The following is a 72,089-nucleotide window of genomic DNA, read 5'->3' as shown; positions in this document are numbered from 1 at the left end:
GGATGAAGGGACTAACGTTGCCTAGGGGAAGGCATGAATAGGTTCACCAGATGGAGAGATGGAGGAAGCCATTTCCAGGAACAAGGAAAATCATGGGCATAAAACATGGCTGTTCTAGACACAGTGGAGAGTTTGTTGTGGGTGAGTCTTTGCTGCGCCACTTAAGAAGTGTCATACATGCCATGTTAATCCAAGGTCTGTCCTTTACCTATAGGCTAACAGACAGATTTAAAAGACAGTAGAGCGGGGTTTCTCTATTGCTTATTCAAATGTCCTGTCGCCTCCATATTTCTAAATAATGTGTGTGTGGTGGCCTCTATTTGTTATCAATTTGAAACATTAATCACTGATTTTCTATTATTATAGATGAGAATTTGGGTCTCTTAAATGTTTTTGTCCTCCTCCTCCCAAAACAGTTATTTTATCATTTCGTTAATACCTCAACAGTCAGGCTTTATGAAACGGCTTCTGCGTAAAATTGTTCACAGCTGAGTTAGATTTGCGTGGCTCTTTTCCCCATTCCCCATTTCCAGCTCCTACAAAAACTCCTAGTAGTCAGAGGGATTCAGGGCAGTGCATACTAGCAGTGGGGTTGGCTGCAAATGCCCTGCAGCTCCTGGAACAATAGTCTCCTTGAAGTATAGGTTTCTGTCACTCTGCTCCCCAGGAAGCTGTGCATATCCAATCAGAGACTTCATATGGGGGTGGGAGACAGTGGAAAACATCTTCATTTACCCATTCCATCCCTCAGAAAGAAAATCATCAACTCCTCAGCTCCCATCTCTAAAAGTGCCACTTCCGGAAGGAGGCTGCTGCCTGTCCTCCCTCATCCCCTGCAAAGAGACTTTATCTGCTCAAGGACTTTTGAGGCCAGCAGCTTCGTCAGCTCTCAGTCTGCCTTCCCTCCTTCTCGCCTCCCCTGTGGCTCTCAAATCACTGAGGCTGGCACTGTTGGACAGGCTTTCCTAACCACCAGGGACACTATCTGCTTCTTGAGGAATAGCCTCCAAATGGAGCAGCACAGGGGACAAATCCTGGCCATCACTTCACCCCTGCCTGATTTAACTGGCATGTGGGAAAGTCGGGGGAGCTGAAAATGAGGAGAGGCTGGCAGAGCAGACAGGAGGGCAGGACATAAAAAACTTTGATTTCATAATTCTGTCTTGGCTCCCAGGACCCAGTCATCTGTTGCGGCTACTGCACTGTCAGTGAAGACAAAGACCACTGGGTTGAGAGGAGTAAAGTGATTGGTCTATTTATATAATCTGGACTTTTTTGGTCACACATTGAACCGAGAGCTGGGCTAGAAAGCTCACTCAGATAGTCCTCATGCATTTGTTCACGAAGATTTATCTAAAACCCTGACATGACCATTCTTATAAAACCCCAAGCGTCTATATGTCATATTCCCCCACCAATAAGAAACGAGAATAAAAACAATAAAGATAAATGTCCTAATAACAGTTGGTGTCTGGGAAACACCCCTGGCTTCCCAGGGAGATGAGGCAGATCTGCACATCAGGAGAGCTGAGATCTCAACCCAGCTCTCAGGTCACAGAGTTGAGAGCAATGGGGTCAGGCGCCACTGTGAATCTCACGTTGCAGGCAGCCTTTTCCATGCACTGCTGAAAAATTGGACCTTTTTCATTAATGATGATGAAAACCCACATTGGACCTTTACTTGATGCATTTCTTAGGTCACTAGCACTTGTGGCAGTGGGGGCAGGGGATCGTTAAAGTGGCAGAGTCGTGTCAGAAGTGGGGGAAGTCTCGTACTCCCTGAATCATTGGGCGAGAACCCCTCACAGCTTTGGGAAGAATTACAGCATTCTACAGCATGGGGCTCATGAAAGTGCCCTGGCCCACATCTTACTTGGGGAGAGAGGCTGTTGCAAAGACTTTGTAAGTTCCAAACTATCATAGCTTCCAAAGTCCTCTCCCATTAATCCTTCCCGCTTCCCAGCATAACATAGTAGCCTTCCATTCACTGTGGTCAGGGCTGGGGGTGGGGGAAGATGGAGGGACACTTATCAGAAGAGATTCTGACATTTTGGCCTAAGCGATCTGGTGTTGCAAATAAATCTAGAATAAGATCCTCTGTCACCCTCGACAAATCTCCGAAGTTCTAAGTCTAGATTTTATGTATCAATGTATCAACTGGGAATGTGCTTGACTGCATGGAACAAATAGTTGCTTAAACATTATAACTTTTATCACAAGACAAGAAGCTCAGAGGTAAGCAGTCCAAAGAGGACGGAGTCAGTTCTACTATAATAGGATACATCTGCTAAAAAGCACTGTGCTATGCAAAATTGTACCGTAGAAATCACAAGCTTACGGGGAAAATGGGGTTGGGGCACAACATTCAAAAACATCAGGGACACGTTAACAAAAGATAGAAACTTAATAAAAACAGTAGCATATTTTTATATACATCAAATGTTTAAGAAATACATAAATAGTATAATGAATATGGCACTTTATCTTGAAAAAGACTTGAAGTTTGCCCATGGAAATGGATGGTGGAAGGGTATACGGCTCAGTTCAGCTGGGTGCAGTATTCTGCATTTACCTGGTGTTTCTCACGGATGATACTACATACAAGCCAAAGTGCAATCCGTACTATGCTCAGATTGTTCCCTATGATATCAATCACACTAGGCCAAATTCAAAACACGCATTACAGCAGAACTAATTGTATAGCTGTTCAAAGAAGTCATCCACGAACCAGGCCCTTCTACGTTCTTTCTCTACGAACTTTTGTGTATGGCTTTCGTCCTCATGGTCTCAAGACCATGTTGTATTTCCAGATACTATTTCTATATTCCAGGCAGCAAAAAGGGAGGATAAAGGGTGAAGGGCAAAAGCATTTCCTCCTTGAGAATCTTTGCCTTGGGAAGGGGCATCGTCCCCAGGGATGCCCATCTACATCTCATTGGCCAGAAATGTATCACATAGCTACCTCTACCTGCAAGGGAGGCTGGGAAGCTGAGTATTTCAGCTGGACACATTACTATTTAGTTCTCTATCATTGCCACCTATGGGTTTATTAAGAGAGAGTTGTAACCGGCCCAAGTTTTAGAGACAACTTTGTGTAACAAATGTGTTCCTACTCAGTTATCTGAAAAGACACCTTACCACAGAGCCAATCTGCCTGGGAGATGGTGAGGACTTGTATCAGATTTGAAGTTTCCTAACTGCCTGAGTATTTCAATATTTTAATTTTGGCCCATCGTAAGAATATTAATATTACTCAGCTTAATAAATATCTAATACACAAATGTTATGAGAAGGCATTGTGCTAGGTACTGAAGATATAAAGATTGATGATGATGATGATGATGATGATATTGATAACTAATGCTTACTGAGAACTTATCCTGTGCAAAGCAGTATTCTAATTAGTTCATTCATTTTAGCTAATGGACTTCTCACAACAACCCTAGAGGTTGGCTTTATTATTCCTCCAAATTTACGAAGGATGAGACATTGAGGCACAGAGAGGTCAAGTAATATATTGAAGGTCACTCACCCTGGCAAGTGGCAATGTCATGATTTTAATGCGGGTCCATGTTCTTAATTACTATTGAACCTTTAAGGACCTTAATATTTAGTTTTAGAGACAAATGCATAAGTACAGAACCAGTAGGCAGAGGTTATTGGTGACAAGCATTTAAAACATAAAAAAACTTAAATGCCAATGTTTAAAAATTGAGGGATTGTCCCACAAAAATCTGGATGACTGGTGTATTTTTCGGGGTTCCCCAGAAAAACAGAACCAATAGGATAGATAGATGATAGATAGATAGCTAAATATTATGAGAGATGGACTCACGCAATTATGGGGGCTGAGAGGTCCCACAGTTGGCCATCTGCAAGCTGGAGTCTGGGATTGCTGGTGCTGTAGTTCCAGTCCAGACTCGAAGCCCTAGGAACCAGGAGTGCCAGTGTCTGAAGGCAGAAGAGATGGATGTCTCAGCTCAGGCAGAGAGAACCTTTTTGTTCTGCCTGGGGCCTCACTGGTTTGGACGATGCCCACCCTCACTGGTGAGGACCATGTCCTTCACTCAGTCTACTGATTCGATTGTTAGTGCCCTCACAGACACACCCAGAGGTAGTGTTTTACCAGCTCTCTGGGCATCCCTCAGCCCGCTCATGTTGGCACATAATGTCACCCATCACGATGGCTCCTCTTGAAAAACTTAGTCTTTGGCAATACAGGACTAGTTAGTCACAAATGGCAATGGTTGGTTCGAGCTCATGGTGGCTCCTTTTTTTAACAGGGCAGTTGTTCTCCAGTTCCCCACTCTCCACTGCTCCCTACTGTCTTACGCCTCATCCACTTTGTCTACTCATGCTGGTCCTGCGGCATCTGAGTTTGTAATCCCTGCACTATGAGGCACAATGAGTACCACGGAGAAGGTAAAATCAGTCTTTTGGAAGCACAGAGAAGAGAGTTGGGAAAAACGTCACAAAGCAGGCCATATCGAAGTTAGATCTTCAGGATGAGAACAAGCTTACTGAATGGCAAAGGAAAAGAGTCATTCCTGGCAGAGGAAACAGCACATGCAAAAGTAGACAGCCTTGGGAAGATGCAGAAGATCGCTTCCTTCTGTCATTTCCTCTGACATGTGTGGAATTTGCCATAGTTAGAATCTACTAATTTGTTTGATACCAAAGGAAAAATAATCTGTTCCCTGTAATCGCTGTATCCAGCCTGAGCTTTTGGTATACTTTTAATTTCCCTTTTGTTCTATTGATTAAAAAAATAAATAAAAAAGTGTGAGTGTGTGGAGTGTGTGTGTGTGTGTGTGTGTGTGTGTGTGTTTAAGATTCTGTTTTTGCTTTTTCATCTGATGCTTGCTCTGTATAGAAATTGATTTGTTTTCTTTCCAGCATGCTGGGGAATTTACCTTCCCTGCCCTCATCTCAGTTTATACCACGGCTTGAGACTCCCAAATTGAAAGCTCAGGGTAGGTTTTCTGAAGGAGGATGTGTGCAGACTGCCTGAATTTAGATGCTGTCTCTGCCACCCCCGCCTGCATGTTTCTGGGAGATGTCCTTGACCTCTCTGGACTTCAGTTTCCTCATGTGTAAAATGGGCATAACGGTCGTCTGTATCTTTTAGAGTTATCAGGAGGATTTAACGAGTTACTACATGAAGGGCACTTGTAGCGATGGCTCAGTACACGTGGGCCGTTATCATGGATGCTACTCAGTGCCAGCTCTGTGCTAGCTGTCGGGACAACAGGAAAGATGTGATCCCAGCTGCAGGAAGCTGAGCTTCAGGCAGGAAGTTGTCAGGAAGTCTGAGAGGGGAAGAACATTTAGCTTTGTAAATCCCTAGCTTTTTCATTGTAGGCAAAATGCCAGCCTCACCCACCCCTGAGTCCAAATCCTTAGTTCAGAAATGTTGCACTTCAGTGAACCTTGCCGGAAACTGCATGCTGGCTGGAGAGACACATCAGCGCCCAGGCGCCGGGCTGTTCCACACCGAAGGCCTTGGCTGTGGTTTGGCATTTTATCATCCACTTGAAAGGGAGCCCGGCAGGAGGAGGCAGGAGCGGGGAGGGAACACTGTCTGGAAAGATATACCCCGGGACCATATTTAATGTGGCCCAGTGATAAATCAGTGTTTACTGTGGGTGTAAATTTCTGCTTTATGGTGGCATAGTCAGAATAGATGTATTAAAAACAGAACAAAACAAAACTGCAGAAGAAACAAAAACCAGCAAGCCCCAACCACAGATTCTTCAGGACATCTTTGTTCTTGTGCTAACGGAGAAGGAAATGCCTGAAGGTCTTCTTCCTCTCCCCTTCTCCCGATGTTTTTGTCACTGTGATGGTGCTTTTGCTGTCAGCTTTTGGTGATAAACGTGCACCACACGGGTGCTGAATTTATTCAGCTAATCCACCTGGGAAAGATTACAAATGAGGAACAAGGGTAGGATCTGTGAAACGCATGTAAAAATGGGAAAAGTTGGCTTTAGAATGATGTTGGGGTAGCATCTCTTCCAGCTAGGCTTCGAAAGGGAAGTGACAGGAGACAAATTCAATTCTGATCACTACATATTTACCAAACGAGGCCAAAGGGCGGGAGGAAGGGGAAATGCAAAGGCTCTACCTGAAGAGCGATTATGGGCAATCAAATGTGCATCAAATTAATTGGCACGAACTAGGTAATATTTGGAATTAATCTGCCGTTCCTTTCATATTTATCTTTGACGTGTAAGACAGGAAGTGGAGGTCGGGTGGCTGAGTAGATAATGCCATGCAAAACTAATTCTTAAAACAAGGAAAGCCAAATGAAGGGTGCTCTTCCAGTCAAGAGACTTGACATTTAAGAGGCAATGGAGAGATAAGGAATCAGACAGCTGTTACTTACTGGGCTGTTGACAATAAATCTTGTCCAAGCTCCTCAAAAGTCGTTATAGCAGTGTGGGAAGGCTTCTGTCACTTTCTTCTTGGGAAGGGGCTCGGCAGGAAGCAGGGAAAGGAGAAAGGAACTCAGAGTAGATAAAAAGCTGCTGTGCCCACTCTATTCTCTACACTGATGTTTGTGGAAAGGCACCGATGGGGGGAGAAACGATGCTTGCAGCCCACGTTGCAGCCAGTTCAAACACAGTTCTCTTTTAGTGGGGTGTCTGTTATGTGCTGAACACTTTGCTTATGGTTGATCTTTAGTCATCTGTGAAAGCTAGGTAATGTTATGTCTATTTCTAAAATATTTAATTTTGGAATAGTTTTAGATGTAGAGAAATTTGCAAAGAGAGTGCAAAGATTTCCAGTGCCCCCCCTCACTCTCTTTCCCCATCGTTGAGCTCTTACATCATCATGATGCAGGACAGAGCAAATTCCTCTCAGTCGGGGGGATGCAAACCTTGCGCTGAGAGAGAAAAGGGTTCTTGGCTGAGCACAAGAAAGAATGCAAACGCCCACCAAAGTTAGTCAAAAGGAAAGTTTATTAGAGAAGGGGTAACACTCCATAGACAGAGCGTGGGCTCCTCTCAAAGGCAGAGAGTGAGACAGCCTAAGAGAGACTCAGAGAGACAGAGACAATAGAGAGAAATAGGGACAGTGAGAGGGACTCCGGGAATTCAGTTTATATATCATTCTTTAGTTTCTGTGAATTACAGTTTAAAGGCTTTGTTTACCTATTTGCCTTTGGTGACATGGGCATGCAGTGAAGAAGGATGAGAGGATGTAGCGTGAAAAGCTAAGAAGATGTAGCAGAAAGGCCTGCCGGCAATCCCTAGCCTTTGATCCATAGGTTCCCCATGATTTCAGCCATAGGGATGAATGACTTTATTTTGTGTAAGAAGCCACTTAAAGACTCTTCTGTTTTCCCTTTCACAGGCGTGGGGAAATGGGTTGCTAGAATCCCAGCAGAAATCTTCCTTTGTTATACAGGTTTCTTTGTGGTCTGGTTGGAGGGCTGATCAGCATATTGCAGTCTCTGAACATAGCTTGATTTAACATTTTAGTTCTCCTCCTTCTCCTACATTAATTGGGGTACATTTGCCAAAACTAAGCAACTGATACTGTTAGGTTACTATTAATCACATTTCACCTCTATTTGTATTTCGCCAGTTCTTCTATTAACACCCTTGTCTTAGCCTGTTTGGACTACTGTAATAAAAATACCAAAAACTGGGTGGCTTAAACGCAGGATTTGTCTCTTGTAGTTCTAGAGGCTGGAAGTCCAAGATCAAGGTGCTGGCAGATTTTGTGTCTGGTGAGAGCCCGCTTCCTAGTTCATAGGTGGCCATCTTCTCTCTGTGACTTCACATGGTAGAAGGAATGTCTGTGGGTCTCCCTTATAGGGGCACTAATTCTATTTACGAGACTCCGCCCTCACGACCTTACCACCTCCCAAAGTCCCTGTCTCCTGCTACTGGCACTGCGGGTGTTAGGTTTCGACGTGAATTTGCCTAGTCCTCTTTCTGTTCCAGGATCCCCATCAAGGTACCACATTACATGTAAACATGCTCCCCAGTCCCCTCTGGTCTGTGCCAGTCTCTCAGTCTTTCTTTGTTTCTCATATCCTTGACTGTCACAAGTACTCATTATCTTTATTCTAACAGATCAAGAAATTAAGCCTCAGAGAGGTTAAACGATTTGTCCAAGTTCAAACAGCTCACAGAGACAGTGCCGGATTGCTACTAAGACAGTTCCAAGTCTGTTTCTCAGACGTGAGCGTGCGTTAGAATCACCAGGTAGGCTGCTTAGGACTCAGACTGGAGGGACCCACCCCCAGAGTTTCAGATTCAGTAGCTCTGGAGTAAAGCCAGAATTTGCATTTCTAGCAAGTTTTCAGGTGATGAGCATGCTATTGCTGGTTCAGGGACCACATTTTGAGAACCATGTATTAAGCCAAGATCCATCTGAGCTGTTTACCCAGATCGAATTAATTAGATAGTTGTCAAATCTCCATTTCACTTTCTGAAGTGTAGAAATGAAATTAGACTGAAAGAACTTTCCCTCCCTCTCTCCATCCCTCCCTTCCATCCTCTTTATTCTATTTTGAGCATCACTGAACTAATTGCAGAGTATAGAGTGTCAAAGATACTTCTTACCCTGGGCAGTGGAAAGGACACAGTGTTCGCAGCCTGGCAGAGACGGATTTGTGCCTCGTTCTATCACATCCGAAGTGACCTGGTGACTTCATGCGAATCTCTTCATCTTAGTGTCCTCACCTGAAAAATGTTGAAAACCTTAGACATTGAACTGAGGCAGTTTTTGAAAAAGGGGAGACTGACAGATGAAACAACGTGAATGTCATACGTTCTCTTGGAATTAGTAACATTTTTTCTTTCTTCTTGAGAAGGTTTCCGTATTTGTGATTCAAACTTTATTCTTCCTTTCCTTTTTTTTTAAAAAAAATGCTGCCACAAAGCTGAAATGTGTTAAAAGCAAAATCTAGAGTTTGTTAACTATTGATTTAAGAATTAAGCCACTAAGGAGAATGGACAATAGGGCCTCGCTAACGAGGCTTATTCATTTATTGAACTCAAATAGTGAATGGCAAAGTAAGCCTTTATGCCACTGTAATCACTTCTAGTGACCTGGCATTCAATGAAGCCAGAGGTAAGAAATGACTATACCACTGTTATTTACTTAAAAACAAATTACTTAAGTGTTGTTTTCTGGAGCAGTTTATAAAGGAACAGCTCAAAATCTTACTCCTTTCTTTAGATGATCTTGACCTTGGGAGTATTTTAAATATTTCTTAAAAAGGATCTTAAGGGGGAGAAAAATAAAAATACACTACCTCCCAGGGTTATCTGAAAAAGTGCTGCAAATTTTCTGAAACCCTTGAAGAATTCCTAACCTTAGTACTCCCATATTAATGATTAATTTTATTTTCAAGCTCTCTCTATATTTCATATTTTGATTAGCGCAGTCTGACCTAATCAAATCACGATAAAATATGAAACTTTAGTTATTTGTTATTCTTCACATCTTTGCTCCTTAATCACTGAAAACACTTCCAAACAAGCACAGGTTTTCTAAAACAAAGTGCAAATCATCATGCACACAGGCCGTGGGGGCAGAGAACAGAATGCTGTGTGTGTTAGCATATTTAATCATCCCATTTTGGGGAAGATAATCCGCTTTAATTTTCTTAGACTGTGCTCGCTTGCTTTCATTATTTTCCTTACTTCAAAGATCAACTTGACAACTATTTTTCTTCATAACGAGGCTTATGGTATTATTCCAAATCCATCTGATTTCATGGCCTTCAGGGTTACTTTCATGTATTATGAATTTCTCAACTGGCAGTGTTTATTAGGTAGAAACTTACGACTTTTTGTAGAAGGATGATCTTGCAGAAACTGTTGCTAGGGTTTTCTGGAAGAGAAGGAAATATTAATGTTTTCACAGGGAGACCGAAGAATAGTTTGCTAAACCTACTCTATAATAGTGTGTTGGATCATGCTTTTGAGATGTGCATGCTTTTCCTCTTGTCTCCTGGTATTTCTCTCCGACCACCCCCTCCCCCGTTTTAAGCAGTGGGTCACTCTGGGCTCCTAGCCTCAGGCAAGGCTTGTGGCAGACCTATCTCTTTTTACTTCCTCTTACATCGAAATCCTAAACCCCATAACGGGAACAGGGTTTCATTCACCACAGAGGGCTTTTCCCCAGACTTAGAAAAGGGGGCCTTGGAAAGATCCCTGAGTTTCTGAGCTGGCAGAGCTGAAGAAAGAGTTAGTAGATTTTGAAACTGGAATTGCATGTGGCTGCAAGTAACAGAGGCCACTGTCTCCTAATATAGTGGCTTATGCAGTCCACAAAGTGGTCTAAACAGACACAAGGAAGTTCGGAGGCAGGCAGTCTAGAGCTGGTGTGCCAATGACACAAATCTATCTCTTTGATCCTCCCTCCTCACTTTATGATTTTGATTCTCAAGGCTGCCTGATATCCCAAGATAGCTACCAAAACTCCAGCCATCACATTTGCGTTCTTGGCAGTAGGAAGGTTGAAACGGTGCTTCTACCAGGCAAAGCAACTCCTTTTGAAAGAACCGTCCCCAAAGTCACATGTAGTATATCTACATATATCTCACTAGATAGAACTTAGTCATATGGCTCTACCCAGCTGAAAGGGAGACTGGAAAGTTTAACATTTATAATGGAGCTCTGTTACTAAGGATGAATGGGAGATGGGTATTTGGAAAGCAAGTAGCAGCACAGGGGGCTGAAGCCACGTGAGCTTCATGCTTGATGTAGATCAGTGATCATGGACCAGGTGCTAAGTGTCCTCTGTCCTCTTTGATAAACTAGCACAGTGTAAAATCAGTAGAGCCTTACCACATCCTTGGGAGAGGGAGTAGGGGGAAGCACATAAGATCTTCGGACCAAAGGAATGAGGCTTGAAATAGAAATTAAGCGGAGCTATATAAAATAAAGAAAGCTTTGATTTCTTAAACTGAGTTTGGACTGAGTAGTTATTATTGGAATAGGTCATCTAAGAGTTTAAGCTCTGATTGAAATATTATTTTAAAAAGTTAAGCAACAAAACCTGATTAATTGCCTTTGTTGTCAAAATATAACATTAGAAGGCTTGAGCAATATTTTTCTAAAACGGCCCACTAATTGCTAAGGACAGGGCTGTATCTTTTATCTCTGCAGAGTACCTGACAAACTTCATGATGAATGAATAAATGACGGTAATCTAAGAGATTTTAGTCCCCCTGCGTCTACTTTGATCTCTGTATTAGTTAGAACTCCTTTAGTTGCAAGTAACAGAAATCGGAGCCAAAATACTTAAAACAAAAGGTAATTTACTGGCTCTTTTTAATTTAACCCATAGGCTTCAGGTGTGGCTGGATCTAAGGGTTCAATTATTTCATTAGAACAAAGTTCTCTATTCTCCAAAAAAACTTTTCTCTATTGGCTTCATGCTCAGGTAGACTTTACCCCATGGTGGTAGAATGACTGTTAGAAGCTCCTTTTAGCTTTGAGTCCAGCGGATAAGAATATCTTTTCTCAGGCAGCAATAAGAACTGTCCCTTACGTAAGTCTCACACGCTCTAGTTGTTCTGGTTTGGGATTAGAACCCTTTTCAGAACCTTTCACTGGAAGGTGGCAGGCTTCAAGGCTTACGCCCATTGTGTCAATCAGGGTCCAGTCAGAAGAAGGAAAAACACGCCACTCATTTCAACAAGAATACAGTCGTGCACCATATTATGACATTTCTGTCAAAGACAGACCACATATATAATGGTGGTTCCATAAGATTATAATGGAGCTAAAAAATTCCTGTCCTCTAGTGACATCACAGCCGCGGGAAGGTCTGTGGTAGCTGCCAAAACGTAGTGGCCGCCGTAAAGGCGTAACGGCGTAACGTCGCCGTAACGTCTGCCGTAACATCGTAACGCTGTAGCCGCCCTAAGGTCCGACGTAGCCGCCCTAAGGTCCGACGTAGCTGCCCTAACGTCGTAACACAAAGATCGCATAAATCCGCGAGGCTGTGGTTGAGATGGCAGACCTGGCTGTGGGTGAGGATAGCACTGAGGAGCTCCTCCAGGCGGTTCCTGAGGAACTGACTAATGTGTTGTTGGAACTAGAACAGGAACGCATAGCTAAAGGAAAGAAAAGGAAACTGCAGGAGAAGAAAAAGAACCCTCGAGGAAATTCACAGTGCCGGAGTTAGCGGAAGCTTTTGCAGACTCAACAAGCTCCTTAAACAGTTAGAAAACATGGACGCCAACACCAAAAGGTTTTCATGAATAGAGAGGAATGCTCACGGGGCGCTACCTGCTTACGAGCAAAACTATGATGGAAAAAAATAAACAAATAAAGCAAACCGCCATGGACATATTTCTGAAAAGAATGACACCTCTGCAAGGAGCGCCTCAGGCGGGTCCTTCAGCAGGTGTTCCAGAAGAAGGCGTTGCCACCACAGGAGACGACAGCTCCAGGAATGTTATTGCCCCTGAAGACCTTCCAGTGGGACAAGAGGTGGAGGCAGGAGACACTGATGTCGACAATCCTGACCCTGTGTAAGCCCACGCTAATGTGTGTGTTTGTGTCTTAGTTTTTAACAAGGAAGTTTAAAAATTTTTTAAATAGAGAAAAGCTTATAAAATCAGCATAGAAAGAAAGAAAATATTTTTGTGCAGCTGTACAATGTGTGTTTTAAGCTAAATGTTATTACAAAGGAGGCAAAAGTTAAAATTTAAAATGTTTATAAAGTAAAAAAGTTACAGTAAGCTAAGATTAATTTATTATTGAAGAAAGAATTAAAAAAATAAATTTAGCCTAAATGTACGTTATTTATAAAGTCTACAGTAGTGCACAGTGATGTCCTCGGCCTTCACACTCACTCACCACCCACTCACTGACTCACGCAGAGCAACTTACCAGACTTGCCAGCTCCTTTCATAGTAAGTGTCCTGTACAGGTATATCTTTTATATCGTATTTTTACTCTCCCTTTTCTATGTTTAGATACACAAATACTTACCATTGTGTTATAACGGTTCGAAGGATTCAGTACAATGACAGGCTATATAGGTTTGTTGCCTTGGAACAATAGGCTGTATCATATAGACTGGGCTATTCCATCTATGTCTGTGTTAAGTGCATTCTGTAGCATTTACACAACGATGAAATTGCTTACTGACTCAAGTGATACATGACTGTAATTTAATGCAGGCTGGCCAAATCCAGTTTACTGCCTGTTTTTGTAAATACAGTTTTATGGGACACAGCTACGCTCCTACATTTAGGGATTCCTATGGCTGCATTTTCATTCATGCTGAAAGATGGCAGAGTGCCATAGTTGCAACAGAGACTGTATGATCCACAAGCCTATAGCATTCACTGTCTGGTTCTTTACAGAGAAAGTTTACTGACCCCTTATTTTTTATAAAGGAGAAATAGCAAAATGTTGAAAGCTTTAAAAGGGAAAAAGAGAACAGTAAGATAACACAGAGGGAGGATCTGCCAGAAGCATCTGCCTTTAGGGCTGAAGGAACAAAAAGAAAAAATTGGAATTATTAAAACTTAGAAGGTTGAAGAAGCCCTGCAGAAACTTCAGACATCCAAGGAAAAAATAACTTGGCGCTGGTTTTGATGTCAGTTGAGGGGATGCAGAGAGGCTGTGAGTGTTGGAAAAAACCTGAAAACTGTAACCAACTGATGTTTCTAGAATAAACTACCACTGCAGAGGGAAAAAAAAGCATTGCTGGGGTGATGCTGACAGGGATAGGAAGCAACCATAAGAAGGAGCACGTTCCTCTTCCTCCCCGAGCCTGCCAATTCCCTTAGAGGCAGAGTCCGTCAGGGTGCAGCAGTGGAGGAGAAATATGCTTGCAGAGTCAGCCCCAGCATCACAAAGCAGAGTACGGAAGCACAGGCTTGCAATTGAACTACAATAGCTGAAAGACAGGCACAACCCACTTTTTGGCTACTCAGGATTCATCCACATGCTTCTACACACATTTGAACTTCTGCCAGCAACACAAACAACTCTATGCTTTCACCTAACAACATACAGCTACCCTTCATTCAAGCAAAGGCATTCTCACCCTCTCCCCCAAATGAGGAAAGTCAAAGTCACAGTGATCATTATATCCATTTCTGGGCTTTGCTAATTACTCTCCAAAATCAGTCATAGTCCCATCAGTTGATAATATAGGTTCTTCCTCCTCCTTATCTCATTTGTCCTCAGCCAAGACCTCAGCTTATAAAGTTCTTTCTTTACCTGTTGGTGAAATTCAAACTTTCGTTCCTGAATGATTGTGATTTTCAACCTTATTTTGTTGTTGACGTTTTCCATTAACCCAGTACATGGACACACTGAGAGAAACAACAGAAACCCCAGACAGAATAAGCCTTCTTGGGGTTATGGTGCACTGGTGACCCAATTTCTTCTCTAGGATTGAGATCAATCTCCCTAGCCAGTAGAGCTACTCCCTTCTTTGCTTAGTTCAGTGGCACAAAGAGCCAAAATGTGCACAAATTAATCTCATCTTCCAATTCAATGGAGCTATTATTGTGTTCCCTGGTGGAAGTTTTCCTCTTGGGGTGAAAATCTCCAAACAGCAGAGTTCAGAGTTGTTGGGTTGGAAAGCAAAAATCCTGTGAGTGAATGTGACAGAAAAGCTATTCCCACATCCACCCCTGAATTCCTGGCCCCATCACTGTGGAAGAAAACAGCACCATGAGTTGGTTGCTGAATCAAAGCATATATTACCCCCCTGTCAACAGGCTTCGAGGTCTGTTCTTTCCAAGAACCTACCCATCCAGCCAAATCATTGACTGCCCATGTATTGGTGTAGCTCAGGGATTCTAATTCTCCCTTGGCCTAGGCAAAGTGGACAACCAAATGTGCTGCTCAAAGTTCTGACCCCTGGCCTGGCGGCTTCCCTTTCACCACTGTCCTTCAGGGCCACCACTGAGTTGGGCTGGAAGGCTGCAGCTGTCCGTTACTGGTTGGTACCAGCAAGATCTAGCCTCTGACACTTCTCTTGCCACTTCACACTATGCTCCGTCCTCCAGGCCACCGAGTCTTTGGCTTATCCCAGAATGCCTTTTCTTGTCTTTCTGCCTATGAATCGGCTCCACACGGTATTGCACCTTTTTAACTCTGTTCCTGGGCCCTTGGCAGACATCTCTGCTATCTTACTTGTTTCAGCGCTTTTATTATTTATGCTACCCAGGCATCGGCTGTAGTCTCCTGGCCTCCTTAGGATTCAGAGCATATCCGCTTCAACCAGCATTCTATTTTTCCCTTGGAGTCCAAACCCCTCCTCAGAATACCTTCACATTCTCAGGTAGCTTGCATTCTCCACTACTGGTTTTCAAATTCAAATTTTAAACATATTGTCTCTGATTTTTACCATATTAACCTAGCTGTGAAATTCAGCTCTGTCTTCAATACATAACATGCTATTTTAGATGGGATTTAAAAAAAAATCTACTCAGCTCATTCTTTGTATATAGCAGAGGTCTGCAAACTTTTTTTTAATAAAAGGTCAGAGGGTAAATGTTTTCGGCTTTGGGGGCCATATGGTCTCTGTTGCAACTTCTCTGCCATTGTAGTGAGAAAACAGCCACAGACCATAGGTAAACAAATGGGTATGGCTGTGTTCCAATAAAACTTTATTGGCAAAAATTAGTGGCAGGCTACATTTGGCTAGCTGGTGGAGTGTAGTTTGTTGATCTCTGGTATGTAAGAAGGGTTTTGGTCCATTAATGGTGTAGTTTTAGTCAATCATCTTATATTTTCTTGTTTGAAAATTTTTTCAGTAGATTCTGAAAACTTGCATTTTTAGATATACACATCACATCACCCGATGTTTTAGTATGTTTGGGCTGTTATGACAAAATGCCATAGACTGGGTGGCTCAAACAACAAATATTTATTTCTCACAGTTATGGAGGCTGGGAATTACAAAGTCGACGTGCGGCAGACTCAGTGCCAGTTGTGGGCCCACTTCCTGGTCTGTAGATGGTCACCTTCTCTCTGTGTTCTCATGTGGTGGAAAGGCCAAGGGGGTCTCTTTTATTTATTTATTTATTCATTCATATATATTTTTTAAAAAAACATCATGGGTAGGTTTTATTTGTCACCACAAAAAGTCTGAATTTTAAACAGATTCTTGGACTGGAGGCCCATATCCATCAGCGTGTTCAAATTTAGTACCTGTCTCATCCCCAGTACCTTTTCTGGAACTGCTGCCTTCACCATGAAGCATCATAAGTTTCCCCCGTTTCAAAGTTCGGCTTCTTCAGCCTTTTGACTTTTCTAACAAAGACATCGGGAGGCAGATCAATAGATCGGCAGGCCTTTTCTATGTCTTTTCCAAGGCTACCAGGAATCAGTGCAGTGACCACTTCTTTCAAGTCATTTATCTGCACCTCTAGGGTCATGATTTCCACCATCTTCTTCTATATTTGGTGAAAATGATAATCCAACACAGAAGAAAATACAGACCATTCTGGTTTTCACTTGTGAATATCCATGCAAGAATCTAAATAAAATACCAACAAACAGAATCCAACAGCACTTATGTTCCATGACCAAGTGGGGTTTCTCCCAAGAATGTAAGGATTCTCCAAAGGACAATCCTATTAATATAATTCACCATATTAATGGAGTAAAAGAGAAAAAAAACAGGAATATTATCTGTATAGATAATAAAGGCATTGATAAGATTCAGTATCCATTCTTATTTTAAAAAAGAAAAACTTTTTAAAGTAAATACTTCCTTAACATAATACAATATCTCCCTTTCACTCCCCCAAATGGCATGATGCTTAATTGAGAAGCACTAGAAACTCTACCACTGAAGTCCAGAAGGAGTCAACAGATACTTACTATAATGCATGTTCACTGACTCTGACCATTCCCCAGCTCCACCCCACTATATCCACTCCACTCCCAGCTCCTCACTGTCTGCGTCCCAGGATGCCAAACCCTCTTTGGACTCCATCACCAGCCTCCTTTGCCCTGTGGCTTCAGGTTGAGTTCTTCCAAAGGGTACCTCAGCAGGAAAAAATTTATGTTTATAGTCTGAGAAAGTCATTTAAAGTACTTATCCCAGTGTCTGTCTGGCATATCATTAACATTTATAAATAAAGCTGATTTTTTTGTGCATTTCATTCAAGTTTTCTTTTTTGTGTGTTTAAACAGTAGTTTTGTAGTTCCTTCATATGAAAGACTCTTTTAATGACTCTTTTGGGAGTGGAAACTTTTTGCATTGCTGTTTTGTGGGAGAGCTATTGATTTCTGTATACTTATTTTGTATCCAGCCATCTTACTGAGCTCTTTTATTAATTCTTATGTTTCATTGGTTAATTTCCTTGATTTTTCTTGGTTATTCGGTCACATTGTCTACACAGGGTTTATTTCTTTTACAACTCATTATTTGTGAATTACCTTCAACTTGAATTTGTTGGGAGGATACAATTTATCCTTGGAATCCAAGCCAGAATTGCATATTACAAATAGATTGTTTGGTATAGAAGCGACCCACAGTTTAAATTACCTCAGCAATTGAATAGGATGGTAATTGTGATGATTGCATAAGACACCATTTGGAAATTAAAAGTTGGATATTTAACCTGCCATGTGGAATAGAAAACAGGCTATTCTGTATATGATTGAGTTTAATGTGCTGTTTATATGACCTTCACCTTTCCCATGTGCAATTATGCATTTATTTCATCTCGAACCAAGGAAAGGTCAGAGAAGTTTAAATACACACCTCTTTCCCTCATACCTTACTGTTGATTTGGAATATAAATTGGGTCTGGATTTCTAGAATTGCTGATTATACTTGTCTCTCAAAAAAGATTATGTATATTTAAATGTAAATCAGCATATGGAGGGTATATAGTTCTTAGTGTAGTTCCTGACATATAATAGGTGCTATAGACTGAATGTTTGTGTTTCCCACCTCCCCCCCCGCCCCCAAAAAATTCATATGTTGAAACCTGTGCCCCAATGTGATAGTATTAGGAGGTGGGGGCTTTGAAGAGTGACCAAGTCAGGGAAATGAGCCTTTATGAATAGGATGCTTTCATAAATGAGTCCCTAATGAGCGCTTGCACCCTTTTCCAGCATGTGAGGGCACAGAGAGAAGGGGGCTGTCTAGGAACCAGGAAGTGGGTGCTCACCAGACATAGTACCTGCCGGTGCCTTGATCTTGGACTTCCCAGCCTCCAGAACTGAGAGAAATAAATGTTTGTTGTTTAAGCCACTCAGTTTATGGGATTTTTGTTACAGCAGCCTGAACTGACTAAGACAATAGGTATACAATGAATATAGTTTTTCCTTCCCTCCCTTTTAAAGGCATATGTCCAAGGGGTGTAGTCTATTATTTTTAACTCTCCAATTTTAAATCCCCTCCATGCCCTACTAGGTCTGCAAAGTCCACCTCCTGAATCTCCTCATTTCCTCTTCTTCTACCTCTATTCCCTTGCTTCCTTCACTCTAACCCCAGAGATCTTGATCTTCCCTAATCCTTTGCACTGGCTGCTCCTTCTGTCTGTAACACCGTTCCCCCACAGTCACAGGGCTCGGGCTCGCGTGCTCGCTCTCTCTCTCTCTCTCTTTCTGGTTTAATCCAATTCTTTGATCAAATGTCTGCTTATCAGAAATGAGGACTTCCATGACCATCTTAAGTTATCGTTTTCTTCCTCATCACTCCCTATTCTCTTCTGCTGTTTGATTTTCTACATACCGCTTATCACTAGTTGACTCTTTACATTTATTTTATTTATTTTATTATTTTAATTGTTCCTATATTCATTGCTTCCCCCAAATCCCTAACACACTATTAAAATGAACTGTTAGAATCTCCACTGTACAAGGATGGGGATTATACCTGCCTTGTTCTCTGCTCCATCCCCCATGCCTAGATAGTGCCTGATACATAGTGGGTGCTTAATACATATCTGTTGAGTAAATGAATGAATGAATATTTTAAGCTTTATCACATTATCTATGATGATGAGCAATAAAATAATCATTGACATAGCAGAATCAGACAGATACTGATGTTTCCTAGGTGTGTGGGGTGCCCCATGGGGGCTGAAGTCTTGCAGCTTAGGCATTGTTGTGGAATAAATTGTGACAGTGTGAATTTCCAAGCTTAGGCCTTCAGAGATACAGAGTGTATATATCTACTCATCTTTCTGGGAGTTTCTAACCTTTTCTATGAGAAGAATATGCTCCAGGGAGCCACTGCTCCTAGAAGGACAAGAGACACATGGAAAGATGATCTGAATCTAGATGCCCTACTAGTTCTGTCTAGATCAGCCCAACTCAGTCAATCTAAAATGTATGAGTTAGAAATAAATGTTTCTTGTCATATGCTATTGAAGTTGAGGGATTGTTTGTTAACGCAGCAAGAGATGACTGAAACATACAACATTTCCCAAACTTTCTTACATGATGGAGTCCTTTCGTCTTTATGGAGCTATTTCTAAGACAAGTTTGAGACTTTTCAATTAGGAATAATGATCTGCTTATCTTTCAAACAATCATACATAAATGTCACTTTATTCCATAAGATGTTTGGTGAAAGTTGGACAGAAAAATTCCTACTTAAGGTTTATATTATGACAAATGGTTTTAAAAAATTACATGAAGAATAGTGTCTTAAAATTTGTATTTCTATTTAAATTACTATGAACTTAAATAGGAAGGAGATAGAAAAGAGAATCAGTCATGTACTTTGTTTGCCAATTAGCAAAATTATACACTCTCTGGAAAGTGGTTATTGGCATGAGTTCAGTGGCTCAGTAATGTCAGAGTTGATATCTTTGTCATTCTCTTGCTCATTTCTTTGTGATCACAGGATGACTCTAGCTCCAGCCACCTCATCTTCAAGGCAGCTTCTTTTTTTTCCTTTCCAAGGCCAGTATACTTTTTAATTATAAAAACAAAATCTTTCCCAAAAGATCTACTCCGTACCTTTCCACTTATAGCTGAATTGTGTCACATGACCACCTGTAGCTGCAAGGGAGTCTGGGAACTCACGTGGTTAGCTTTTCCATGTTCTATAGTGGGACAGGCTTTAGAGTCGGAGAAAGTGAGTTGTAAAAATCTATTGAGGCAGTCAGTCAACTGACTGTTGACATGAAAATTGGAAGTTCTCTCAATATTTCAAGCCCCTTAGAGAACATTCTGGGGAGGAAGCTTGCATCCTTATTGCATTGCTCAGATGCACCTCCCTTTGGGAGGAGGAGTGGCTTATCTGGTTACTGAGAATGATGGATGACAAGGTGCCTCCTTGTGTATGGTCTCTGCCACAGGTGAAGCATGCTTTCCCTCTCTCCTTCCTCTTGCTCCCCTCGCCCTGCTATTTCCCAGATGCTGTACTTAAGCAAAGGCAAGAAAAGGCAGAAATCTGGGATGCAAGCAAAGGGATCAGGTTCAGCTACCACCGATGAAGCTGATGTTTGGATACTCCCTATTTCATAGTTTTTAATTGGGTCAAAATTTTTGGTAGAGAAGAGCACCCCTAAACCCAAACACCTTCATTTTTGTGCTTTCACAGTCTATGTGACAATTTTGCGTCCATTTAACAGTAACTTAGTGAGTCTGGCATCATGGGAGTTTTTTAACCCCACTTTACAGATGAGGAACTGAGACTGGAGAGGGAAAATGAGATACACACAGCTACTATTGATATAGAAGAACTAAAGCCTGCTCTTTCCACCTCAGTATGTGACACTGTCATTCCCATGGCATTTATTCTACATTCCCTATGTGCAGTCTCATCAATTCTGCTCATCCTATTTGTTTTTGCATCCTATTGTCATCCATTCTGCATTCTCTCCTTCAGCCCAGGAGAGTAGTGTCTCAACTATCGGTCAGTGCTAATATACCAGCAATTTCCCAGAGCTTAGTTGCTGAGGAGGCTCTTTTGATTTATTATTCTAAGTGGATTGCTTAGGCAACATTGATTAATGATCAATTTCTACATCACAAAGTAATCACAGGGCCTGATGAAACTGTTCAGGAAGCAGAGGCGGCCTCTTGAGCAGGAATGAGATGCTCAGCCTTCTGCAAGATTGCCTGTGGCTGCCATTCTACAGATTTTTAGTTGATGCTACACTGATTTGACATTTGAGTTTCAGGCTTCTTAAAGGAATATAGGCCATCAGGTTATAGTTTTTTGCTTTGTTGTCCTTAAGTGCATTTGGAGTAGGGTCTTGTCAAGTGTAGTAGAATCAGTTTTGGGGCTTAGTTCTATTTTTTCCAGTGGTAAGCAGTGACTATCACAAGTATGCTCTTAAATGTTTGTTGAACAAATGAATGAATGAATCAATGGACCTTTGGGTAGTATGTACCTTGGCCTTGGCTGGTCACAACTTCTTGCTCTATGTTTCCTGGATATTTCCTGGATATTCTTGGACATAGTGTAAAAATTCCAAGAGTCTCCCTGATTCTACAACTGGGTGCCATCCATTCACTTTGAAAAATTCCTGCAAGGAGGAAATAGAGCACCGTTGTTAGTCATCTCTGATGTCTGATGACCTAAGTTTGAATCCTGTCTCTCCTTTCCTAGCTCAGTACCTTTAGGTAAGTTTTTATCCATTGAGCCTCAGTTTCTTGATCTGTAAAATAGGAATTATACTGTCAATGCCTAGTTTATGAGTGGAGCAAGATTAAATGAATTAATGTATATTGAGTACTTAATGCATAGCATGACACCTAGTCTGCCTTCTTATTTCTCTTATTTCTGTTAACTCAAGGTTTAATGAAGACAACATGAAGATTAGCTGAGCATCACTACATCCGCCTGATGGAATGAAAACTTGATAGAGTTTGCTATAGAATTAGTTCAAGTCAAATATTTACAATAATCATGAATGGAAGTACAGAAGTACAGTTATTATGCTGAGGCTAAGAGAATAGAGTTTACTCTTACTGGCTTGGAGCTAGCTCTCCTTGTGTCCAACATATTCTTCTGATCCTATTTGTATTTCTCTCTCTGTGCTTAGACATCCTTGTCTGTACTGGAATAGTGCTTTGGCCTTTTTTTTCCCCTGGACCTTCATGCTCAGTATCTGCCTTGGTAATTTGTCAAAGTTCAGATTTCTAACAACAAGGTCATTATCAGTTCTATTCTAAGAGATTTGGCTTCCCTCTAATTCATTCACTCTGCAAAATGCCTGGTGTATTTACCCAAGAAAGTTTTCAGTTTTTCTTTTCGCTCATCTCTATAGCTCTTCATCTTGTACCAATCTTGGGACTTGCACTTTTGCAAATTTTTGCTGGTATATAGTTATAGAGGGTAAAATGCACAGATTTTTAAGTATATAATGAGTTTGGCAAATATTTACAGCTGCGTCATCCAAACCTATATCAAGATATTGAGCATTTTCTTCACCCTAGAAAGATCCATTTCCCACCAATCCCCCTCTCCTTCAAAGGTAACTGTTTTGTTTTCCATATTTATAGGTTAGTTTTGGATGTTCTTGAACTTCTTTTTCTGCCTCATATCTATTGAATTTATCCTTGTCATTGCACAGATTTGAAGTTCATTCCTTTTTATGGTTCTGTACTGTTCTAGTGTATGACTATTCAGTGGTTTATTTATCCATTTTGTATCAACGAACGTTAGGGTTGTTTCCAGTTTTAAACTATTATGAATAAAGCAGCAATTAGCATTCTTTTATGGGACATTTTGTGGACGTATGTTTTCCTTCACTTTTGTGAAAATGGGAGTGGAATTGCTGAATCATAAAGTAAGTGAATGTTTATAGAAATTGCCAGTTTGTGCTCCAGAGAGGCTGTCCCCTGTAGCACTTCTACAATCTCCATTGCTTGGCATCCTCACCAGCATATAGTATATTCAGTCCTTTTTATCTTAGCCATTCTAGCGGGCAATGACTAATGATGTTGACCACCTTTTTTATGTGCCTTGCGTTTATAGCTAGTTCACATTTCTCCTATAGATGGGAGAGTAATTTCCCAATTGGGGTCTAAACTGAATGCTATTTTCCCCTTGACTCTAGATAATGAATATCACCCCCTTCCTTGTATAACACCTCTAAACACCCTGTGATGGTTAATTTTATATGTTAACTGGACTGGGCCATGGGCCACCTAGACATTTGGTCAAACGTTATTCTGTGAGCATGTTTTTAGATGAAAATTAACATTTAAATTAGTAGACTACGTAAAGCAAATTGGGCTTCCTAATGTGGGTGGGTCTCACCCAATCAGTTGAGGGCATAAATAGAACAAAAAGCCTGACCCTTCTGTGAGTAAGAGGCCACTCCTCCTGCTTGCCTGCCTGCCTTTGAGCTAGACATCAGTTGTTTTCTGCTTTTAGACTTAAACTGAAACATCGGCTCTTCCTGCATCTTGAGCCTGCCAGCTTTTGGATTAGACCCCACACCTTCAGCTCTCCTGGGTCTCCAGCTTGCCAAATGCAGATCTTGGGACTAGTCAGCCTCCATAATTGCATGAGCCAATTCCTGATAAGATATCTCTTTATATCTACATATCCTATTGGTTCTCTTTCTCTAATACCCCTTCACCTTCCACAAATTTCTCTCAAAGTGCCCCATTTCAGCTCTGTTTCTGCACACGCGTTTATACATAGCCTTGTGCTGGCTTCGTTAAAATGGACATAAACATGTGTTCAGCTCTTTCGTTTAACGTCTCTGGGATTGCAATTAAAATCCTTGCAGGAAAACTGATCTGAAGTTATTTTCAGGCATTCGACGTGGCCACGTTCAGAAATGGGACCTCTCGTGAAAGGGAACTGCTGGGTGGCGGATCCCTGGCTGGTGGCCATCGTTCTTTAACGATGTTTTCCAACTGAAAGATAGGATCTCTGGCAACATAAAAATGAAATGGCTCTTGCCCTTCTAATAGCAGACTGACTAATAGAATAACCAGAAGGATGATAAACCTCCTTGGATAGAGGATGATTAAGGGTGCTGATGGATGCAGAGGCACCGCAATAGAGATCTGTCTCCTCACTACGGGGTGGATGCAAACCATTTTTTTTTTTTTTTGTGATGTGAACTCAAGCATAACATTCCAGAAAGCAGAACTCGTATTAATCAAATGTGGGCATGCAATGCTTCCGAGACTCGAAGGGCATGTTTCTGTCTTTCTTCCTCTCTTTTTTAAACAACCGATTTATTATTCACTTATTTACTTATCTACTAAAGTATTTATCTATTATATATAATGTTTATTTATTATTTATTTACCTACTAGATAGAATATTTAGTTATTTATTTATTTTAAATGTATGAACAGAACGAGTTACTTTCTCAGGTGGGAATAAAATAAAGCTCTCCCCATACCTTTTAATTTTTCTAATTAGCTACCTCTCATACTCATGTTAACAACAAGGACACTTTGGTTTCCAAATAGAGAGGGTCCCGCTTGGCCTGTGGGGTGGGTTCCCACCACCCTGTCAGTCTGCCCTCAGCTCAGTGACTGTTCCCAATGCTGGACGAAAACCAATCTTTTGCCACATACCTCCAGGCCCTGGTGTTGAGGCCCAGTCATTGGTTTAGAGGCCCACTTGAGGAGCAGCCCCTCTATAGCCTTGGTGTCTGTTTCTGAAAACTTGGTGCATTCTGGAGATTCTAGTAAGATTTATTATCATCATCAACTAAGGAGAGGTCACTCGTCACCCTTCTGAAAATACTCATGGTCCCCTTGATGAATCTTCTCATGCTCTTCTCAGCTATGAGGTCAAGGGTATTGGATGACGCATGACTTACCAAACTGTGAGGATCTCATCACTTCTCCCTCTGGGGTAGTGCGTACCTGTGAACCTGAAACTTTCCTACCTGAGACTTCAGAGAAGATACCCAGAGCCTTTTCTCTGAGTTTCCTGTGCCTGCAAGGTCAAAGTAACCACCTCCAATTCTCTTACTGCAACATCTTAAGAAGCAACTCACCAGGCACTTGGCTATGAGCGTAGTGTTTGTCCATTGTAGGAGATTGAAGAAATACAGATAAATAGAGAAAATAAAATCACTCATTCACCCATTATTCCACCATCCAGAGCTACCCAGCGTCGACCTATATATCATTTCAATCTCTTTTCCACGTACCTACCTACCTATACACATACACACAATACTAAATTACTTAGTATTGTTTTGTAACCTGTTTTTTTCTCTTGATAGCACATTATTCATGAATTTATCCAAAGGTATATATTGAATGGTTACTGTGTGCCAGGCACTGTTCTAGACACTGAGACTACAGCAGCAAAATCTTTCCCTCGAACATCTTGTCCTCTAAGCAGGGTGGGGGCAAATAATAAAAGTGTGTTATTTGTTAAGTAATAAACATTAAAGAGAAAATATGGAGAAAGGCAGAGGGCTGAAAGAGGCCTGCATGTGTGGGTGTGCGTTGGGGGAGGATGACATTTTAGATGGGGTGCCTCATGAACAGGTGATTTCTGAGGAAAGTTCTGGAGAAGATGAGAGAGAAGAGTATTCCCAGGCAGAGGGAACAGCCAGCGCAAAAGCTGGAGTCTACACAGTGTGCCTGGCTTTTCCCAGGGGACACACCAGGGCAAGTGCAAAGAGCAAACGGAAGAGATGGGGACAGAGACAGGGGATGAGAGCAGCTCATGAAGTGGCCTCCTTCCTTGTTCACTGTTTGTCTATGACAGGATTTGTAAGGGCTGCTTCCTGATGGTATGTCATTTATGTACCCCGCCACCCATTACTGGACTTTTATGTCATTTTCAGTTTTTCGACATGGTTTATTAATTGGTGAAGTTTTCACTTAGTGAGTGTCATGCTCCAAGGAAGGAAAGCAGATGGCAGGAAATGGGAGCTTGGTGTCAGCTCATTTCTGCAGGTGGGGTGAAGTTTTGGGTCATTGACCTTAACTCCCATTTGTTTGGGCCTTGTGAAGCCATGATGCTGTTGACCTCCAGGTCAGGAATGTCAGCCTTTCTGGCCTTGAGCAAAATTAATGGGGTGATGTAATGCCTGATAAATTTACAAGACAGAGAAAGGAAGCAAGGAGGGAGAGTTAGGAAAGACAAGAACAAATATATACAAGAGGAGACCTACAAAGGGAGAGCTGGAAATCTTTATAAAATTAATATTTCTGTTTTTCTAATTAAAAAGTAAAGCGTGCACATTAAAAGAAAATTTGGAAAGTTTACAAAAGAGTAAATATTTAAGTTAAAACCACCTAACCCCATATCTAGAGAGAGTAATACAACATTTTACTGCCTTTCATCTAGATATTCATGTGATCATATGTATGTGCAGTTTTGGAGTTTGCTTCTTGTCATTTAAAACCATGATTTTAAATCATCTTTTAATATTCTACCAGTTTTGTATTTAATGAATCAGTTAATGAACCAGTATGTAATTAATGCTATCATTTCCTTAATGTTTGATACTTTGGTTGTTTTAATATTGTACTATTATAAATAATGCAACCATGAAATCCTTCATCAGGCATCTTTGACTGCATCTCTGAATAATTTATTAGGATGAATTCCTAGGAATGAGAAGACTGGCACAAGCAGATGACTTTTTCTTTTTAAATGCCTGAAGCCTTGTAGGGAAGCGGTTGATAAATTTGTGAGATGATATTTGATTTGTTTAACCAATCGTGACCAGGTGACTGGCTGTTCAGATCATGATTCCATAATTTTGGCTGTAATACGGAGGAAGCACAGAGCAACTTACATTACATGTCAAACTTGGTTTTGTTTTATGTTTGTTTGTTTGTTTTTTTTTAGAAAAATCCAACTTAAAACTAAAAGACATAAAAATAGAATCAATGTAAAAGAATGTAAAGGAGACTTAAAAGCATATGTGGACCTTAATTTAATTGGACCGAAAACAACTATTAAAATGTATGACATTTATTAGACAATTAGACATTTAAGTGGTGACCTAATTTTGATAATATTAAGATGTCATTGTTGACTTTTTAGATGTGATGTTAAAAATGAGTCCTTATCTTTGAGGAGTATATTTCAAAACATCGAAGTTGAAATGTTATGATGACTAGGATTTTTTCCCAGGTAATTTGGGGGCAGCATTGGCGAGGGTTTTATGGTAGTTGGGACAGAGGCATGGGTACTTAGGGGCTCATTTACGTCAGGGGTCAGCAAATTATGGCCCGAGGGCCCAATCCAGCCCATTGCTTGTTTTTTTCTAAATTGTTTTATTGGAACACAATCCTGCCCATTTCTTTACATATTTTCTCTGACTTATTTTGCATTACAGAGGAAGATTTGGGTTGTTGCAACTGAGACCAGCAGTCCACAAAGCTTAAAATATATATTATCTGATCCTCTACAGAAAGAGTTTGCCAAGCCTTGATTTATACTATTTTGCCCACTTCCGTTCATGTTTAAAAATCATTCATAATAAAATATATAAAATGCAATTAATGTAAAAGATGTATACGGTTCCTACAATGACCACCAAAGAACGATGTTCATCTACTGACACTATCTCAGCCGCATCACACCTGAAATGCATGGCACACACAATAAGTTGCTGAAACATCTGTGAGGTCATTCTTCTATGAAAAGTTATGATCCTGTGTATGTAATACATGCATGATATAAGATTTATAGGGCAAGCTCTGCAAAGTCAGTCTCCTTCTCTGCTCTCTCTTCCACTCAGTCACCCTCCCTGGCACTTCTTATTTATTCTTCCAGAGATACTCTCTGCATGTACAAACGTAAATACAGCATTGGCGAGGGTTTTATGTAACATGTCCCTCCATATGTACTATATGTATGTGTTTGCTTTTCCTCAGTTAATAATATTACTTTGATCTTTCCATGTTACTTATATACTCATTTCTAAATTATATATATGTACATAATTATATATGTGTGTATATGTATATTCCCATAGTACATGTTTATTATGATATATATCTACATTATATATGTAGCAAATATATATAGTATATATATACTTTTTAATCTCAATTTTTTGGAAAGGATTACAAGGACACAGAGGTACCAGCTGTGAAATTGAACCCAGGAGAGCGTGGGTGTTGGTCAGTAGGAGAAGATGGGATGGGACTTTATTATAGTCCCATCAGTTGGTCAGTAGGAGAAGATGAGATGGGACTTTATTATAAATAAGTGAGACTTATTTATTAAGATGGTATTTTATTATATGTCCAGATCCCCATTCTGAAGAGTGGGTGCAGAAAGAATTCAGCAAGTTGAAGTTTGTTTGAATGTTTGAAGGTCCATTCTTCTCTTTGTCCTTTCTTAAAACATCAAAGAAAGGAAGAAATATCAATTAGCAAATCCTGTTTTCTTTACCTTCTAAGTATCCTCAGAATCTGAGCACTTCTCACCCTTCCCTACCTTGGTCTGAGAACGGTCCTCTCTCCCCTGGCAGCCATGGCCATCTCCTATGCCGGGCTCCCCTCCTCTGCCCTGTCCCCTACAGTCTGTTCTCATCACGGCAGCCAGCCAGCATCATCCTTTTAAGTGAAAGCCAGATAGGGTCCCCTCTCTGTTCAGAACCACCCAATGGCCCATTTTATTAGGAATGCAAACCAAAAGCCTCACGAAGACTCACAAGGTCCTGCCACAACCCCTCTCTAGGACCCTCCTCCTCTCTCTCCTCGGCAGCACTGTCCTCTGAGTCTCCTTTTCCTGGAAAGCTCCTGGGCCACCATCCCGGTGGCCGATCTCCCATTTCCTGCAAGTCTTGCCTTAAATGTCACCTTCTCAGACGTGCCTTCCCCAACCCTTCTATTTTAAAATAACCTCTCTCCACCATTCCCTACCCTTCCTTTCAATCTTTATTCTTTTTTTCTGTAGTTTTCGTCACTTGTGTATTAGTTATCCATGGCTGCCGTAACAAATAACCACAACAGATATGTATTGTCTCATAGTTCTGGAAGTGAGAAGTCTGAAATTAAGGTGTCGACAGGGTTGGTTCCTTCTGGAGGCTCTAAGGGAAAATCTATTCCATGCCTCTCTCCTAGCTTCTGGCAGTTGCCTGCAGCCCTTGGCGTTCCTTGGCTCATAGATGCATCACTTCAATCTTTACCTCTATCTTCGTAATATCTTCTCTGCGTTCTCCCCTTTGCTTCTCTTATAAGGATGCTTGTTGGAGATAGGGCCCACCCTAATCCAGGATGATTTCATCCTGCATCTGCAAGGAACTTTTTTCCAAATAAGATCACATTCACAGGTTCTAGGTAGACATATCTTATGGGGAACCACCATTCAACCCATTACACCTTCTAGTGCTCATAAATTTACTGATTCATTTTGTATTTGCCTTTCTGCCCCTGGAAAGATATGAATGCAGAGAAGGAAGAATTTTTTGTCTGCTTTCCCCTACCACTGCTCTATTCCCAGTGACCAGGCAATACTCAGCATATGGCAAGGGTGCATTAAGTATTGGTTGAAAGTGAACATGTGAATGAATGAATGATTTTTTTTTTTTTGCTACCAGTCTGAGAATTATAGGATATGTTTTCTCTCTCTGTCAAAGACGCTTCGGTTAATACATCACGTACCAATAGAGTAACTTGGCATATGAGGACTTGGTGCAAAATGTGCCCTATGCAAATTAGTGACATAGCCTAAAACCATCCACAGAGTCCATTTATAACTAGAACCTTTTGAATGGGGAAAATTGACACTTAAAAAGAAATGGCAAATATCGCAATCACCCATCGTTTCTTCGTGAAGATCTGCATTGCTGAAAAAAAAAGCCTGATTTCCTTTAGACTCTTGTTATCAGTGACTATGTGAGCTCTAAGCACAGTTTTGAACTTTAATAATAAAACGACTTGTATATACTTTGGCCTAATAAAATAGTGTCTGGTTAGAAACTGGGTGGTGGCTCAAAATTGGCATGTTTAGGTGGAGGATTGTGCTCCCAGGAGAGATAGGCTGGGGCCTTGGGATCTTGGGGACAGGACTTCTCCCACACGGGACCATCTGCCCCTCTTCTTGGTCCAGGATGAAAGACACTCCCAGAGCTGCTCTGTGTCTGGAAGGAACAGAGAGAGATAATAGTATTTACATTTTGACTCAGCCTTTGCCTCAGGGTTTTTGATTAAAACAGGCCCCTGGAACCTGCATAACTGCCAGCCTATTTGACTCGCAGACCTTTTCCCAGAGTGTCTCCTGTGGGAAAATTATTCCGCTTGCCTCAGGCGTATTAGCATGTCGCACTCGTCCTAGCTGCAGACGTGTCCTATGCTGCTGCTCCAGAAAAATGTTCCAGTTTTCTGAGCCTCTCCCTGCCTGGGAGGGTCACGGCCCAGGAGGGAGCCTCAGTGAAATCTTCCGTTCTTTACAATTTGTTATTTTCAGAGACGTCCCCAGCTTTTAAATCCCAAACAAGAGAAGAAGGGGGCATTGAACATTCTTCTCTGTTGATCTTTTTTTTCCCTCAAATATCTTTATTCCCCATGATTATCAAAGTAATACGGGTTTGTTCAAAATTTGGGAAATAAAAAAGAGGAGAGTGTTAAAAAGAGAGTCCAAATCACCAACAATTCTACCACCAGAAATAACTTCTATTATTGTTTGGTTTTATTTTATTTCAGTATTATGTAAATGGATGTCGCCATACGTGATTGTCTATATGAACATAGTCATTTATATGATTGCAAGCATCTATCACAAAATATTATACTTTGAATATGGTGTCTTCACATTCTATTGTAAAAATATTTTAAACATGCAGAAAAATGGAAAGAATTGTAGAGTGAACACACATGTATCTACCATGTAGATTCTGGCATGAGCAGTTTACTTATCACTTATCCTTCCCTTCCTCTCCCCATTCTTCTCTTCCATCTGTTCTCCACTTCTTTCATCCCCTAGGCCTGGCTTGGGCAACGTGTTTACTGAGCTAGATGACATATTAAGGGCCAACCAGACTGGTGAAGACACAGATTCTCATTGACAGAGGCAGATTGTTTTCCTAACCCTGATAATGTGATCTGCAAAGCTAAGGTCACCATTATAAATGGGGATAATAATAACATTTACCAGGTGGGGCATTGCAGGATTAGAAGAGCTCATGCCTCATTAGAAAAATGCTTGACAAACCATCCATGCACTTAATAAATGTTTACTCTTGGTGACACTGGTGATGTGATGTCATCTGTTTGGGACACATGCAGGTGAGGCATGTATAAGAAAGTTAGAATCAGAGCCTTCCCATAGCCTATAGCCCATATTTTACTGAGGGCAATCTGAGGGCAGAAAGGACAAAACACATATAATTTAAACTGAACAGCGTCTCCTGGACTCTATCCTGGATCTGTTTGTGTTGAGAGGGTCCCCAGGGGCAGAGATAAGCTCCTTTAGGCATGGGGTAAACCTTCTAATCCAGGGCCATAAGCAAAGGGCAAATGTTGGCAATTGGTTTCTCAAACTACTTAGCCAGTTGCCCGCGGACACAAAAGATGCTTCCTATAAAGCGCCAAATAGTGCCCACTTAGCCTGTCTGGGGCAGTCTCTCTTGCACCTGTTCAGTGTGGCAAACTGTGTGGCCTCGACTGAGCTGTACAGTGTCTCTTTGCCTCAGTTTCTTCATCTGTTAAATGGGAAAATGACAACACTCACACCCCCTGAGGGGCAGTGAGAAGCTTAAAGAGATAACACATAAAATAGTAAGAGCAGGGCTTCTCAGCCTGGACAGCATTGACGTTTTGGGCTGAGGGAAGTGAGGGCCATCCTGTCCACTGTAGGATAATTAGCAACATCCTGTTCTCTGCCTATGAGACACCAGTAGAGCCCCTCCCCACAATTTTGACAACTAAAACTGTCTCCAGACCTGGCCAATGGTGCCCAGGAGCCACAGTTGAGGACCATTAGATCAGAGCAATACCTGACATTAAGAAATACCAATTATTATTTGCAGCCATTGAGGATCTCAAATACTGAGGCTGGTGGTGCAGGTTATTACATATCCAGGTACCGCTGAAGATGGGCACAATTTGTCTAATAGTATTAGTGATCCTGGCCAACAGAGTGCTCACTATGTGCCAGGCGCGGTTCCCAGCCTCTGCTGCTTACACTGGTCGATAATGTGAAGAGGGAGGCATGAGCCTAAGGCAGATTTGGGGCCATGTGGCAAAGGGGTAAAAGTTCTGGGCTCTGCGAGATTTTCCAGAAACTGGCTCTTGTGACCTGGAAGTACATAATGCTTCCCATCATAAGACAGGCCTAGTGAAGCAAGGAAAATTCCCCAAGATTCTGCCTGCCAGACTCGTCTCCATATTCACTGTGCCTCCTCTATTACCTAGGGAAGGCCACATTTATTGGGGCGGGGACAGGGGCGGAGGGGTGCGGAGTGCGTTGTCCAGGCACTGGTAAAGTTTGACCAGGAAAACTCCATTTGTAAAAAGAAAATTCTTTTGTTTTCTTGGCCAAATTATTGACTGCTCTCCCCAAGCACAGCTTTACTGAGTGCACAGTGAGGAGGAGTTTCTAAGATATTCGACCTTTCCTGCAACGGAAAGCAAAAAAGATGAGCAGCCTGGACTCTGGGGTCAAGAAGCTGTGGTGGGATTTGTTGAAATATATGGCCCAACTTTAGAGAGAAAATATGGGGTGAAGTGTTTGCTCCTCTTCTCATCCTTTTGGACAGCAGAAAGATGTGCCCAGGTGGTGGCTTTGGGATCCTCCAGGATGCTCTGAGCTTGGAAAGCAGTGTCCTTTTTATTTTTTACCATAAGATGGCACTCCAATGCCTGCCTTAGAACCTGGGTTGGCTGGAGAGAGGGCTTATTGGATAAAAGCACAAGCAGAAAGCCACTGCTTTTATTCATATTTGCTTTAAATTTCTATGCTAACAAGATGTGGAGATTTTATTCCAAATGTGTAAATATTATTGAGTTTGCCAAGGACGCTTGCCTGAATCCAGGATGGAGGACTGACATTCAGGGCCAAGAGGAGAAGGGAGAGAGAGGCAGGATGGAGGAGGAACGGAAAAGCTTGCCCACCCTGGCTTGCCTGAACTATGAATTCCACTTATTTATGCATTTTGTGTTAGCACACTGCCATGATGATTTCTTTGGGATTATGGCTCATACAGACCCTGTTCTCTGGCCCTTGTTAGGTGGGAGGCTATCCTGCTGTTTGTCCTCAGGCCACGATGAGCGATTCCAGAAGCAGAGAGGTGATGGCCCAGGTTGTGGTCTGCCTTCTCTCATGTCTCCAATTCCTTCGTTGAATCCCTTTTCTTCTGATTATCTGATACTTTGTTTCATTGAGGCTCTAGTTGCTCAAGTTTTCACCGTTTTAATGACTGAGAGCCACCTCCAGTCTCCGTCCCAGTCAACACCCTCCCACCCCCAAGTCCAGCTGGGGATTCTTGAGTCTTATCTGAGTTATAGAGGAGAGAACACACCAGAAGGACTAGTTTTTCCCTTGAGCCACTCTCCTTTTTACCTGTCACTGCTCCAGAGAGCCTAGCTCCTCAGGTGCCAGGGACACCTAGAGGATTTCCATTTTCATTGAGTTTCCTCCTTTCCCCGCTCAGTGCTTTCTTAGGAGCCCAGAAGCCTGGCTTGTAGTAAGAGCTCTATGAATATTTGATTGCATGGACCGAGGATGGGTGGATGAGTGGATGGATGAATAATTGAATCCCTCTATTATCAGCTGAAAGAGTGTTGTATGATTTCATACCAGATGAGTAGGTGGAATGTTGACCTTTTCTTATGAAAATTAAAGATCACCTTTAATAGTTTCTGTCTTTAAGAAGCTTAGAGTCTAATAAGAGATTTAAGATCTATTGATAATTATTAAATGAGTGTAAAAAACTACCATCTATAAAGCACCTGCTATATACCAGGTTTATATTTATATAACGTATATATTTATAATATGGATCAGACTTCTTTTAAGACTATATAAGTAGATATAATTTTTATAAGTTTTATAAAATGTTATAAATTTTATAAAATTTTTATAAGCACATGCTCTTAAAGGAGTCTGAGATTTAATGTACTGCTATTACTATGGTCTTCCCAGCATTTGTTGTTCCAACATAATTCTGATTTTTTCAGTTATTCCCTATCCCTTACACAGCCGTTCCCTCCCTCCCCAGCTCCACAGGGTGGGTCCTGCTTAGTCTAAGTCATTTATGATCAATTCAACCTTCTTGACAGTGTTTGGTTCCAGAGCCAGGCTTAAGACAAGTAGTGCTCAGTACCCCTCTGGACACTGTTATTGATCCAAGGGTGAGTATGTGACCCAAGTTGGTGCAATCATCTGAGGGAGAATGCCTCCCGCAGCGAAGCCTATAGCCGATAGCTTTCTTATAACTAGAAGGGAACTAACTCACCTTAGAACGATATTAATGCTTTGGCTGGGTCCTTCATGACGTCAGCCAGCCTGACAGCCCATTCAACCTCTGGACTCCTGCTAACTGAGATATATTAAAAATATCTTTATTGTTTATACGAGATAAAGTTGGTATTTTGGCTCGTTTTGGTAACATTATTGCCTTTTATAACAGAGAAAAAAGAAACTGAAGTGCAGAGAGATTCAACAACAACAGCAACAATGGAATCAGCAACAACAATATGAAGTGACAAAGCCAGTTCCGTAACCCCTGACAGTCTGACTCTGTAGCCCACACTCCAAGCCCTGGACCCAAGCCCATGGTGTTGTCGCTCAGTGAGTATAATGTGGAAAGTATTCGGGAGTTGGCCAGGGGTTCGGGGAGGAGGGATAGAAAGAACTTACCAGGGAAGGGAAATTTTGGAGACTATTGGCTGAGGCTCATTATTTCCACAGAACATGGAATAATAGACATGCCGCATGGGAAAACTGGTTAGGTTCAAACCCTAGTGAGACAGGCAGTTATACTATAAGTTTTGATAAATTACATAGGACCTGACATCGAATATAAATTAAAATCGCTGCTATTGTATATTTTTGGAGGGAACACCCTTCCCCCTTTAAAAAAAATCTTCCTCATCTCTATTTATTGTTCCATGATTAGAGCATGAGAAGAGATCATTTTCCTATTTAAAACCAAAGGAAAAAGCCCAAATTCCCAATGTCTCATTAGTCCAGAATGAAGGACGACAGGCTGACAACTGATGATGACTTGATTTTACCCTTGCTCCTGACCCTGGAGTGTGACTTCTTGGACCTTTGCCCAAAGTTGGATTTGCCTGTCACTTTAGATGTTGCAAAGAAGCTTTGCAAAAGCACTCTCAGAGAACTCGCTGACCGAGAAATGAGTGATGCAGTTGGGGCTGAAATTTGCTGAGAGATGTAGAGTGAAACTTGTCAGAAATATCAAGAAAGTAACTTTCCTGAAAAAATTAACAGCTTTATTCAAGTAGCAGACTCCATTGCATGCTGCTGGACCTTATATTTTCACTTTGAAAAGTTTTAAAATACAGAAAGCTTGAATATGCATTTCTCTAAAGCAGATATGCAAATGGCACAGGAAAAGATGCTCAATACTGTCATTAGGGAAATGCCAATCAAAACAACAATGAAATACAACTTCACACTTATTAGGATGGCTATAATGTTTTTGGAAAGGAAAATAAGTGTTGATAGGGATGTGGAGAAATTGGAACCCTTGAACATCGCTGATGGGAATATAAAATGGTGCCGCTGCTATGGAAAACAGTATGATGGTTCCTGAAATAATTAAATATAGTGCTACCATATAACCCAGCAATTCTATTCCTAGGCATATACCCCAAATAATTGAAAACAGGGACTCAAACAGATAGTCGTGTGCCAATGTTTATTGCAGCATTATTCACAATAACCAAAATGTAGAAACCACCCAAGTGTCCATCGACAGATGAATGGATAAATAAAATGTAGTACATGCATGGAAAGGAATGTCATTCAACCACAAAAAGGAATGAAATTCTGATACATGCTACAACATGGATGGACGTCAAAAATTTTAAGTGAAATTAGCCAACACAAAAGGACAAATTTTGTATGATTCCGCTTGTACGACATATCTAGAATATGCACATTCATAGAGACAGAAAGTAGATGAGACGGGGAGAGTTGGGGGAGAGGGCAATAAAGAGTTATCGCTTAGACGGGAGCAAAGTCACAGACACAGAGAACAAACTGGTGGTGTCCAGATGGGAGCAGGGTTGGGTGTTGGGTGAAAAGGTAAAGAGATTAAGTACAAATTGGCAGTTACAAGATAGTCATGGGGATGTAAAATTCGGGAATATAGTCGATAATACTGTAATAACTATACAAGGTGTCCAGTGGGTACATGACTTATGGGGAGATCACTTTGTAAGCTATATAAATGTCTGACCACTATGCTGTACACCTGAAACTAATATTGAATGTCAACTGTATAGAAAAGTTTAAAAAATAATTAAAAAGAAAAAGAAATTATTGCTTAAATGGGTACAGAGTTTCTTTTTAGGGTGATGAACAGGCTTCAGATAGTAATGATGGTTGCCCAACATTGTGAATATAGTTAATAAAACTTAAATAAAAAATACAGAAAATGTAAAAGAAAAAAAGCAGAAAAAAATAAGCAACAATCACAGAATATATAATAATCACTCATGTGCCCATTGGGTAGAATTAACAAATATTAATATTTTATTATATTTCCCTTAAGTATTTAGAAAGTAAAACAAGACATTGCTGATACTGTTTCTTCCCTTGTAGCTCGTGTGATTAATGCCTTTCACCTCCCTGTGGCCAGTGTCTGAGTCCCCTTGCGTCTCTGGGGGAGGGTTCTGGTGCATGCTGACTGCTTGCCATCTCCAGAATGGCATCTTTCAGCTTTTGTGGAGGAAAGCTCCCTCCAGTGGCAAGGAGCTTGCTCAGCCTGTCCACAGGGCAATCCAGAAGGGCCCAGAGATGCAATGGCCAAAGGCCAACCCTCAATCAGAGGTGGGAGTCAGAGAGTAGATATCCCAGATTCTCTGTTCTTTGGAGAATCAATTTGGAGGCATGTTCTCTGTGGCTCCTCAGAGGGTCCCCAATGAGATTGAGTCCCAGTATCCCATAGTAGTAACTCTCAGATTAATATATACTTTATTGGCTTTTCTCCCCTTCCTATTTCTTTCCCCATAACCTCACTATGTTTCCTGCCAATAAATGATGTGAGCCTTGCTTTAGTCTCTGTGCTCAAAAGAACCCAAACTAGGACAATCCATTTCTCCTTATCTCCCTCTTCACTCGTCAGAGACAATCCCTTTCAAGAAGTTGGTGTGAATGCTCCTGACCTACATCTTTTTAAAACTTGTGGCTCATCTATCGACAACATATACTTTTATGAGTTTTAAACAATTTTATGAATGGATTTATCGTGTGTGTATGGTTCTGCAGTTTGCTTTTCTCATTCAGTATGTTTTTGAGATTGCTCATGTGACAATAGAGATCTGATCTGTTATTTTTAACTACTATGTACAATTTTAACTACTTACTGTATGACCGAACTACATTTTATTTGGCCACTTTCCACCATAATGAGTGTTTATGCTTTTCCTATGTATTTTGCTATTACAAACAATGTTTTGGTGATCACTCTCTATCTTTGTTTTTTGTTTTTTTTTTTAAAGAGACGTACCTGGAAGTGGAATTTTTGGATTGTAAGGTATGCATAAAGAATAATTTGTAAAAAAATTTTATTGAAGTGAGATTCACATAACATAAAATTAACTATTTTAAAGAGAACAATGTAGTGTAATTTAGTAAATTCACAATGTTGCACAACTACCACCTCTTCCTAGTTCCAATACATTTCTGTCACTTCAAAATAAAATCCCTTAGTCAGTAAGCGGTTTCTTCCCCTTCCCCTTTCTTCCTCAGCCCCCGGCAACCACCATTCTACTCTCTGTCTCTATGGATTCGCCCATTCTGGATATTTCATGGAAATTAAATCATACAATTTATAATCTTTTGTTCCTGGCTTCTTTCACTGGGCATGTTTTCAAGGTTCATCCATGTTATAGCTTGTATCAGAACTTTATTCCTTCTTATGTCTGAAAAATATTCCATTGTATACCACATTTTATTTATCCATTCATCAGTTGATGGACATTTGGGCTGTTTCTACCTTTCGACTATTGTACATGGTGCTGCTGTGAACACGTATGTACATGCATTCGTTGGAGTACCTGTTTTTAATTCCTTTGGGTATATATCATAAACGACATCATATAGACATTAAATTTATTGGGGTAACATTGGTTAATTACATTATATTAACTAACTTTATAATATGACAGGTATACAACTTTATAATACAACATCTGTGTACGCTATTGTGTGCTCACCACTCTAGTTTAGAAAGTTTGGAATGGTTGAATATAAAGCATCTTGTGGTCAATCACATCTTCCAAATATGGGAACAAACATTGGCAGCAATTATGCCATACCCTAGACAGTGAACATTTAGTTGCTAGAAATAGAAATTCACTCAAATGAATTTAAGGAAAGTGGCTTATTGAAGGGTACACCAGGCATCTTATAGATGCCTGAAGACTGAAAATAAAGTATAGCTGAGCCTCCAGGAGACTGGGGTTGGAAAGTTTAGGGTTAGAACTAAGTCCTCTGTTATCTTTGGGTCCACGCAGTTCCTTCCATCTCTCTACAGACTAGCTTTCTCTATTTGCTTATGAGGGTGCTCATGGCTGTAAATGGCTCTTCCAGTTCAGATTCTAAGTGACTTTTCAAACCAAGGATCCAACATCGTTGAGTTTCTGTGTATAATTCAAATTCCATGGCAATAGAGCACATCTGATTGGTCACCGGTAAGCCAATGGGTTGTCAGGCCTTGCATCGGATGTCTATTCTTGGCCTAACCAGTTGTAGCTGGGTTGGGGAAAGGGTCATGTGGTGTATAAGCTATTTCTTCCAGAAGTTGTGCCAGGCTTTCCAAAAGGGGTGGTAATCAGGCAGGTAATAAAAGTTGTCTAGCAAATTCCGGTAAAAATGATAAGGCAAACCACCTGGAGCCTTTCAACTGAGCCCCAGAATGTCCTAGCACCAAGGGTTTTAGCAGACATTCTAATAATGTGCTAAAAAAAAAAGAAGGCAATCTCCAAGTATTTCCCCACACCATATCATGCCTCTGTGCCTTTGCTCAGGCTCTTCCTTCTGTTAGGAATGTCCTTTTACCAACAGCTTCCTCTGGCTAATTCCCACTCATCTTCAAGGACAAGTTCAGGTGCCATCTCCTCCAAGATGACTTCCCCTCGCAGGTCCTGACAATGTTTGAGCTCTCATGGAATCCTGGTCTTGGTCACATAATGATGATTTCAAAAAGTTCTCTGGAATCAGGCTTCCTGAACATGCCTTTTGTGGTGTGATGATCTTGAGCATGTTATTTAACTTCTCTGAGCCTCATCTGTAAAACGGGACTAATAACAATAGAACCAACCTCCTAGGGGATGTTTTGAGACTTGAATGGAGGTAAAGCATGCAAAGCGCTTCACACTGTGCTAGAAACACTGTAAGTCCTCAAAAGAGGTTGACTAGCCATAGCTCTTGCCATAACACATGGAAAGGACCTGTTTGTCTGCATCACTGTGGCCATGAGATGCTCAAGGTCAGGGACTTGACCTTGTATGGTTTGTCTTTTTCCTTGAGCACTAGACACAGTGGCTGGCACAAAGTGCTTTGTGAGTTGCTATTGAATTGCTGGAGGGTATATTCCCAGAATCTTGCCTAAGTGGGTTTCTCTATGTATGTATTAGCTAGGGCTGCTGTAACAAAGTACCATGAACTCTGTGACTTAAACAACTGACATCTTTGTCTTATAGTTCTGGAAGCTAGAAGTGTGAGATCAAGCTGTGGCAATGTTGGTTCCTTCTGAGGGCTGTGGGGGGAATCTGTTCTATTTCTCTTTCCTAGCTTCCAGTGGTTTTCTTTGGTGTCCCTTGGCCTGTATATGCATCATCCCTGTTCTGTCTTCATGTTCACATGGCATTCTCCCTGTGTGTGTGTCTGTGTCCAAATTTCCCCTTTTACAAGGACACCAGTCTAATTGAATTAAGGGGACCACTCTACTCCAGTATGACTTCATTTTAATTAATTATATCTGTAATAGCCCTATTTACGAGTAAGGCCACATGCCAAGATACTAGGAGTTATTACTCCAACTCAGAAACATTTGGGGGGCACAGTTCGACTCATAAAACTCTACTACAATAAAGTTTCGAAGAGTTCTTCCAAACCACCCCCTCCGTAATGTAAAAACCCACTTCTCCATTGAGCTGAGGGTATCAACTGTTCTTGTGCAATTGGCTCTTGACTGTCTGCACTAATGGAGGAGAACGTGGCACGGCTCATTCATAACAACAGGTGACCTCCCAGAGAGGCTCCAATGTGCTAACAGGAGACTTGCTATATTTTGGAGCTGGAGGTGTGCATGCAGACACAGACCTGCACACACACAGTTACTGACGGAGCCTGTGGACAGCAACATTAATCCCTCAGGGCTGTGGATCTGCCACGTGCTTGGTTGGAGGGTTGGAGTGGGCTCTGGCAGCGAGAGAGAGCCCTAAGGAAAGCAGTTGCAGGGGTGGAAGTTGGGCTGGTTAAGGGATACAAATGGAGCGCTGACAGCGACAGCCATGACGGGCTTTAGAGTCAGATTTATGTTTAAGTCTTGGCTCCACTATTTCCCAGCTGTGCCGTCTGGGGCAATTCCTTAATTTTCTCCACTGTAACAATAATAACCTCTCCCACGAACATTTACTGAGCCCTTACTATGTGCCAGGCTCTGTGCTAACCCCTTATACACAATTATTTATCTAATTCTCACAACCCAGTTGGAAATGTCTTTTAATATCCTGCTTACAGGTGAAGAAGCGGAGTCTCAGAGGGGTGAGGGTGCTGGGTCTTCTCCTTTTTCTGTCTACTCTGTGCAATTAATGCCAAACTCCACACACACAGCATCGGTTGGGTTCCCTTGTTCTCTGGCTTCTGTCTAATGAGTACCTGGAGTGAGAGGTGAGGCCTTTATTCCCTGGCTTCTGCCCTGCTGGGCTGCAGATTGTCATTGGTGTGTGTGTTCCTCTGTTGGAGGCCATAGGTCTCCAGGGTCTGTAAGAACGTTTCTCTCTGCCCCTTCAGGTTCAGGGTGGTAGCTGCTTCTGCTTGCTGTTGGTCTCTTGCTGTTTTTCATCATCCCTTAATCCTTCTCACAACTTGTAAACAGTTCCTTCATTAAATTCTCTTTAATCATCTCTTTTGAGTGTCCTGCCTGGATTCCTGCCAGGATCTGGACTAACCCAGTAACTCAACCTAAATCATTGAGCTACTGTGTGTCTCTATTACCCTCAAACCCATGCTCTTAATCACTATACTGTATTTCCCAGTAAATCACAAACACGTTTTGCCTTTGCATTGAGAAAAAGTAAATTTGCATTCAGGAAAAGCATACTATAACTATTATGCACAAGAACAGGTTATTGTATTAGAGTGTTAACTTCTTGAGATCAAAGATCATGTCCACAGAGCCCAGAAAAGATAAATGACCTTCCCAAGGTCACATGGGTGGTGAGTGGCTTTACAGAACAAATTCTAGGTCATTGGACTCACTCCATACTTCTTCCCACACTTACATTTAAGTAATTAAATGGTGTAGTCTTATCTGTCTTATTCTCTGTTGCATTTCCAGTGCTCAGCACATAGTAGGTGCTCTGTACATATTTGTCAAGTAAAAGAACGAGTAAATGAAAGTGTAGCAGTCATTGTTCACCAAATAGTTCCATGGCATCATCTCACTTACCTGCCCTCTCGAAATTAAATATGACTGACTTTGGCCAATGAAATGGAGGGAAGCATGTCTAGGCAGTGGCTATATAAGTCAGTGATGGATTTGTCACATCCTTTCCTATGGCTGTGGTGATCATTGACATCATATTGTCCTTTGGCCTGAGTCCCTTGGTAACTATTAGGAGCAGACACATATCCTCAACCCTCCCCAAAATTACTGGCTTGCATTGGAAATATGACATGTGTGAGGAATAAATTTTTGTTAAGTCAAAAGGGATTTGGGCGGTTGCTTGTTACTGTACTTTAGCCCATCCTGACTAATACACATGCCTATAACCTAATGGAATTTTTAGGGTATTATTAAAAATAGAAAAAAACCCAAATGCACTCAGTTCAACTGAAGCATCCCATAAGTGTTGGCCTCATGAAGGCCTCACTTTGGGACTCTGTACCTGGATTATGCCGTCGCTGTCATCACTTGGAAGGCACTTTTAGAGTCACCACGAAGACCTTCAGCTCATTTACTTGCAAGCTCCTGGAGCTAGCCAATCTATCCTTTGGGGAAGAATTTCATGTTTGTAAAGAGGCCATAACAAAAAGACACTTTAGTTAGGTCTCGAGAGTAAAGTAAGGTTAGGCAGACTGGAGTCATTTTGGATCAAAAACCATATAGAATTATAAAGAAAGGGGATTTATTTTGCTTGCTCCATAATCCGGCCTGAAATGAATAGAATTGGCTGTCTGTTATTAAATGTTTTCTTTTTATGTTCCAGGCATGGAGCTTGGCACACTCCTTGTAACAGTCCCAAGAGGTGGGTATTAGGGTCCTCATGTCACCTATTAGCTCGGGGAAATAAAGTTTATCCCTCGGTCCCACAGTGGCACAGCTGTTAAGTGGACAGCTGGGATTTGCTCACAGGCTTATCTAATGACAGAGTACTCACATTCGAGGAAGAGAGCCTGACTCTCTGCTACAGACCAGAAAAAAGGTCACATGAGTGCCCGGTGAGCTTTTTCTTCTAGGCTTTTGCTCCCATGCTACAGAGGCAGTGCTGCATAGTGACTAACTAGTGCTCGGCGTTTGCTCCCCTGCACGTCCCCACCTGTAAAACAGCAACAGTCATCCCGTGACCAGGGTCTTGTGGGGCCTGGATGAGCTGTCTATAAAGTGTTTAACATGGCGCTTTACATAAGCTTCACTGTTACCCTCCCAGAGACGTAACACCACAAGTAAATTCTGTGACTGAGAACACTTCCTCCATACTAGACAACTACGAGCCAGGCTGCATGTGTTCGAATCCTGTTCATGCTCTTCATTTGGCCTTGACAAGCCCCTGGACTTCTCTGTTAGATTTTCACTTCTTCAAACGAGGGGTATTGATTGGATTTGCTTCACAGTGTTGTAGCGAGGATTAAATGGGTTGATGTATATACAGCTTCTAGAGGCTTCCTGGTAGCAGCAGCATCCCAGCATGTTATTTCTTAACCCTCACAACAACTATGCAAGATAGACGATGCTACCCCATTTTACAGAAGAGGAAACTGAAGCAAGAGGGGGACCTAGGATTTGAACTCAGATCCATCTCTCCTTCCGGCCTATGCCTACTCTCTTATATTACACTACTAACCAGTTCTCTTTCCACTTGCAGTTTCTTTCAGAGCTCCAGAATACCCCAGCTGCCTGCTCTTGTGTATTATTTGGGCTCCAAATGGCAGCCCAGAGCTCCTGCTTCACTGTTCTTTCTTATTGGTATAGTAGATGATGAGATGGGTCCCCTTGCTCTTGCAATTGGGGCTGAAAAGATTGTTCTTGAGTACCGGCACTTGAATTTCTACCTGTATACCTGCTATAAATTGATCTTCCCTTTCTTTCCCTTTATCACTACTTGGAATTGCTTCTTTTGGAAAGGGTGTGTGAGAAATAAATAAATAGATGATAGATAGAAAATAAATAGATAGATGATAGATGAATAGATGATAGACAGACAGGAAATTCAACTGGCATTGGCCCAAGTTAAAGCTCCACCCACTAGCTACTTAAACTGATTACTTGTGGGCCGGGCATCTATGAGGTACTCAGAGGAAGCTCTTTGGCCTGTGCTGGTGTGGTGTTAGGGAGGGCTTTACTGTGGTGCATTGTAGGAAGCGAGGTTGGAGAGTTGAAGAGGACAGGTTAAAACAGCTCCTATCACTAAACAGACCATTTCCTGCACAGATGAAAGTAAAGAAAAAGGCTTACGCTGCAAAAGTGGGAGTTTTAGTAATGCCAGCAAACAAAACTGCCGACTTTCAGGAGAGCTCTGAGGCTGGTTCTCTTTGCAGAGTGTTTCAATAAAATGTTTGTTTAAGCAGCAGCCAGGCGGGGCCCTGGTGGGTTTATTTACTGGTCATTAGCTGCTTGAAGGAGGAGACAGGGAACAATAAACTGAGAAGCTTCAAATTAAAAGTTAGAAATTTTGCCATTGAAGAAATGGATGTGAGGAAATTTCTAAAATCCCAAGGTAAATTAAGCATAAAAAATTTAAAAAATGGATCCTTTTAATCCAAATTCTACTTATAAGCAACAACCTCCAAAGCTTGGCAGACACTGTTCCCTCTGCTTGGACTACTCTTGGTAGCCACATTTCAGTCTTCTGTGTTGCTGCTGGGTCATCTGTAACACGTGGCCTCTAAACCCTCTGAGGCAGGGAAGGGAGGCACAAAATCGCTTAATGGCCTTGACCTGGAAGTGACATGTGTTCACCCGCTCACAGTCTATTGGTCAGAACTAGTCACATGGTCTCATCCTAACTGTAGAGGAATCTGGGAAATGTAGAGAAGGACATGAATATTTGTGGAGAATTAATCTCTGCCACCCTTCAAGACTAGGCTGAGTGTCTTTCCTGTGTGTTTTTCAATTATCCAATCACAGAACTTTTCTCTCTCTCTCTTTCTTTTTTGTAACTGCCTATTTACTAGCCCACCCAACTCCCAAATCTGTAATCTTAGGAAGAGAAAGGACTAGAACCCATTCCCCATTGCATACCTCGCACCAAGCCCAATACAGCACATGATGTGGGTTCATTAAATAGCTATTGAATATATGAAAACTGAGAACTGAGACCCTTCCAAAAATCTAGCCATTAAAAAAATTATGTAAAATATTATATAAATGTTTTTATAGAAGTCTCTCTCTCAGAAGGATGAACGTTTCATCTGTAGATCAGATGGCCTTTAATCTTCCAGATGTCAATCAAGTTCTTTGATCTGAGGATGTTTAGCCAGGAGCATTTGGAATCTACCCTCCCTTAAACTTGTACACATGGTACATTTAATACTAGGCAGTATTCAAAGCTCCACGGCTTTATTCTAGGTTGCCTATTAATCACAACTTGTTTTATGGTTTCCTATAACACATACACAAATTAGGGAGAATAAGCTCATGACTTTTTTCTCCCAAACATGATCTATATTTTAAAAATATTATTATTATTTATGTAAAAAGTAATATATGTTTTTAGAGCATGTATTAGGGTGATGCTAGCTGCTATAACAAAAAAAATTCATAAATATCAGTGGTTTATTAAAAAATTTCTAGCCTATATAGCAGCCTATAGTGGGCATTCTCAGTGGGCAGGTAGCCTATGTGGTGAATTGAGCCAGTGCTGATGTGTTGTGTTCCTCCTTTTTCTAGGGCTTTGGGGTCCTCCACTTCCACTTTGGTTTTCATTCCATTAGCGAATTAGTTATATGGTTCGACCTAGACACAGGCATGCTGGGAAATGCAGTCTATAACTGGACAGCCCTCCCCCAGCAACTAATGTCTCAGGGACATGGCTAGCTGCCTCTTCAGCATCCATTAATCACAACAGAAAGCACTTTGACTTTCTTTGGTGGAATTCACTCTCTACCCTTCTCAGCCACGTGACTTAGATGAAGTTGACTCAATTTCTTGCCACAGTGGGTAGGCTCTGCTTGATGTAAGTCAATTAGCAAATCATATGCCATGGGCCCCAGTGACTGAGTTAGAGGTGGGTGAATTGTATCATTAGAGCCAATGGGAAAAGTGAATCCTCAGGTTTGTGGTGGAGTCAGGAAAAAAAATTATTTTGTATGTGAGTCTGTGGGGTCTGGGACAGCTTCTATCATTTTACTTTCATGAGAGAGCCAACCTGGAACTGTGTGTGTGTGTGTGTGTGTGTGTGTGTGTGTGTGTGTGTTTGTGTGTGTGTGTGTGCTGTGCCCACTTCTAACTGCTATACATGCGTGTGTAAAGCAGAGTGGAAAGGTGATTCAAGACCACTCTTGGAGCCAGAGGATGAAGCCAGCATTTGGAAAACAGAGCTCAGAGACAGATAGAAACAGATTCTTGGCATTCTTATGCTTGAGGCTGGATTATACCTTGCCTGCAACTCTCCCTGCATCTTAAACTTTCTGTTATATAAGACAATAAATTCTCATTATTGTTAAGGTGGTTTGAGTTAGGTGCTTTCTTACTTGTGATTGAAAACATATTGACCAATATGGACTATTTTGGTTTAATAAAAATATAGAAAATGTTTGACAAAGTATAAAGGTGGGCAGAGATCATTTTTCCGTGTTTCTGCAGGAGATATTTTATTCATTTTTACATAGTTGAGGTAATGCTGCATATTTAATTTAACCCTCCATCTCCTCCCCTCTTAGCATGATGCTGTAAGCATCTCTCCACGTCATTAAAAACTTACTGTAAGAATTATTTAAAATGATTTGCTTTACATTCTAGTTTGTTACATTTGGATAATTTGGGGCATTTAGGTTAGAGTTTTTGTTTCCTTGATACTTCTCTTTAGGATACCTTCCTAGAGGTCAAGTTACTTGATCAAACATAGGAGCATTGTAAAAAACTGGCTGACGATTGCTCACTTGCTTTCCGGAAAAGACAGACCAACGACACTCTCCCTAGCCATGGACTAGCATCATGGCCTGCATTGGCCTCACTGTAGCATGTAAACATCTAAAACATCTTTATTAACATAGCAAGCCAAATGTGGGCCTTCATTTTATTTATTTTATTTTTTTATTATTTTTTAAAATTTATTTATTTATTTATTTTTTGGTGACATTGGTTGGGCCTTTGTTTTAATTTGCTTAATTGCCAAAGACTTTGAAGGTTTTTGTTTGTTTGTTTGTTTTTGTTTTTTTTAACACATGTATCTCATGACCTAGGGTTTAATATACTGCTGAGTCTGTTACATTTGACCACCTTTAACAGTCAGCTGCTAGACCCGGTTCTAAGTGACACAGGCCAGGTTTTCTCAATCTTGGCATGTATGATGTTGAACTAGTGATATACATACATACAGCTAGATAGCCAGAGACCTCTATCTTTACCTACACTGTATATATTTTTAGGTGCCCATATATTATAATGTTTTGACATCTTAAAAAAAACCAAACAAACCTTTCTTTCTGTCTCTCCTGGGCTGGCCAATTCTTAGAGACGGTAAACAGCCCAGCATGCCTCCAACATGCAAACTAACCAGTCCAAGCCATACCTTCTCTCTCTGGCCCTCACATCCCAGGGGATGATATTCCTCTGCCCTAGTCTTCCCAGGGCCAGGTACCACCCTGAGAGCCGAAGACCGCAGAAATGATTCAAATGAGCCAATCATAGACTGTTTACGCTGCTTTGCCTTGTTTTTCCTGCAGAAACCACAATAACCAGCATGGCCTTGCTGCTGTCTTCTGCCTCCTGACATCGTCATCCAGCGACCACCCTGACGTTTTCCCCTGTGACCTTGTGTCACCTACGACGACCCCCTCTCTAGAACCTGTGAGTAAAATAAACATTGTTCTTTTACAAACATTTCCTGTTTCTCCCATGGCTGCACCTGACGGGCCATGCTGTGAACACACAGTTCAAATAGTTTTAGGAACTCACTGTGTATCTCTCGTGCTGGCCGAGTTTCTGTGACAACCTTGCCTAATATAACAGGTTTGGAATCTATTTCAGAGACAGGCCACTGTTTTTACTGGTTTGGCTGATGGTCTGAATGAAGGGATGCAAGAAACCGGTTGATCAAAGAGTGCAGATATGTCCCGCCTACACGATTAGCTCTCACGCATGCCTTTTGAACTTGAAAGAGCAAAGATTTGGCCAGAGTCAGTGCTCAGGCCACTCACCTTGCATCCTTCTAAATGATTTCATCATACCTTTGACATTTTCCTTCAGGATGGAGTTCACCTCTTCAGACCCTATTTACCGATCGTTCCTTGCAGGGTGGGTACGGTTTCCTGGCCATGCTTCATAACTGGCATTTTAAGTGCAAACCTGTGAGAACTGTGGGCAGAACTCCATGAAGTACAAGTGAGCATTTTTAGTGCCGCTGGCTCCAGCCTCTAAATATCTCTAAAGGAGGCTTCTCATTCCTTTTCCTTGTGGTCCATCATCTTTCTCTCCTGTGCTTAAAGGGTTAGGGATGGTAGTGGATGGGCTTTGAGCTGTATTCTTCTGGAGGGCCCCAGATTAGGGGAGACCTGATGGCTCTAAATCAGAATTTCCATATGGATGACAGGATCACAGGTGATATTTGAAGCCTTTTCAAAGGAGTCTGGCAGCTGCAGCATTGATCTCGGTGGAGAGGACCATTCCTTATGGGGGATTCATGGAGAGATTGCTCAGCTAACCACACATCCTCCCAGAAATTTCTAGATACAATTGAAAATCCCTGCTCTGTGTGGGCAAAGAGGCATCCCAGGAGTGGAAAACTGGAGCAAATGCCTCTGCTGGGGCCTGGGAGGGGGTCTGCAGTTTCAAATTCTTTTGAACTGGAGAGTGACTGGAGGCTGCAGGCACATGAAGTTTTAAAAAAGAAGCCAGGCTCATTTATAGTCAGTTGGCTCTTGACCCTTTTTCTCTTTTATCAGAGCCTAAGCAAAGAAGGGCGTGGTTTCACTGTGGCTCCTGGCCTGTTCAAGGCTTTCCTTGAAAGTCACGAAAACCAGGGAAGAGCTCTCCCCCATTGTTGAAGCCATCTATGCTCATTAGAACAAAATTCACACAGTACCCATATATATACAGAGGAAAGAGAAAAACCATCCATCCAAACTCCTACTACCCAGAAATAATCACTGTTAACGTTTTGATAAATCTATATATTTCTAAATATACATGCACATTCTCTCTCTGTCTCTCTCTGTCTCTCTCTCTCGCTGTCTTTCTCTCTCTCTCTGTCTCTCTCTCTGTGTTTCTCTCTCTGTCTTTCTCTCTCTGTCTCACACACACACATGCTCTCTCTCACACACACACTCATACACCCACACACACTTCTATGCAAATGAGATCACATCCTGCTTGCTCTCTTATTCTGTAACCTGCTTTTTCACTCAGCATTAAGCCATGGTCCTCTTTCTAGGTCAACACATTTGGAAATATCTCATCAGTTTTAATGGCTACTTAAAATTCCACCGTGTGGCTAAAATGTACAATATTTAACCAGCTCCCTCTTGGTGGACATTTAGGTTGATTTCGATGTTTATTGTGGAGAATGTTGCTCTGAAAATCCCTGTGGTTCCATCTTGATCCACATATATAACTTATTGCTTATTTAAACATCTCTCTCTCTCTCTTTTTAAAGTACTGTACATAATAGTCTTTTGGGAAGGGGATTGGGATGAGACAATAATGTGGAATTTTCTGAGACTTCTGAATCCCCTGGGAGAGTTCTCAGCATGGAAATGAAAACGAGCAGTCAGACCTTACTCAGTGCTGCCCAGACTTCCCTAATTATATGGATCATGAGGGGCACATGCTAAAAGTCCCCGTTCCTGGGCAATCTGTGACCTGTTACATTAGTCTCCTTGGGGGCTAAGTGGGCACCCAGGGACAGAGAGAAGCAGGAGGACCCTGTGGAAATTCACGAAAATCACCAACTGTATAACTAAGGTTTGGACCCAGTTTAAATACCTGGGAGAGGCACAGGGAGCCAGAACATTACAGTATGGTGAAGTAAGTGTTAAGTACAAGAACAAGATGTATTGGAAGCATCAACAAAGCTCACCAGCTTCTGGAGGTGTGGGAAGGCTTCCTGGAGGAAATCAACTCCAAGTAAATGTTCTCAGCTGTTTTGGAAATGGCCAGGAGTTAGAAACCTGGGGAGAGGGGCTCAGGGAGAGCATCTTGGGAAGAGGGAAAAGCTGTTATAGAGGCTAGGAGGGGAGAAAGTCATGGTCCTTGCCCTCAGTGAGCCCCAAATCTAGACAAACAAAAAACAGGTAAGTTTAAAACACAGGGTTTCATGTGATGACAGTGGAAACCGTGACCCAGACTGGGGAAGTGCTCAGGCTCTGATAAAACTTCTTGAGACCTCAAAGACTCTTGAAGGGCATTCCTTCCCTCTTGCACTTGGGGACCAAAAGGACTTTTCCTGTAACTCAGAAAACAATACACTGGTGTTTGCTTTGGTGCCCAATATCATTGTCCTTAAGGGTCTTTATTTTCATGTGGCCAAGATAGGAAGTAAAGTAATTTACAAGATGGGAGCCAGACTTGAGCATGTAAACAAAGTCGGGATTGCTTTGCGATGCTGCGTCGCTGTCAATAGAACTGAAATTATGGGAAGAAAACTGGGAGGAAAAGTCATTTTTAAAAACTGCAATGCCCTTCAGAGTTGATTTGACGTGAGCTATATCACCTAAAGTTTCTGAGACTTCAAAAATTCCCTACTCTCCCGTGATGGTTCCTGGAATTTCTATCTCTAGCTTTACTTGTGGTGAAGATCTGAATGTGAATAATTGTTTATATATATTGCAGTATGGTCTAGGTCAGGATTCTCTGAGTATGGTCCATGAACTATGCATTTTAGAACTCTCTGGAAGCTTCTAGAAGGCTTGCAAGCAGCACTGACGTGATGGGGGCAGCCATACACCAGCCAGATAGTACGGCTGGATACAGATGAAATAGCTAAACAATTCTGTTAAGGAAGCCAGCATCTGCTACAGTCTTACTCAACTGCCCCCTTTCCCTCCATTGTTACGTACTGTTGATTCTGCCCCAACAAAACTTTCACGTTAGCATCCCCCTCCCGACAGATCTTTTCCCTGCCACTGGCTTATGAGTTCAGACTTTATCATCTCATAGGGATGTTGTCATAGTCCTTAACTAGTCCCCCAGCGTTCTGTTTCTAAATCCTCTGCGCTCTTTGGCTGGCCATTGGAATTCTCTAATTGTCTCTTTTAGAGCCTCTCTTAGCTCTAGTGTCATAAAGAATATCCTTTGGCTTTGACTAAATCTTAATGTCTCTCTTTTTTTATTCTGGCTCCCATTCCCCCCTCCACCCCTTTTTTAAATCATGTATACCTTCATGAGACAAGAGCTTTTTAAGACCAAACTCCACTAGTAGATTTTAGGGGCAATTAGGTAAGCAATAATGGATGGGAACACACTGGTAAATTTTAATTATTTTTTATAGCTCAATATTAACTCATATTAATATGAATCCAGGCACTAATTTCCATTTGTGGTTTATTTTCCAGCACCTTCTCTGTGTAGAGCACCAGGATAATTTCTGTAGAGAGATAAGTTAGGTAGTTCTGATTCAAAGGGGCTTGATGATAACTTTTCCTGGGACTTAATATTGTGTTCTGAATTGATAGCAACACATCATGGATTTCTCTAGTTCTTGAAAATGTCTGACTAGGATGCCTGAAACCACCTCATTTTTGCCTTTTTTCCTAGTGATTCTTGGGTTCCTGCTCTATGATTGCTATAGTTAAGCAAGAAAGGCATTCAAGAAACTCTTTCTGAAGAGTCAAAAAGGCAACTGAGTTTTCAGTGTGGTCGACTGGTCCTCTATTTCATTTGTAACAGTTTTCTTTGAGTTTGTTTTAGAGCAACAAGATAAACTTGATTTTTAGTTCTAATAAGGCAAACTTTAAATTATGTTTTATTAAGATTTAGAGTGTTTGGTATTTGATAGAGCGATAAAAAAAAATCAAAGGGTCGGGATTCTGGCCCTGCTTTTTGTATGTTCTGTGGCCTTGGGCCATGTATTGAATCTTAAAGGACTCAAGGTTCTGACCTGTAAAAATAGGAGAATGGTCCTAGGTGACGGACAGCAGATAGATTTTAACCTGAGCCCACTGATGGTGCCTGGAGTTCTATGTTGAAAAGAATTTGGAGGCTGAACACCATGATTAATTAGTGATGTCTGTCATGGCTGTAGGATGGGATGAAGGAGTAAAAATGCAGTTCTATGCACTTTTCATTCTTTCTATATGACCTTTAAGCTGCTCTTCCAGTCTATAAAAATTTATGGTTCTAAGTCTTACGAAATAATGAAACGCTCAAGTGCCCTGTTACGTGATCTCCAATGCGTTGTTTACTAATTTAAACTTGAAACAAACTTCGATCCACATTCAGCTATCACAGTTTGGAGCAATGAACTGTAGATGATCTTTGGCATTTGGGGGTTCATTCTCTATCTTTCTGTGCTATACAAGCATCTTTTGATATTTGACCAGTTGGTGTCAAAGATGCTGGCCTCACGCTTCTTTCTTCATTTTAGTTATTTAGAAGTAATTATTCTCAACATGACAATCACAGGGATGTTTCTTCCAAGTCTTCGTGAGCTTGTAGGTACCTGGAAATGTGCGAAGAGCAAAAGGGACCTTAAGGTGACAAAGTGAAGTGAAATATGAATGGCCAAACCATGAAGCTATAAATGACGCATAGAGTTACAGTAAAGCTCCACTTGCGAGCAGAGGGTGTGGATGCAAATGTCCTCAGAGATCACGCACCCCCTCAAGACCTTGACACCCTAAGAGGTGAAGTAATCCTTCTAAGACCCCGTAGCTAATAATCAGTGACAGAGCTGGGGTTCCTGACTGCCAGAAGAGAAAGCTCTTTCTCCTACACCTTCCAGTTTTGTCCAAAACATTTAATAACTGGGAAGATCTTTATCACAAACGTGGGGAGCAAATATGGCTATATTGTTTTATTTTTTAACTTAAAATCATAATGGGGAAGAGCCCCAACATGAGAGATTATCAGGAAGTTCAATACCTATTTTAGGGGCTTCACCCTCACCCTCCATGACCTGGCCAAGAACATTGGAGGCATAAATAGTCTAAGGGAGAGGTATTCAGCAGGGAGAGCCTGAAGCCACAACAATCTGCTACTGCCATTACTGCTCACTGCCACACGGTGTCACTGTGGAACACTGGGCTGCAGTTCGATGGACAAAGCTGGTCCATGGCTAATTAAGGGCTCCCTGTGGTCCACATGGATTACCTTCCTTAGATGATATGTTGGTACCAAATCTGGCCGAGGACATGACAACTTAATATTCAATACCTCTGATCTCAAACACAGTGCACTGGTAATGGGTGGCACGGGTGATCTGGGCACCTGTCCCTTACACACTCATGACCCTCATTTTTTTCCCTGGGGACCCATACACCAATGATGGAGCAGCATTTCCTTTTAAAAGTCTCAAAATCAAAGGACACAAATACCCTTCTTTCTCCAACAATAGATGCTGATTACAACTAGACCAGTGTGTTCTCAACAGGGGGTGATTTGCCCTGGACCCCAGGGGACATTTGGCCAGATGCTCAGGCCAGACACTGAAGGTGACTTGCTTGAATCCATCCACTTTGGGTGCCTCCCTCCTGTAGAATCACACCCAGGACCTAGGGTGGGGGTGATGACCTCAAATATCCACCGGGGCCAGGCAGGGCTGCAAGGCAGGAAGCGGGGGTGGGGTGGGGTAGCAGGGGAGTGGCACAGAGAACTGCAGAGTGCCTGCCCCATCCATCTGGGCGGACCATCTAATTGTTTTCAAGGGAAGCCACACATTATATTCCATTTGAAACAGTCCCCTTTAAAAATATTGACAACTAGTTAAAACTTTTTAGACACTGCGTGTAGGGGAGAAAAAAGGGATAAAAAAGAAAATGTGGGGGTTCCCTAGGACCTTGTCCATTTGCTGCAACACGGTAAGAACTCTCATCTCTGTTGGAAAGCCCATGGCAGCTGTCTTTTCAGTGTCCACCTGTCCTCACTAACCACATACCATTCTGAGACAGTCAGTTGCCAGTAGGGACGAGAGAGAGATGTTAGGGCAGAGATTTTTGACCAGAATATTAACTTCATTTAACAAACCCTTATATACTGCTTGCTATATCCTAGCCATGTTCTATGCACAAATATTCGCCCTTGTAACAACCCGACAGGGAGCTGCTGGTATTGATTCCGTATTTCAGACGAGTGCACTGGGGCCAGGGAGGCTGCATAATTTGCACTCAGACAGTTAATAAGGGATGCAGCCAGGAGTCAAAGCTTGGTTCCAACAGCCTCTCAGAAGCAAAGCAGAAAAAGCAACCTTTGCTTTCTAGTTCATGCAGAGTTGTTTTTAGAATGGAAGAGCTGGGAAAAGAGAAGGCGAATTAGCCATTCTGATCTGATACTGATGGTAGTTAAAGCTTTGGGAGAGCTTGAAAAGAACCCAGCCATTTCCTTCTGCGTCTCCATCACGGAAAACACCCCAGGACCCCGTGAAAGCTCAATCCTCGCGTGCCCTGTAATGTGGCTAGATCATCACAGTGGGGCGGGAAGCGGGGAGATGGCTGCTAAACCCAAAAATCCAAGAGAAATGAGGTGAAGTATTAGTCTCCCTATAAAAGATAATTAGACCCAAAGAGATGATTTTAAAGGCTGCCTTAAAAAAAAAAAATAAAGTAAAAAGGCAGCCACAGATGAATGCATTTCCAGTCACCAAAAGCGTTCTTCGTAACGTGAGCATCAGAGCGGAGGAGGAGCAAGGGATGAAAGAAGCGTGCATATGCTTCGTCCAGAAAGCTCCAAGCTTGGGAGCTCTGGGTGGCAAAGAGGAAGCAGCCACTTCTTTCGGCTCTCCTTGACACAGGTGGCGTGGTCAGACTTGCTGAACCTTTCCCAGCAGGTTTGGCCATGGCTCTCAACCCTGCCAGTGGGCATCACTGTAACAGACCGAGGAGGAAACCATGCCAGGTTTTCTAAGTGCAAATGAAGTTTCTGCCAGGTGGATGGGGAATCGGCGAGGGTTTCTGAACATGAGAGGCCTCTAGGTGGTTGAAGACTGGCCATAAAGTCTGAGGTCATCAGGTTTTTTCTTGTTCGTGTCTGACTTTTTGTTGGAGGAAATAAAGATGACTCCAACTGGAGGACGATTTTCAGGCATGGTGGGGAGAGGTGGGTTTCGTTCTCTCATGAGTTCGGGCTCTGGGGGTCCCGAGAGGAAACGCCTGTTGGGAAGAAATGCAAGAGGTCGGGGGGAGAGTGGGCTGACCTGGTTGTGTCTCTGACTTTATCTGCACTTGAGCTGGGATCTCAAGCAGATGCTCTGGGGTAGCTGGAGAGGGTCCAGGAAGGTCTTTGGCGAAGGAACTCTGGTCCACACACCCCAAATTTGGGCTGGAAGGAGGAATCCAGAATACGTATTTGGCTGGTCCAGGGCTGGAAAATACTTAGCATGCTTGCTGCCCCTTTCCTGTCTTGCACTCGTAGCAGACATTGCTAATCAATCACAATGGGCTGTCCTGGGAGCCTGGATGTGGCTTCACAGTCCTTTCAACACTGCATCCTAGGTGGCCACTACCTATCGAATGGACGTGGCTTGAGAGACGAACTGTATTGCGTTTTCCCGATGTCTTCCTAGGACCTCATCCACCTCCTCTTCCAGACTTCTCCACACTGGAAAGAAGCAGCATAACATGTTAGTTGGGGTTCTGGTGTCAGACTCCTGGGGTTTGAGACCCAGCTCCACCTTGACTCTGTGTGGACATTTCTGGCATTGCTCATCCACACTAAGCCTCAGCTTCCTTTCTGTGAAATGGGGGCAACACCAGCATCTACTCCATAGGAAACGTGATTACTGTGGGGTGGTGTGTGTGTGCGTGCATGTGCGTGTGTAAAGACAGTGTATCTAGTGCAGTGCCTGGCGAGATGCTCCACAAATGATATTCCTTTGTTTTCCTGCTAAGGAGTCCCACAGGTGAGTTTGGGGGGTGGGTGTGGCATTTCTTGGAAGGTAGAAGTGTGAGAGGCAGAATAGGATTGGAAAGAGATGGCCCAATCAGGGGCTAGGTCAGGCAGGGCCTTGCAGGCAGCGTAGGGACTTTCGTCTTTCTCTTAAGACTAAATGGAGCAGGAGATGGGCAGATTTGGATCCTCAAAGTTTGCCATGCTCCTTGCACTTTTGTTCAAGCCTGTCCCCTTTGCAAGAAGGCTCTTTTTTGGTTTCCTGTCTCAAACCCATCCTGCATCTAGTTAACTCCCGAAGGTCTTGCACATGGCTCTCAGCCATCACCTCTTCAGAGAAGCCTTCCCTGATCTCCCACCCCTTCCTGTTATATGTTCCCAGGGACTTATGTCCTCAGCCTCTATTCACCCCCCAAGCCCCCAAACACACACTTGTAGTTTCACATATATTTGTGTGGTTATATGACAATGGCTTTGCTCGCCTTTATCTCCCCAGAGCCTAGCATCTTTCTTGATACACGGTAGATGCCTACATGTTATTTACTGAATAAATGGAGGAACGTAGATCAGCACCGTGGTTAAGACATGTCTCCCTGGTCCCATGGCAGAGGGGACACTGGGCCACAGTGGGGACAGGGAGACCAGAGATGCTCTAAACCAAGTGACAAGTCAAGGTGGCCTTGAATGAAGATGGTGACAACACAGATGGAGAAAAGTGGCTGATTTCAAGAGCTAAGAAGGAAGCTTTGTCTTAGTAAATTATTGGCAGGCATTTTTCTTCATTCTTTTTTTTTCTGGATTTCACAATCGCCTTCTTGCTTAACAGAAATCTCCAAAGGCGAAGAAGAAGAAGAAGAAGAAGGAAAGTAAACTATAAACGATTTTGCAAACTGGAATGTGGGGGAAGGCTTGTCATCCCTATGCTAATCGGAAGTGGGCAGAGCCCATCTGGTGAGCCCCTTTTCTCTGGGTCCTCAACAAAGGTGGTCACCAGCCTTTGAAACCAGCACATTGCTCTGCCAACTCACAGCTCAAATGCCCAGTAGGAACTGTCTTATGAGCTCAGTGAATTAACTGCCAAGTGAAGAAGAACAGGCTTATTGAAGTCGTTAAAGCCGAAAGTGTGTTTGAACTGTGATGTATCCTGCCGAGCATTTTATGAATATGCAGAATCAAACAGGAACTAGTAGAAGCCAGAGGGAGCAGGCAGAAAGAGATTCTCTTTAAAATCCCAGCCAACAGAGGCACGGCTTCCAACACATTAAAACACTCGATGGACTGTTAAAGACACTTTCAAAAAGAGCTTTCTATTGAGTAATAATACCCTGGAGGACTTTTAATTTTTTTTTTCTTTGTAGAAAGTTTTCCAGGGGTGACACCAAATGTTCTAAGGCAGGCGTTGTCTCACAGGGCTGGACGGAAGTGGAGAACAGTTTTCCTGGCGGTGACCCCGATCTGGCTTTCAAAAGGCACTTTCCTCCTTTTCCAACTTATCTGTCTAATCTCCCAGAATCATTTACACTTTTCAGTTTGATGGTCTTCAATTGACAGCGTGGCCCATATGCTTGCTGCTTTTGATGGAAATGGTTCTGCTCGAATCCCTTTATTTAGTTTTAATTTCCTAATTTTAGGTTTGGCTCTGGGTTTTTTAGCCACTTGAGAAAACGAATGGCTCCCTCTCCTTCTGCATGCCTCAGTGGAATGCTCCCTCCTCCTCCCCGAAGCCCGAAGTTCCTGTGCGGGGTCACCTTGGAGATTTCTCAGTGAAAAGCTGGTGTTGAGCAGACCCTTGTTGCCTGGGAGATCTTCTGTGTGGCAGCAGATGCTATGATTTTCCTGATTTGATATTAAAGTCTTCTCTCTTCCTTCATTTCCTTGAATAACTGGATCCTTTTCACTGGACATCTTTCCTCTAAATAAAAACCACTCAAGGACGAGTAAAATAATGTACTACATCGGACAAATAATTCGTGCCATTTTCCATTGCCCAAATGCCAGCTAATTAGACCCAAGCTTGTCCTTATCATCATCTTCACAGCTGTTTCCTTTGATAGTTTGAAAAAATGGTACCGATTCTTCACCTCTCCTGAGAGCCATCTCATGTGACTTTGCAGAGGCCTCTTGCTCTGACTCTGGACAGCCATATGACTTGGTTTGGCCAACGGGATGTTAGCAAATGTGACGCCACTAGAGGCATGAAGGTGCTTCATGACTGGGCCTGTCTGCTCTTGCCTCCTGCCATCGTCATGAGAAAGACATTCCCAGGGTAGCCCATTGGTCCTGGGAGAGGATGAGAGACACGTGGAGCAGAGTTGACATTTGGCTGAGACCAGAAAAACCACCCAGCCAAGTAGACACATGAGATAAAAATAATATCTATTGTATCAAGACACTGAGTTTTGAGGCAGTTTGTTATGCAGCATTATTGTAGCAATAGATAATGGCTATATCCTGAGACTTTAACTGAATTAATGATGATTCTGAATATTCCTTTCTGTTGCAGGGGATGTAAATTAAATAGTTGGCTGTATCGGGAGAAAACATGGGTACACCAGCTGGTTTCTCTAGGCTAGATGCCTGAGAGCTTCAACCAAGAAAACTCAGAAATTTAACCCCTGGAAGCTGAGGAAGGTCTTCCTTATTTTCAGCTTTTTTTGACCCTTTATTCTCTTGGTGGAAGAAGGCTTGACTGAGTGGTGATGAATATCTCTGAGAGTCAGCACACAGCCTGCCCGTTGCTTACTTGGCAACTAAATCAAACAAGGTGATTCCAGTTTGCGAAAGCTGATGGCTCTTTGGAGGCTGTGCTCAGGAAGGACACTCACTCACTGGTGTGTGAGGTTTACTCCCCAGTCAAGCCTTGTGATATCAAAGTTGCTTTTAATAGTTTATCTTTTTAGGCACACCCATTTTTCTGCAGTGGGAATATTATCTACGTGTCCATGAAAAATTCATTTCCTGATACTTAATTCATAATTGATTTTAAATGGTCCTGAAAAGAACTTTCATTTTATTTTTTAAATTAAAAATAACTTTTTGGAGGGATTGAATTTATTTAGGTTGACCTTCCTCGCCCCTAACATAAAACACAATATGATAGTTACCACATGGGAGGGAACTGGGAGGGGCTGTGTGAAAAAGGTAAAGAGATTAAGAAGTACAAATTGGTAGTTACAAAATGGTCACAGGGATGTAAAGTACAGCATGGGGAATAGAGTTAATAATACTGTAATAACTGTAGATAGTACCAGGTGGGTACTAGCCAAATTGGGGGCATCGCTTTATAAATTATATAAATGCTTAACCACTATGCTGTACACCTAAAACTAATATAAAATAAGATTGAATGTCAACTGTAATAATAATAATATAAAAAAAATATGAAAGAATGGTTGATTTCAACTGGGAGTTAGAGAGTATTGCTCATTTTCTGTCCAGAATCCGTATATACATTTTCTGATAAGTGTATCCTGATTTTTCTCTGAGTTCCTATCCCTCCCCCACTTTTAGTCCATTGTGCTTCTGGCACAGTTGACTCTATCACTGTTCCCTCCAGAGGTGGCCATGTGACCAGGCCTGGCCAATCAGATTCTCATATCCTTCAAACCACTAGGGTATTGTCACATGACCCAAGCGAAGCCAATCATGCCCTATGTTCTAATTCTGGGACTTTGGCTTGAATGGTCCGAGAAGAGGCACTGTTTTCCTTTCCTGTTGAACTTGGAGCTCCGAGAATATAAGCCTAGTTTTTCTAGAAGCCGTCTTGTCACTGGGGGAGACTACCTGTCTGCAAATGGAGCCAGCACAGAGGAATGCAGACATTAGAGAAAGAGAGAGACGTGGCCCTGATGACATTGTTTGAGCTCTGGAACCAGTGATAACCAAAGCCAAACTACCCCTGTGACTTATATTTTCATGAGCTAATTTCTCGTTTTGTTTGCACTTTTGAATTGGGATTTCTTTCACCAATAGCCAAAAGGCCTTCATTAACAAATGGTGTTCGGAGAGCACACCTCCTTTTTGAAAATGAAATAAGAATCTTCTTGGAGATTGAAGAAAGATGGAGCAGGGAATCAAAGCCTCTTTTTAATAGAGAGAAACAGATATTCCGTATAGGTGGAGGGGGAAAAGCAGGAGCTTGCAGGTATTTTGAGAGTGTGTCTGAGTGTTGATGTTGAAAGGGTCGTTTTTCTTGACAAAAGGGACTCTTTTCGGATGAGAATTCTGCCATTGCCCATGCCTCCCTTTTTAGTTTTAACAGCCACAAAATTCTCTTGTTGTGCACTTTGTGGCCAGCACATTTTAGTTCTCTCCAGCTTGGTTTGATGAGCATATATCAAAGGCCCATTTCATGCCAGACCCTGTCAGAGACACTGAGAATACATAGGCATTTCCGTGGAGGAAAACATACTTAATATACAGTTGACCCTTGAAAGATATGGGTTTGAACTGCACATGTCCGCTTATATGTGGATTTTTTCCAATAACTACTGTAAATGTATTTTCCTTACGCTTCTCTTAATAACATTTTCTTTTATCTAGCTTACTTTATTGTAAGAATACAGTATATCATACATATAACATACAAAATATGTGTTCATACACTTTATGTTATCGGTAAGTCTTGAGGTCATCAAGAGGCTATTAGTAAAGTTTTTGGAGAGTCAAAAGTTAAATGCAGATTTTTGACTTCACGGGGGTTTGGCACCCTTAACCCCTGCATCGTCATTCAAGGGTCAACTGTATAATTAAAACACCAGATATTAAGTGGCATGACACCAGCAAGGAGGAGCTCAAGAAGGCCTATCGAAAGCTGGCCCTGAAATGGGACCCGGATAAATATCTGGATAATGCTGAAGAGCAGCCGAATGATTTAAATGAATCCAAACAGCATTCGTTTCCTTAAGTGACCTTAAGGAAAGAGCATGGTCTGATGATCACAGAGGGCGCTCTGCTCAAAGGTGGGCTTGAAGAATATCAAGATGGCAGTTCAGATTTGCTTCACTGTTTCACCATTACCAGTTCCTCTGGTTATGGAGGTCATGAAAAGGCTTTCAGATGATATATCGTGATGTTTTTGAAATGATTGCGAAGGAAGAACTAGAACCTGTGTTAGAAGAGAACATTGAGGACTTCCCAATTTTTGCAGACTCTTGGGTGACTACGACACAGAAGTCTATCCTTTCTACCTTACTGGCAGAGCTTCTGCACTCAAAAGAGCTTTGCTTGGGAAGAAGAATATGATACAAGACAAGCTTCCAACCGCTGGGAGAAACGAGCCATGGAGAAAGAAAAAGACTCACGACAGAGCAAGGAAAGAGAAGAATGAGTTTGCTCTTCAGCTGTTAGCTTTTATTCAAAAAAAGAGATAAAAGAGGGTAGGCAGGATGAGAGAGGGCGAGGAAAAGCAAAGAGATGAGGCAGCAACAGAAAGGGAAGCAGGCAAAATGAGGGGAGCAGTACAAAGCATAGAGTTGGATGGCAGTGGCTGATCTGTAGAAGGAGCTCGGGGAGATGGAGGCGTGGTGTGAGAAGGAGTTTGGAGAGGGAGCAAATGAAGATGAAATAGGGGAACATGAGCTCGGAGATGGGCAGGACGTTAAAGAGAGTGCTGACACCAAGGATGCAGAGGTTTCTGATGGCCCGTACTATCCATGTGATGAATTCAAGACGGAAAAGGCCATGAGGAATCATGAAAAATCAAAGAAGAATCGAGAGGTGATTGCCTTGTTAAAACGGCAGTTGGAAGGGGAGGAAGAAAAATTTTCAGGATCTCAGGTGGATAAAAATGCGTCGAATGCCATTTCCGAGGAAGAAATTGAGGATGCACCAAAATAAAAGATTTCTAAAAAACAGAAGAAAAAGAAACAGAAACCAGCACACAGTCATGATAATTTCAATAGAAGTGGAGCTGGAGAAGGAGTGAAGGTTGATCCAGAAGATACCAACTTAAATCAAGACAGAGCCCAAGAATTGGAAGATAGTCCCCAAGAAAATGTCAGTGTCACAAAGACTGTTGAACTGCGTGATGACCCAAAAAGTGAAGCTGAAAGTATTCCTAAACCCAAAGGAAGAAAAACCAAAGATACAATCTGTCAAAGTATCTGCTGAACCACAGACAATGAATGATCTTTTCAGCTGTGTCACCTGCCATAGTGGGTTTCCATCCCGGAATACACTTTGACTGTCTAAAGGCCACAGGTCATGCAAGAGCACCTTCATCATCTTTCAATTGTGTGACAAGTCATCGAAGCAAGGAAGAGAAATGTAAAAACAGACATTCTGTTAATGGCTTTTCTTTCTGATTGTCTCTAGATTTTGAAACCAAAAACTGAACTGAAATCATCTAAAGAGTTAAAGTTTCAGAGATCTGCAATTTATTGCATTGTGGAAGATGATTTTTTTATATTGTAAAAACATTTTTTTGTTTAATATATATTTTAAAACATTTCATTAGTGATTGAATTCTACATTTGCCATCTGAATTGACTTGAATATCTCAAAACAGGTAAGTATTGTAAAGTATGTGTTCTGAAGCCTTAACACTCAATATGACTGTATCCTGAGATAGAATCTCAAGGAGGTAGTTAGGATTGAATGATATCCTAAGGGAGGGGCCCGAATCCAAGAGGACAGGTGTCTTCATAAGAGGAGGAAGAGTCACGGAAGATCTCTCACTATGCACGCACAGAGGGAAGGCCACGTGAGGACACAGTGAGAAGGCAGCTGTCTGCAAGCCAGAACGAGAGCTCTCATAAGAACCAAACCCTCCCAGAGCCGATCTGGGACTTCCAGCCCCCAAAACCGTGAGAAGTAAATATCCGTTGTTTAGGTCACGTAGTCTGTGCTATTTTGTTATGGCAGCCTCCGTTAATACAATATCTATTCCTTAATTTCCTGGCCCCAGTTCCTTATTATTTATGAATTCATCCTTGTTTTATTAGATGTAATTTAGCTTTATTGAGATATAGTATCATGTAAGTTTAAGGTGGACAACATAAGATACCCATATATATTGTGAAATGATTACCATGATGAGATTGGTTAGCACATCCATCTCCTCACTAGTTACCATTTTTATTTTTTTGTGGTGAGAAATTTTAAGATTTACTTTCTTAGAAAATTTCAAGGATACAATACAGTATTGTTAACTACAGTCACCATGCTGTACATTAGATCTCCAGCACTTATTTATCTTATAACTGAAAACTGGTACCTTTTGACCGAAATTTCCCTATTTCCCCCACTCCCAAACTCTGGCAACCACCAATCTACTTGCCGTTTCTATGAGTCTGTTTTTTCCGATTCCACGTGTAAGCGATATCATATAGTATTTACCCTTCTCTGACTTATTTCACTTAGTATAATGCCTTCAAGTTTCATCAGTGTTGTCACAAATGTCAGGATTTCCTTACTTTTAATTTTTATGGCTGAATAACATTCCATTATGTATATCTATAAAAATTTATATCCACAAATACCTATATCTATATCTATAAATATCTATCTATCTCTCTCTCTCTCTCTCTATATATATATATATCACATTTTCTTTATCCATTCATCCATCAGTGAACATTTGAGTTGTGCCCATGCCTTGACTATTGTAAATAATGCTGCAGTAAACAGGAGGGTGCAGATAACTCTTTGAGACAGTAATTTCATTTTATTTGGATATATACTGAAAGGTGGAATTGCTGGATCATATGTTGCCATATTTCTTGATTCCTGGATGTTGTTGATTGCAAGATAAACTATTGATTTAATAGCAGCTCTTTGTGAGGAAAAACGACATTAAATATTCATATCAGTTACATGACACATCTCAATTTCAGCAGAGTTAAAATGTGAAGGAAAAAATGCATCTTAGAAACAAGGAAATAGGGTGTATCAGTTCCACAGAATTGACTAAGTACGAAGCTCTAGTCTAGACTCCTATGTGGTCCCTCCACTGAAATTAACCAGACCATGCATTTTTTATTTAACATCTTTACTGATATATAACTCACATACCATAAAATTCACTCATTTAAAGTTCACAATTTGATGGTTTTTAGTATATTCACAGAGTCGTGCAGCCATCCCACGATCAATTTTAGAATAATTTCATCACCCCAACAGGAAACCCCATAACCCTTAGCAGACCCTCGTTTCTCCCTTCCCCCAACCCCTGGCTATCACTCATCTACATTCTGTCTCTAAAGATTTGCCTATTCTGGACATTTCATACAAATGGAATCATATAATAAAGGCGAACATTGTTAAGTACTTTCTTTATATGCTGAGCACAGCATTTGAAGAGTATTATCTAATTTAATCCTTAGCAACTAGTCTACCAAGTGGAGACCCACCATACTCATATATCAGATGGGAAGACTGAGGTACAGAGAGGTGAACTGGCTTATCCAAGGTCACACAGCTAGTAAGTGGCAGAATTTGAAATTTTTTGCCAGGCAGTCTGCCCCCAAAACATTATTAACGTGTACTGACTAGTAACGAGGAAATGTTAGAACCTGGATAATCCAGAGCCATGTTCTTGGACTTCCCCTGCCATGTGTTCTGTTGGGGGGCTCGATGATGGGGCAGCCCCCATGTGTAACAGTTGATGCTTTAGGATTGTCCCCTCCCATGAGGAAGACCTGCAAGGACCAGAGCCGACATCATGACGGAGAGCTTGCTCTGCGTTCTGAGAGACCCCACTCTGCCAACAGCCAAGCCCTTGAATGAGCTGCTCCCTGGATCTTCTGTGTCCGCATGTGTACCATGAAAATGTTGAGCTGGTTCATTTCTAAGGTCCCTTTCATCTCAGACCATCTTGGACTATTTTCATCTCTATCCTGCTCCTTGGAGAAGTCTGTACATAAATAAATTAGCATCAATTACAGCATAAAAATGCCCTTCTCCCGTGAAGATGTAATGGTTTGATGTTATGGGATGTTAAGCTAATCTTTAAGGAGAGAAATTAAAAAAAAAAATAGAAAAAGAAGATCATGATCCCATGTGCTTGTGGAACACTGAGTTAAGTAAAATCGTATAGGTGTCTTTACTGCAGGACTTTTCAGAGCCTTTAATGTCCTATAATCTTCACTACAGTGATTTCCTTACTGTAGGGGACTCATACTGGGGCACACTCTGTTGCGGAATACCCAGGGTCCCTTGCTAGGAATTTCCCCCTGTTCTTAACTACATGCTGTTAGCAGGAGCAGCTGTGTAACAAAGTCACCCTGCTCTCGTAGCCACCAAGAGTGACTGTCTGAATCAAATTGGAACAATCACAATATGCCATCCCCTTGAAATGATGAGTCCTTCCTCCTGGAGTCTGTACTTAGACCCTAGAGTGAGAATAAGCATTCTCTCCCCACAAACATACAAAATTCAGAAGCTCTTAGTACATTGTACTAGGTACTTAGTACATGGTACATTCTGAGATGGGCGCTGAGGATGCAGCATATCCCAAACTTCTTTTTACTACCATTCCATGGAGAAGCATTTTGTAGGATTGTTTCCATTATATTCACTTGGATTGGATGTAAGTTTCGGGATACCCCTTCTGACTGTATTTTTCTCCTGTGATGAGAATCCCAAATGTAGGCAGTTGCTGGCATTGATTCAATAGTTTCAACACTGTAAAAGAGTAAATCCGCCCATGGACTGGGGATTGGCTAGTTTAGGCTGGCTTCTGCTGGGGGGCGGGATTGGGCAACCAAGTTCTGCTTCATGTGACTCTTATCCTCCAGCAGACCAGCACGAACATGTTCTTTTGGTGATGGCAGTCAAGATTCTGGTTTGACAGATGTGCAAATGCTTTTCAGTTCTCTCTCTCTGTGTCACACTTGCCTACATCCTATTGGCCAAATCAGGTTGCATGGTCAAGCCAAAGTCAGAGTGGGCAGGCACTGCAGTCATATGACAAAGGGTGCAGGCAGACATGGGGAGAGGTGGAGAGTTGGGGCCAGTTTTTCAAACTTCCACACCGTAAGATAATGGTTTAGAAAAGGATGTTTCTGAACAGTCCTTGAGCTAATAGTTTTTACATTTTTAAAGGGTTATAAAATAATAATAACAATAACAAAATAAACATTTGTGACAGAGACCATCTGTGTTCTGAAAAACCTAAATATTTACTATCTGGTCCTTTACAAAAAACACTTACCAACCCCTGGTTTAGAGCATGGATTCTAGAGTCAGTCCCCTTGGGTCCAAAACCCAGCTGTGCCACTCACTGGCTGTGTGACCTTGGGCAAATTACTTGACCACTCAGATTCCTCACCTGTCAAGTGGGGTTTCCAATAGCACCTACCTCATAGGATTGCCCTGAGGAGTAAACAAACTATTGTATGTAAAGTCTACTCCAGTACGTGGCATGTGGTAAGGGCCATGTAAGTGCTACCTAGTATTATTATTCCACAGGGGAGCTGGGAAGACTGGACGGAGTGAGGCAGATCTTCTCCTGTAATGTATTGACTAAGCTTGGGACTTGGCATGGACGCTTTGGACTTCAAGTTTGTCTCAGCCAAGCTCTGTTTAACCCCAGGCATGCGAAGTACTGTGTTCTTAAGCACACTTACAGGTGTACCTATGTCTGTACAAAAACATCAGAGAGAAATGCAGGTTGGTCTTGTACCAACAAAATGACAGGTAAATCGGGGCTTGCTCCAGCTGTCCTGTCTCTCGGCCGACCCTTGCATCTCCTGAGCTCTCCTGTCTGGCTGTGACTCTGCACGGATTTTAGCAGAGTAAGGAGGAGCAGCTGCTTTCAAGATGCGTTCCAGTTAGCTGTTTTCGGTTGGTGTCGGGCCGCAGCTGCTGTCACTGCTGCACGTTGAGTCACCGTGCTGCTCTGCCGAAGGCGAGGTGTGCAGAGAGGAAGGTCCGAATTCAGGAGCCACCAGGAAAGTCATCGCTTCATCCTGCCTAGTGATGACTTGTTGAGCACTTTTGAACAGGCCTGCAGGGAGGCCATTCCAGGACCCCGTGGACCGTGGTTATTCGTCGGAACTTGGGGGTGTGTCATCTTACAGCCGCGTCTCCATCTGGACAGTGGGAAAGATGATGGATTTTGTCTCAACGTGGTTAACGGCAGGGTTACAAGAGACTACCCTGAAGCAGCAGTCTGCAAACTACAGCCTGTGAGCTAGGAAGGAATTGCACGTTTTTAAATGATTGGAAATATGGAAAGAAAAGTAATATTTCACGACATATGAAAGTTACATGAAATTCCGATATCAGCATCCAGAGGTAAAGTTTTATGGAAACACAGCCACACTCACTCCCTCACATGTCGTCTCTACAGTACTGTGCTACAGGGGCAGAGGTGGGGAGCTGGGATAGAGACAGAGCTGGAAATGCTTGGTCGCTGGTCCCTAACAGAAAAGGGACTGACTCTGATGTGATGTAGAGCATGATCTGGATTTGGGCTCCCCCAGAGGCAGGCTTCGATACCAGGGTTGGCCTGCAAGTACTTATCTGGGAGGCGATCCCATGAAACGCCATCAGAGGGTGAGAGTGTAATGTGGAGGAGGAGAAAGCAGCCAGGAAAGGGCATGTCATCCAGGTGGGTCGGTGGGGCAGCTCGGGGAATCAGCGTGGAGCGCGGCCCCGGAATTACTCTACCTAAGGAGTAGGGCCAGTCGCTGGTTGAAGGCAGCTGTGGGGCAGGAGGGCAGTATTGATTTCTTGGCATTTATGAGAAGAAGCATCCCATATTAAATGTAGCCAGGGCTCTGTAAGAAGCAGTTATTAATTAAAACATAATAAGACAGTTGACTTTGGAACTTGGCCAAGTGTGTTGGTTGAGTCAGACTCCGTGTGACCTTGGGCAAATACTGAATTTCTCTGAACCTCATTAGAACTGTAGTCGGGATTAAATGAGATAAGGCTTGGCACCAAGTAAGTTTGACATAAATTTTAATTACTATTAATACTTATTGGATTGAAATATATTCACATATTGAGTCGGATTCATAAAACTTTTATGAAAAGTGTGTCTGTTTCTTTTAAAATCCTTGAGCATGTAATAAGATTCTATAATTAAAATATTCAAGATCTCTGAGAGCCAGAAAAGTCAAATATTAATGAGTTAAGAAAGGAGAACATGGGCCGATGGTGTCATTCTGCGGGGGTGTTACTCAAATGCATGGACGCCCATGTCTGAGCGTAGGAATGTCCTAATAACTTAATTAGTTCCCAAGGTCTCTGCTTGCAGATCTCATTTGTATGGAAGTGAGAAGGCTCAGAAAGTCTGGGATACATCACTAAAAATCCTTTCGTTGTCCTTGAGAATTATCCTGGTGCTCAGGGGCCAGTCATTGGGTTAGGGACGGGGAACCAAGAGCTCACTCACCAAGGCAAGGTCTCCATTTTCAAGGCATTCCTAGGCTGCCTGGGATGTTCTGACCATGAACACAGCAGTCTGACGAATGCTTTTGAAAATCAAAGAGGGGTTTAACTGTGAGCATGAGAGTCAGTAGAGATGTCCCCACACTGTTGAGAGATGTGGGCCTGGAAGGATTTTATAGTCAGAAAAGGGAAGAATGGAGAGGTAATTCTGGCAGAGGGAGGCTATGCAATGAAAAACGTGAAAGAATGCTTGGGGACAGTGCTTCTTCCATCAGGAATGGGGCTAGAACCAGAGGATGGGGCTGGCGTCATCCTGCCTTGGTGTCTCCTGTGTGAATTTACATTTTATTCTATTAGCAGTGGGGAGGCATCTCATGTTTCAGAGCGGGGCATTGACAGGATAAAGTGTCCTGTTGAAAATTCTTCCGACCCAAGAATGAGGCATCTGGGTGGAGAAGAGTGAGAAGCAAGAAAAAGATGATTCCAATCAAAAGTCCTGATGAGAGGCTGGAGGTAGATAAGTGTTGGAAGACACAGGCAAGTGGGTGTGAGATGCCCGAGTCTATTAATAATGAGCCTTTCCCTCAGAGGCAGGAAGGAGAAACAGAGGCAGGGGATGGATGAAATGACATATTTGTTGCATCATTAAGACATTCATTCTGTCCTTCCCAGTGGGACTGGCCCTTCTCTGTAAATGGTGGTTCTTCTTGGTGCAAGGTCCGACAACTCAATCTTTTGGCTCAGTCTTTTGGGTGAGTTGGTACTTATGAGAGTTATTCACACATGAACATTGACCCAAGAGAGGTACTAGAAGGAGAAAACAAAGAAAAATAGCACCAATTTCTTAAAAAGTTGAGATAAAATTCTTATAACAACAAATGATCGTTAACCATTTTAAAGTTTGAAACTTAGTAGCATTTAGTATATTCACAATGTTGTGCAACCATCACCACTATCTAGTTCTAAGATATTTTCATCACCCCAGAAGGAAGCCCCACTCCCACTGAGCAGGCACCCTCCCCCAGCCCAGGACTTGGCAGCCACTAGTTTGCTTTTTGTCTCTATGGATTTGCCTGTTCTGGATGTATCGTATAAATGGAATCATTCACATTGTAACCATGTGTGTCTGGCTGCTTTGACCTGGCATAAAGCCTCGAAACTATTAGGCAAGGTCATGCTTTTGATAAGGGGTCAGGTATACGCATGTTCTACTCTTGGGGTGTTACGCTTGCTGTTCCCTTTGCCTGGAATTCTATTCTTCACGTGCATGTGGCTGACTCCCTCACTTCATTTCGCATCTCCACTCAAGCATCACCTCCTCAGCAGAACTCCTCACTAGAGGGGTTGGGCATGACTTGAGAAGACATAGAAGACCTCGAGAAGGTAGAATTGGGCTGTACGTAAAAAGGAACTCCCCAAGGTCATTGTCAGTGTAAATGAATTGATGTTCTGTGAATCGATCTTGTCTCAGCTGGTTTCAATGAGGCTACTCTTGCATGGAAGAATACTCTGAGTCAGGGAGGCTAAAGATCTCATGGACTGGTGGCTTCTGAGAGTTGGCTTAGTCTGTGTTTGAAAATGTAGGTTTTATTATTATTTAGGGATGGCAAGGCCAATGGATCAGGAGACTGTCATTGAAGACATAGCCAGAGCATTTGTTGGGGTTCAGATTTAGGATTGGCTAGGTTGAATAATTCCCGCAGGCTCTGGGGTGTTGGGGCTGTCCCTATTGGCCCTAGGGTGATGTGAGTGGTCTTGAATGGCAGAGGCCCAATGTGAGTGGTCTTGAATGACAGAGCCCCATAAAGAATGCAGGAGGGTGGATGGGCCCTGGGTTGGTGGGTTCTCATAGGAAAAGCATGCTCACAGCTATTTGCCATCTCTAGGAACTGGCTGACCCTTAGGTCAGCAAGGGCCCATATTTCAAGCATCAAAATGAAGAAAATAAAAAGACGTGGTTAACATAGGCTGTTATCTCTTGTGGTGATATAGCACCTTTCCTGCCTATTGCTTCCTCTAAGGAGGATAAGCCCACCCAGAGGGGTTTGGAGAGAGAAGGGAGATCATCACAGGAAGTCACATTTCCTGATGTTGGTTTTTCTCTGAAATACACCTCCATTCTCCAGTATAGGTTGATGTGGTGCACCGGGCAGCCCCTACCCATGGATGCTTGGAGAAGTCTACCTCTGTGTGGGGCTTTTTAGGGCTCTTGGAACCTTGGGAACTGTTTGTTTAGTGTTTCCTTATTTAGGGGAGATTGTTCTTTTGCAAACGGCTTCACGGTGGCAGCTGCCTCTCTCCTTCCTCTGATTAGTCCTGCTTCTTGGAGACCTTCAAAACCATTTCTTCTCCCCCTGTCGTACCATATGTTTTTCCTTTGCGTCTGTAGTATTTTATGCTCAAATTCTGGAACTGTGATGTGGTGTTTTTCCCCTGATGACTCCTTGCTTATCTCAGCAGCTGGAATGGCAGGGACTAGTGTACGAGGGAGGAGTCAGGCAATGCCTGTCTCGGTGAGACCGTAGACCCCGCTTCGACTTCCTCTCCGGAACTAATCCCCTCTCGTGTCTACTGCCCTTTCAGTCCATCTCTTACGAGTACTGGCACTGACTGTTGCTTTGACATCTCTACGTGAAATTCCGTATCTATCTTCCCATGACAGGGACACAGGGGCTCTCCAGGAAGCCGGGATCATATTCGAAAGATGGTAATGGAAACAGTTATTGAGTTGTGCCAGATAGCATGCTGGGCACGTTCCATTCATTAGCTAATTTATTCTGCCCTATGAACATTTTAAGTAAGTAAATGATCAACCCTATTTTACAGATGAGGAAACGAAGACCAAGAGACTTGCTTAAGGTCGCAAAGGTAATGAGTAAGGTCTGAATTCGAACCCGTGTCTGTACGATTCCAGAACTGCATTCACTACTTGCACTAGATAATGGTACGCGTGGGAGGACTGAGGCACGCCTGCGTCGGGCATCTGTATATGTCTTTCTTTGCCTCCTAAAGTCCTGGGAACTCCAGAGTCACCAATGAAGAAGTCCCACACTGTGGGCTCTGGACAAGATCGTGAGGAAAGGAAATTTGTCTGCAGGGTCTTCATCTTCCTCTCACTTATTCAACATTTTTAGTGGGTGTTCAGGGCTCTCCTGGCCTCTCTGTCTCCGAATAGTAGAGCGAAAGTGAACGAAGCTTTAAAATATTGCTTTACAGGAGCATTCACGTGTTAACTAAATTCGAAACATCAGCGAAGAGACAAAGCTCTCAGTGTGAGCTTTCAAGCCTTTTTCCATGAATTCATGCCAACAAGTGTTCACTGAGTGCTCCCCTGTGCCAAGGCTCTGAGAACACAGAGGTGCAGAGGACGTGCCCTCACACCTTAAGGAGCTCCAAAGCAAATGGGTGACACAGGTGTATGCAATGTCATGACACTGTGCAGGATGCTTCGATGGCAGAATGCTATTTTGCGTATGAAAAATATTGAGTTCTTAAGGAATTTACAGATGAGTGAGGGAGACAGAAGAACATGTCATTTCAATATAATGCAGTAGACACAAGGACAAGAGCAGGCAGTACACCCTGTGGGAGCCAGAGGAAGGGCACTTGGCCTCGCCTGAGTGTTTGGGAAAGGTGTCCCGGAGGAGGAGATGCTTGAGCTGAGTCTTGAGCGAAGTGCAGAGATTGGTCGGGTAGCAAAGGTGGGAGGCATCGCTGGCAGCAGAAATAGAAAGGGCAAAGTCACAAAAATATGAAATAGCGCATGCATGGGGAGCTCCAAGGAGTCTTAATGTTCACGTTACTCAACATTTACTGAATGTCTATGACATGATATTAGCATGTAGCACATATAATATGACCCTAGAATATAGTACCAACAATATGATGCTTTAATTTAGATCGGGTATACTTGGTCTTACAAGTATGTAAGTATATAAATGACAATATTTGTGACACTATTATGAATAACATATTGCCAGTAATATTACATTATTAATCTTAATTAACATCATTAATATTATGTTAATTACATTACTATGAATATGTACTGATATTATAACTAACGTAATAATAGTACAAGTTTGGGGAA

The 72,089-nt window shown here is 42.1% G+C and overlaps 1 pseudogene; it reads left to right on the top strand.

Moving 5' to 3' along the window:
- Positions 1-12,314: 12,314 nt before the first annotated feature.
- On the top strand, positions 12,315-61,965 carry LOC120620514 (dnaJ homolog subfamily C member 21-like; annotated as a pseudogene).
- Positions 61,966-72,089: the final 10,124 nt, after the last annotated feature.

This window comes from Pteropus medius, unplaced genomic scaffold (assembly GCF_902729225.1).
Source record: "Pteropus medius unplaced genomic scaffold, Ma_sr-lr_union100, whole genome shotgun sequence".
In the NCBI taxonomy this organism is placed as follows: domain Eukaryota; kingdom Metazoa; phylum Chordata; class Mammalia; order Chiroptera; family Pteropodidae; genus Pteropus; species Pteropus medius.
Note: the sequence above shows the minus strand (reverse complement) of the source record. Positions and strands in the feature narration are given on the sequence as shown.